Here is a 72,089-nt window from a genome sequence, read left to right as displayed (position 1 = left end):
TAGATGTATGTAAAGATTGTTTATTTGTTTTCTTGCACATGCACTGGTGGTTAAAGATTTAGACGTAGTTTGTTGTGCTCTGAAAACAGGCTCTCTTGGTTTGTGTGGCTCTCTATCCAGGGTTGGACACAAAAGGAAGGAGAGAGAAAGAAAAATGTCAGTCTTCACCTGACTCTGAGCTTGTTATAGGCTGAGAGAGGAGAGTGGGTCTGTGTGTGTGTGTGTGTGTGTGTTAGCTTGGAGAAAGAAAGAAAAACACCCAGAGGTGCATAAAGCTTGCACATTCACTGTCATGATTAGCAGCTATTATCAGTAGCTACAACGGGTTGCCAGTCAGGCTACATTATTCTGCAACAAATCGACCAGCAGCCAGTTGACCAATGACTGTTTCCTTTACTCTCAACACTTAGTCTGCTTTGTCTGATTTCATTTCCTACCTTTTCTTTCATGCTTCTCATTGATTGGCTCCCCTATTTTCAGCCAGTTCCTTCATTTATCCCCACCCCTCCATCATTTCTTCTCTGTTCTCTTCCCTATCTGCCTTACTGTCATCTTGACCATTTTTTGAGCTTTTATTCTGACTAAATCCTAATGCATATGTCTTGTATATGTTTAAATCTGAATGTGCGTGTGCGACTGTAAGAGTGTGCGTATAGTATTTCAGGACAAGACAGTCCAAGCAGCAGTCTGATCCATACTAATGTTCATTGATAGGAAAATCAATGGTGCATTGATCCAAGACTTGGCTCCGAGATAGGGAGGGAGGGAGGTGCAAGTGTGAAGACAGGAAAGGATTAGGCAGACGAATAAAGAGAGGGAGAGGAAGGTGTAAAGCATTGCAGGCCTCAGCAGATGATCAGAATCCAGCCCTCATAGCTCCTGTTAGAGGTTGGTACGTGTGAACAACCTGTCGTTCCCCCTGTACTGTTCTCTCCCTTCTCTGCTTTCTCGCAGAACTCTCTTAAGAGCGGATGAACAAGCCACAGAAGAGAGGGAAGAAAAAAGAAGGAGGAGAAACAAGAGAGGAGAGAGAAAAATCAATTTTCTCAGACAGAGCCAGGCTGGTCTAATGGAGGTCTAAAAGAGGAAGAGGAGGAGAGGACATACTTTCCTCTGATTACCTCCTGCCGCCTCCCTGACAAACCTTCAAAGCCAGCATCGCTAGAATGGCCTCGCTCATTCGACCTTTCGTCTAAGGTATGGAGTCTAGTTGCTTCTTTTGCTCAGTGCCAATCAGGCTGGACAGAAAAAAACAAACATACAAGATGCAGCAAGCAAGCATGCTGACCTAAAATACACCAGATATTTAAAAAAAAATAATTATTTCAGAACATTTTCAATTATTTTTTTTAAAGTTTGGAACCCTGGTGGAATAGTTTAAAGACACATAATCTAATATCTTGTTCAGTCTCCCCTTCCATAAGTTATATCACCAGCTCTTACATCTCCATGAGAGAAAATAAGCTGTATTAAATGAATAAAGGTTTCCATTAGTCCTTAGAGGAATCATTTTTAAAGCATCAAAGAAAAAAAATTGTCATGAGTGTCTCTGCAAAAAGAAGAGAAATATCCAGAGCGATGCTTCCCCTGAGATTCTGTGCTCAGATGGGCCCTGAACAGGTTCAATTTCCTGCAGAAAGCTGGATTATTATGAATCTGTGAGTGAAGTGGACACTGGCTGCCGGGGCAGAAATTGCCGGCAGGTGATTTGTCCCAGTTTGAGCTAAGTGAATTTTAAAACCTTGTTTATGGACTTCTTCATGAAGTACGCTGTTTGTACAGTTGATTGCATAGACTGGTACAAAATGTGCCCTTATCAAAGCCACTCAACAGAAATGATTCCTGGAAATAATGAAATTCTATATATCTAATTACTTAGTATGGGCAGGTAAATAAATGAACAGTTTCGTAAGAAGAACGCTCATGGTTTGTACTCCAGTAGTGAGTTGAATGCATTGTTCTAAACTAAAGTCTTAGTGTATTCATCACCTTTCCACCGCCATAGGATTGGCCTCTAGTAGTTGTAGTGGATGATATGTCATATTTGTAAAGTTTACCTTATTTTTTTAAAGAAATATGGTCAGCAAAAGCCTTGAGGCAAATAGGCTACTGCTGTGCTGCATACTTGCAAATGGTCAGCAAAGCCCATAACTATGATTTGTAGGATATACTTTAGCAGAAAGCTGAATGCACTCACCTTTTGAAGCCATCAAAAGGGTCCTGGTTGCATAGTTGACTACATTTTAGGCATACATTGGTTTTGTGTCTAGTAAAAATATTTCCACTCCAGAAGCTTCATGTTAGTCAACTGATTGCATTGTAAAATCAGCGTTAATGTCAGTCTTGGATCATCGTCCTGTTGAGACACATAGCCGTGTTGAAGTGTTATCCATCTAACCACAATTTATTCGGATGCTCAATAACAACCCAGAAACCACAGAGACCCAAGCCTGCTGGAACATCAGAGTCCCTGGTGAAGTGAGGCTAACATCCAGGCACTGACCCTGATAGATTTGCATGTGCTGAATCGACTATTTCAATCTGGAAGACTGCAGAGACCCAAATGGTCAGGCTTCTGTCCATTTGGGATTGCCTTCGAGTCAATGAGTCGATGCAATCAACTGGTTTTCCTTAGAAACTTTAAATCAGTTTGAGTGTAAGATCTGTTTGAACTGTTTCTCTAAAGTGCCTTGAGATGACATGTGTTGTGAATAGGTGCTTTATACATAAAATTAATTGAATTGAATTCTGCTTCTAAGCCTTACAGTCAGAAGAGCCAAAGAATGAGATATTTGTAGGAAAAAAAGACTTTTAAACATTAGGATAATTTTGGCTCTTTTAATGATGATGGTGGCAGAATCATTCCAAGATCTGATTTGCCACCAGTAGTTTAACAATGTTTTTCCACCAAAATGCTCTTTACTGTACAGAGTTCAGTTTCTGGTTTCTGGAGCAGATCATGCTGGTGTGGACCAAACCCAGTCTCTGGAACGAACTAGAGAACCAAACCCTGATATGGTTACAATTGCCAATTTTCATCCAGACCTTGGAGCTGAGAGTTTGCTGTGTGCTGGTCCAGCATGTCAAGAGCAGGAGGAGGTGATGTGATATAGGAGCAGTGCATTTGAGTAGAAAAAAAGAGGAAAATAGAATATGAGCTTAAATTTGAAGACGAAAGAGTTTGAAAATATCTTGTCATGTAGCTCCACTACATATGAACCCCGAACTCAATGAGATGGACTTATATTCTTCTCGATGCAACTGCATGATATTGTTATGCCTGGTCTTAACCTCTTAAGGTCCTTTCACACCAAACTTGAACAAGATGAATAGGGTGAGTGATTTACAGGTTATCCTTATTTATAGGAGCAAATTAACAGTCAGTGGTTCAAAGGACCAGTTCAGCAATCTAATTTTTTCTGTAAATTAGTGCATTTCTCAATCGGGGACTGGATGTTTTGATGTAGGCTAAAGAAGCTCAGCTGAGACAATTCATCTTCCATTAAAAAACTCACTAAAGGGAGATTTGTCCATCAATTTGGATACATCAGGTCCTGATAATGAATCCTTGACAGACGGAAGTACTGCTGGAAGTGATGTTAACATTTAAGATGCAAATGGATATTTTGAAATGTCTAAATCCTTATAGGTATGTGCTGAAGTGGGAGCATCTCTGGAGGAAGCAAACCAGGCTAAAAGTGTGAATTTCCTCACTTTCACTGATCCCCAGGTCAGTGTGAATATGCCCCTAGAGGATACAACAAAGATGAAGAAGAACTATCTTCAATAAAGTTTAAATAAACGTAACAATTCCTGGTCATCAGATCTGACCATTGGAAAATACTTGATGATGCAATTATTTGCCTCTGAGTAAACTGTTTGCAAAGTAAAGATTGAAAAACAATCCTCTTCAGGATTGTATTGTGTTTATCCTGTGAGTTCTCCAACCACTGGATCATTTCTATCCAAAATGTATGAGGATAGAAAAATCAGTTCATATATATTTTCTTATTTGTTTGGATTTGAACATTTTTGTTGTTTGATACATCTTCTTGACTAACACCTGTGGTAGACAAACTAAACTCCTCTCAGCTCTTTTTATTCCGCTAATAACAACAGTAACAGTTAAGGGTCTGAGTTTTTCATAAACAAAAAAAGAAATGAGAGCCCAGAGCCTGAATGCACTACTCTAAAGATTCTTGTCCTTGCATAAGTCTTTAGTGTTGAAGCTGCATGGAGGTCGAATATAAATTGGTTCAAATTGTCTATACCTGGTAGGTATTGCAAACACCAAAGAAAGACAAAAATCATGCTGATCATTTTGAAAAAAAAAAACTGAGAAGTAAAAAGTAGAATCTGAAGGTAAAACACAAAGTAACATAAAAGTGGATATTTGTCGTTTAAAATAAACATAATGTAGCTTCCACCTTAAAGATTTAATCATTTATGTATCATTTATTAATTTTCCATATTGATTCATACAGGTGATCTCATCGAGATCAAAGATTCTGTTTTAAGTGAGACTTGTTTTAAAAAAAAAAACAATAAAAATCTACAAATACAATAGGGTTAAAATTTATAAAATATTTGTCTCTCATTAAAGAACAAAATGAAAAAGGACATACTGTAGAAACAAGAACAAGTTACATAAGAAGATTATTCTTTTTGTGTTAAAATAAAATTCAAATGTCCCATTTTAGGAAGAACTGTACATAGCTGATCCTACTTACTAAAACACTAAAGGAAAATAAGTCCTTAGAGGAAAGGTTGCAACTGCACTGTCTGACTGGTTTTACGATAAACAAGACAGTAGCAGTCTAAGAAAAACTTTACAGATTGAAATGTGCCAATAATAACCAGTTCACCAGAGAATATCAATTACAGTGATGAGTGAAAGATGTATACCTTCATATGAACCTTAAAGCCTCATGATAGACAGCTTCTAACATATAAAGACAGGTTATAGATGCATTGATTCATATAACATCACAATAATCTAACAGAGCCAGAAAGGTCATTAAAACACTAGAAGAAGATCAAGATCTATTTCTTAAGAAAAACCTTAGTTGTTTAAAACACTTTTAGTATGGGTCATTCTTAGTTTTTATGCTAAGGTACTTATATATTTCAACATACTCTGTTGGTGTACCTGACAATGTTCCTACGAGGGAAGAACTTTCTTATGGTTAGCAAAAAGCATGGCCTTGGGTTTAACAGCATTTAAACTAGTCTCATGTGAAGCAAGTCAGACTAAATAGTGTCAAACCCAGAGTGCAAACAACCAAGCACAGCATGGCAGTAAAAAACAGTGTCATCAGCATATAAATGTGTATAAGTACCCACAATCTTTTTAGAAATGCTGCTCATATAAATTGAAAACAGAGTCGGGCTTAAAACGGACCATGTGGCACACCTTTGTTGATGCTGAAGGACCCTGGTGACAGCCTACTGTGTTCAGCACTGTCTGAGATTTGACAAATGATTAGAAAACCAACTAGCAGCATCACCGGCAAACCACTTTCTGACAGCTTTTGAAAAAAGAGGGTTAGATCAACAGTCTTAAATACCTTAGAGCAGCCAATGAAAAGAGCAGCACAGTAATGATTAGTGACAAAGGCTCCAATGGTAATTATATTAAACTGTCTCCTGAAACCAGAATGATGACATGACAAGATATTAGCTGTACACAAATATTCTTTAAGATACTTAATAACTGTCTTTTTCATAAACCTCGACTAAAATAAACGTTTTAAAACTGAATGAAGATTGTTTACACCATGTTTATTAAACGTTAAAAAATAAAGAGAAAGGTTTCCAGGCCCCACAGATTTATGAGGATTAAGATCCTTCAGAACTTCTAAACATTCACTACCAGAAATGTTTGTAAATGAGAAGATGTTTCTGTTATTCATGTAGGAGGTATGTATCATTATGTTAAGGATCCACAAGCAATTACATTTCTGTTTAAACAATTAAGCATAACTGACTTATCTGAGACCAAAGTGGAGTTTATAGCTCTAAATTAGGCACAATGTGAGCAAAGAGGGTTTTCTGAGAGGGTATTAAGAGTTTGTCAGAATTCCCTTGCGTTATTTCAACTTTTTTGTCTAAGACAAATAATAATCCTGTTTGCTTTCTTTATGGCAGCAATGCAGTTGTTTCTTAATTGGCTCAATTGGCTTTAAAACTAGATTTCCTTGCAGTTGGCCAAAGCTGATTCATCATGAACCAAGGACTCACCTCACCCTTAACTCTCAGCTGACCACATGTGGAAAGTTTCTCAATAAAATAATCTAAAAAAAATAATAGCAAGTAAGATTTTAAAACAGACAAATGCACTTTCTACTTTAATGAAATAAATCATGCCAGAGGGCCTTCAGTCCCTCGGGGTCTATTTTAGTTGCATGCAAACATTTTAGATTAACCAACTTTACTGTTTCACTAAATAGTTTGTTTGCACTTTTCAGACTGACAGTACTGCCAAATATTATAAGCTAAAATCAACTCTTAACTTAATTCAATTACTTTTTCACATCAGGACAAAGTTATTTTGGATAAAGTTTTTTTTTTGATCAATGAAGTTTCAAATAGCCTTTTTTTACTCACTGCTCTTATCTTTGTCTGATACTAAAATGTATTTGCTACTGTGAAATTTCTAAAGGTGACAAGAAAAAGGTATAAAGCTAAAGAAAAAAAAATCTAAAATTAAGATTTTTTTTACAACTTTTTTTGGATTTATAAGTATTTTGTTAAACATTTCTTTGGTTCTGGACGCTAAATCCTTAATTTGGAAAAACTCTTCATAAAACAACTAAAATCCTGCCCTGGCTACGTTTTTTCTTTTCCCCCAACCAGGGCCTCCCTCTTTGAAAACTTTCTGTGGGCACCCCTGACAGAAAGAGGAAGCTGTGGCAAAAATGAACTCAGGAAAGGGTTGAACAACTGCTACAAATTGCTAAAGGAGAGCAGGCAACACACCGTCTGCATGTCTGTCTGTTTCTGTTTTTCTGCAGCTCCCTCCCCTTTTCCTGGTGGCTCTTTGTGCTTTTCCGTCTCTCGTCCTGCGAGGTGAAATTGGCTTCCATGGTAACGACACACTGTTTATGCCACGACATCTCACTTCATCACAAGCTGTTGATGGCTTTGATTTGCATGCGTGCCTGCGGGCCCCCCCACCACCCGCCATTTCTGAGAAACACTCCTTGAAACACGCGTCGCACAGGTGTCTGTGCCTCAGGCAGGTCAAAACTAATAATCCACAGACATTTGATAGAGATCACTAAAATAAGAAGTCATGTTGAAGTTGCTGTTTTCATACTGTTAGGTTCTGCATAAATACACTTCAAAGATATGACCTCTATTGGTGCATTGGTGTTGTAACGGTACGCTGATTTACTTCTCCAAATCTGCTACCTTAAAAAAAGAAAAAAAAATAGGAAATTGGTACTTTAGCTGCTAAGATTTGAAAAATGTCTGTTTAATCACACTCATTTCCTCATTCTCTGACCAGATCTTGTAAATTAACCACTTAAAATAGCAGCAGAAACAATGATTATGAATCCTTTTCACTAAAACCAGTCGCCCCCAATTAGTGGAGCAGGGTGGAGGCCGGGAGTAGAGGTGGTGGTGGGGGGTGAGAGCTGAGGGAGGCAGGGAGGACTTGGCCAGCCAGACCCCCTGCAGGGAGGAAAGGGGGGAAAAATGGATTCCATACCAGGAAATCCATTAGGGCAGGGAACAGTGTGGAGCTGGCGGCACAGAGCTGCGGCCGTGTTTTTAAAAATTCCTCATTAGGTGTAATTTCTAAATTACAATCAGCATGGGCAGAATGAGAAGGCGAAGATCTGACCAGCTCATCAGGATAATCAGGGTAATAGCATGATCCGGTGTGAGTGTGCGATGAAGCAGGGGTGAGCCAGATGAAAGGCAAAAAAAAAAAAAAGTGTGGGGGGGTTAATGCTGCTGGACACTGACTCCCGGTGGTTTCCTTGTTTTGCCTTTTTAATGATTTTAATATATTTTTCCCACATCTAACTAACTGATCTAGATAATTGCCATGGCCGAGTGAAGCAACAAGCTAATGCGAAGCAGGGGGGGGGGGGCATAGTCCTGCAATCTCTTTGGCCTCATCGCACACATGTGTGGACCGGCCCAAGTGGAAAAAAACTGGTGAAAGTGAAGCAAAAGAGCAGAAAAGAACGGAGGAGAGAAATGGAGAGAGCTGAAGGGCCTTTGTGAGGCGGGGAAAGAGGTGGGGAAACGGCAGGAAGGGAGGAGGGAGGAGAAGAGGTTAATTTGCACATATTAGAGAGGGCAGGATTTTTCATTAAAAAGAGATTGAAGTTGATATATGCCTGCGCGCTACTGACACACTGTACACTCTGATTGTGTTAAGTCCTTGACAGAACAAAGGATTGCCCCCCTCACTTCTCTCTCCCTCTCTCTCTCTGCGCTTCATCTATCTCCAACAGCCGCAGCAGCAGAATTCAGCGGCTTCATAGAGCTGCGTCATGGTGAACAGAATCAGCTCAGGAGTCAATGCATTTCAAGGTATATGCATACCCTCGGTTACAAAGAGAGGATCAATCCATTAGGGTGAAAAGGTTTACGCTGTGCATGTGATATAGTTCTCACCTCTGGCAGCCAAAGGCCTTGGGATACCTACAGAGAACAAACAATTCAGTTCTCCTCCCTCCTGAGATAGAGGAACAACAGCCAGACCGTAGCTTTTGATGTTCAATCCAAATCCCGGTGACTGAGGGAAGTTTATAATAAAGTACCACACTCAATGTTGAGACAATGCTTGTTTAACCGAGGTGGTTCCACAAAGATACTCTGCATCATGTAGGTGACTGAATATAAGTTACAGAGTTTACTTATCTTATTGGGAATGTATGTTAGAAATGCTACTGGTTAACTAGAAAGTAGAAGTAAATATAGTGGACAGTTTCAGAGTTTTTATTTATATATATGAAAATTGTGTGCATCAAAATTCAGCCACGTGATACAAACTATTTAGAACCACTCGCTGCTGCATTTGTACCTGCAGATCTTTTGGGATATTCTACACATTTGTAAATATCTAGAGGCTGAAATTTTAGTCCATGTTTTATGAGAAAACAGCTAAAATTCGATAAGATCTGACAGACAGCTCCATTTGAATTAAAGCTTTAACTTTGGCTCAACGACCAGGCACGGTAATGGACACGGTTTGTTCAGGGGAGGGGTTACAGTGTTAGTTTACAGCGACACATGATGCTTTGCACATAAAGACAAAAAAGTTTTGTTTTGGTTTCATGTGACTAGAGCACTTTCTTCCACATTTAACTAACTGTGTGGTGAAAAGAATTTAAAGGGACTGGGTCTGGATTACTATCAGTAGGAACTTTCATCCCCCCAGAATTCCATAAAGGAATATCACTATGCAATGGAAATATATAAAATTGCCATAAAATCTGTACTTCCAGACCAAAAAAATAAAGACATTGCTCTAAAAATATTTGTTGGGTACCAGCAACAAGTGTGTCATAAAAAAAAGTTAACAATACCCGATGTGGGGGACCTTTAAGTGAAGAAGGACGTTATGTAATGCACCTCTTAAAGCAGATCTTTATCAACTTTGTTTCTGTTTTAAAGACACTATAATTATAATTTTGTGGAACTGAGAAGCTAAAGCAGATAAAATGTAGGTTAGTTGACCACTGCAAAAAAAAAAAAAAAAATGTTGATTGTAATTAATTGCTTAATGTTACTCTGTAATCCAGAATATGTGAATGAGTGACTACCCTGACCTGGAGGTCAGACTCCTCATCATGGCTCTCTCCTTTCGGTGAAGTCAGCATGTTAGATGCCTGGAGCAAAAGTCTTTTCTGCCACAGAAACAACAAAAGCAATCCAAACAGTTCGTGACATTTTCTGATCTGATGTTAGCATTGCATGCAACTGGTATAAATCTTTTTCTTCTTGTCTTTTTCTTTTATTTGGCGTACGCTTTCTTTTATCTTTGTTTTCCTCAGGCAACATCTGTCATTGCTCACCGGAGGGTTATACCTGATCTTTGACCTCGGTTAGCACAGCCCCAGAGACCTGCTTCGAACAGACACACTCACTCACTCCCTAACTCGCTCACTCACTCTCTCACACAGACATGGACACAGATGTATACCGATCTGCCTCTCTCAGCACGTTCACTGACATGGATGTATCCTCTTAAGCTCATAACCTGACACTTTGCCCCTGTTCAAACCTGATTTTAAACTAAAACACAAATATAAGTCTGTTTCTTCAAATAGTCCTGAAACATTTAAATCTTAACATCATAAAATTGCCAAAAATATTTCACTTTGGATCTAATAATCAGGGTCCTCACTAAAATAGCTGGACATGGATACACACAGGTATGGATAAGCTCGTCCGCACAAAGCGGGAGCCATCGATTGGCGATAGGCAGAACCTGATAAGGAGGCCATATTTGATGTTTGTTCTGGCAGTAGAGAGGCAGAGAGAGATTAAATCACAATGAGCAGCTCGCTCTGTCCTTGGCTTCGTCTCCACTTGAGGCATCACAGGAGTTTAGGGGTCGAGCTTGAAGAATGATAGCTGAGGGATTGTGGACCAGGAGCGCCAGGCCGGGTTAAATCCACTGTGGTAAGAACCATTGACTATTGAATGGCCTGTAATGTTATTCAAGGATGTTTTTTTGCATTTTCTATTCAGTCTCAAGGTTTTAAGGATTTTTTTTCAGCTTGAAGATGTGCTGCAAAAACATAGATAGTGTTTTGTTTTCTTCCGATCGAGAAAACAATTGTTTGTCGCCGATCGACAGGTTTCAGCACACCTTTCCATGCATTAGAATCTCATTCATATCCTCCAGTTTCTACATTTCTAAATTTTCCATGATAAATGCTTATAATTGTTAGTAACAATGAAATTAAGAACAATGAAATTAAAATATTGCAAATATATATCAATCAGTTCCATAAACATACAAATATAATTTTAAAGGAAGAATCATTTACAATGAATAATCTTTATTCATGGATAACAGCTTTATTTATGCTAAGTGTAACAGGTGGCACCAGTAGGTGTCACTCTCCTTAGCCTGAGCTTCTATAAAAGGGGAAGCAGGAAGGGTTGTAGCCAGAAGTTCACTTCCTGTGTCTGGGACCAGGGGTGTGGTGGATCCATGCTGTTGGCTGGCTGGCTGGCTGGGGTATGTTGGGAGGTTAATTGTGTTTTGAGTTTATCCTCTGCAATAAGTTGGTGGTGATTTGGTGTTTTTTATACAGGTCTGCGTTATTGGTGTTCTGGCAGTAATTTTACCAGGGCGTGTGATTGTTCAACGCCACAGGTAGGCTTTTAGCTTTTACATTTACTGTTTTAAGTGATGCAGGTAAGCAGTGTTTTAATATTGTTGTACTTTTTTGAATGTTTTGAGTGTTTTAAAGAGCATTTAGTAATTTGTATTTTTGTTTTGACAGGGCTGAGTCCGCTCAGGTTGAATTGTTTGAGTACCTGTGAGGGTGGACTAACAACTTTCCATTTATTTTGTTAGTTTCTTTTCACTTCCTGTATGTTACTATTTCTATTAAAGTTTAGATAGTTGGATTTTATTTATATACAATAAAGATTGGAAAATTAACTCTGCTTCAGTTTTCTTTTCCTCTTGAACACAGCAACCATAAGTCTGTGTTGTGTAGAATTAAAGTTGTATTAACAGGAAAAAACCCAATCGGACCTGTAACATTTGGCGTTGCTGGTAAACAAGTACGGGAAGTGTTTTTTTTTTTTTTTTTGTTTTTTTTTGAGTTGTGTTTTGAGTTAAAGAGGACAGCAGGGGCAGCTTGGTGAGAAAATCTGCGGGTGAGAAGACCTCAACATGGATGTATCCAGTGACGTTGGAGCTGGGGATAAGCTTGATAAGCAGGCCATGTCGCAGCGGATAAAGGATCTGGAACGCCAACTGGCGGCCATAACAGCAGTGGGCTTGGACTCAAAAATGCCAGCAACATCTTCTGGAGCTGCAGAAACTGTAAGGCACAATCCTGTTATTTATGTACAGCAGGCCAAGAAACTGCCACTATTTTCTGGGAAACTGGGTAGTGCAGAGTCGCTGACTTTGGAAGAATGGATCGAACTGATGAGAGACTATGTGCAAATAAGAGGGAACACAGAAAAGTATGTTGTATGTTACTATTTCTATTAAAGTTTAGATAGTTGTATTTTATTTATATACAATAAAGATTGGAAAATTAACTCTGCTTCAGTTTTCTTTTCCTCTTGAACACAGCAACCATAAGTCTGTGTTGTGAAGAATTAAAGTTGTATTAACAGGAAAAAACCCAATCGGACCTGTAACATAAGCGTACCTTTTGAAGTAAAGAGTATGTTAAACAAAATCTGCTCTACTGTTGTATATTTAAAGGGAGAGTTTCATGAGTGAATTAATATAAATCTTAAATTCACACTGACTGTTTAAGATCTAAAATTCATGAAGAGTTTGTCAGTCCTAGAAAAGCCTCCAAATCCAGGTCTAATATCAAAATATGATGTGTACTTTATTTTGAGTATTTTCCAGGGAAGAAAAGACAGAAAACCAAGATTAGGAACCATGCCTCCACATTTATTCATCAACTTATAGCAGCTAAAACACCACAACAGACCTGGAAAAATGCTCCATACTGGCTAGAAATTTCTTAGAACAAGTTTGGCTTTCTGTACAAGTAGTTTCACCGTATTGCTCTCTCATTGCAAAATGAATGAATCAAAATTTAGCTCCAAAACCCTGTTAGTCAGCAAAACCTTAACTCTGAACTTCATGTGGAAAAAAAATGGGTAAAAGGAAATGCTTAAAAAGTTACCGAAACTGTTAGATTCAGCTGTTAATTTATTTTTTTTGCTTCTTTTTTTTCCCCGTAAATTACATCAATATTTTGTTGTTGTTTTTTTGTACCCTTTATCTGTGCCAATAAAGTTGACTAATCCCCTGTCCTGTTTTGGCAAAATCTCCAAACTTAAATTCAGTTTAAAATGTTTTGCTTTCAAACTTAAAATCTATTAAGGCTTGCAGAATGTTCCAACTAAACAAGATCAAATATTTTAATAAGACTGAGTACAATTATTCAGCAGTTATTTCTAAACGAGCGGCGGTCTACTCTAAAAATGATGTCAATTAATATTGAAAATATTAATAAAAATTTCAGTAATGAAGACCAAAATTCTGTTTTCCAGGTCTATTCAAAGAGGGCAATCAGTGCTAATGTGAATGCTGATGAATACAAAGTCTTTCTTTGTCGATTCATCCTCCTTCAAAGTAAACCTGCTTAAACTGGAAGCAGCTGTTAAACGACTGCCGGAGAGCATAGCTGTAAATATGTATAATGATAAACGATCACACTTATTACCATGTTAGCTTTCAGTGCCTGTTCTGAGTGGCAGAGGGGTATAAATTACCTTCAAAGTGTTCGTCAGTTTGGTTCAACTCGTACTGCGTTCATACTTTCGATGACAACATTGATAAACACATATGTCAACACGTAGGCTGCCGTCTGGATTGGTCTAGCATACTTTAAAGGGTAATTTAATAAGCACTCAGATTTCAAGCAAACACATCCACAATATATAGCGGTTTGTATACCTTAAAAAAAAAATAACAAGGCCCTAGCTGTTCCGGAAATGGTGTAATGCCGCTGATTTTGTGTTATTATATGTTCTTACACAATGCGCATAAGAGACACCTTTCTCTGGCTGAATGATGACCTTGGAGTCCCTTTTACGTATGACCAGAGTCAACCAGGACTCCAATCCCCCCCTCAGTCGAGAAAGCAGCATGTGTACGTATGAAAGGCTGTATATGTTGGCCGGTGTGTGCCGCCGTCTCAAGGGCTGGGAGATTATGTTGACAAAAGGTGCACCTGGTGCTTTAGATTGAGTTTCTCTCCTCCCCTTCCTCCCTTTATCCCTCTTTCATCCCCCTCTCCTCTTCTCCTCTGGCCATTTCCAATGTTACCCTGGGACTTTTAAAAGATTAGACCGCAGCTTTTATAATTGTGCCACTAATGAGTGTTAACAGTTTGGAATGAAGGAGACTAATGGAAAATAGTACTTTCCAATATCAAGGAATATCTCCCAGAGATGGGAGCAGAGAGTTGGAGTTGTGTTAGGCTCTTGTATAATCACGTATAAAGTATCAAGGCAGATTATTTAGCCCTGTTCCTAAGTTACTGTGATCTAATGGGTTTGTGTGTGTTTTTTTTTTTTTATTCAGTCAGCGATAAAGACGATGAGGAAGCTCTGAGGTAAATAAAGACTTACATACTAAAGAAATGGCTAATTAATTAAATGGTCTAAAAAAAACATGTTGATCCTAGTTCTGCTGTGATGGGGATTTATGTAACTGAATGCGAGTCTCGCTATATTATCTGATTAATTCGTTTATATATTTCCATGCATGAAATTTATGTTTGAGATAACTTTGTGCTTTGCAAGTGATCAGATTTGAGTAACAGATTAATAATCAGTTGTTTAAAGAACTAATCTAAATTTGCCATTAGTTGACACCAACCATAAAAATGGTTTAAGTAAATACCGCATTCTTAACATCTGGTTTAAGTGCACCTATAAACACAGAAGAAAAATATACATAAAGAAAATACTGCAACTCATAGTGCGCTTCATAGTGGTGATGCTACACTCAGGGTTATGTGGTGTGTGCATGAAAGTTTAAAAGTTTACCTGTGATTTCATATATGCATGTTACAGTTTTCAAAATGGACTAAAAAAAACCCTCCTACATGATACTTTGTGTTAATAAGTGACACAACATTAAAAGTTTATGTTTTTAGTGTCCCAAAAGTTGAAAAGTACAAAGAGTTTGAAAAGTTTTTTATAAGACACTGTCAGAATAGATTTTTAAATGCGATCAAATAATCTTTTTTTCTCTCTAAACACAAACTGGTCCAAATAATAAGAAGGGATCAATAGGTGTTAGAGGGAGCGAACAAAAAACAAACAAAAATTGTTTTTCATTTCAACTAATTTGGATAAAATATTTTATTTGCAATAATTACTACAGTATCATCAGCGTACGATTATCAGCTTTACTTAAAAAAAAAAACTGGCATACATATATAGAATAAAAATATCTTCATGTTGTATTTATATGAGGTAACTGAGGTACTTTTACTTGGTAGATTCATGAACGGATGTAGAAATTGTTATTAAATTCTATCGTCGTTTGCAGTGAATATGTTTTATTTGCCAAATCTTAAAGATCTAAAAGATAAAACATACATGCAAAACACACATAAAATTCATCTACTTAACAGTCACTAAAGGGGACAAAGCTTGTAAAACATCACAGCCTAAGCTCAAGGCATAAATGCCAGTGAGCAGACAGATAAACGGCAGCTTCCTGATACGTATTTTCCAAGGTCCAAACAGGGCATGCACACATGTCTGAAGCTTAAACAGCTTTTATTGGCATCCTGTTTCAGTTATCACAGCTGAAGCAACATGTCCAAGATCTTTCTGCAGTATTCATGACCTGTTTCTCCCAGAGCACATGGAGGACCAAAGAAACCGAACCAGGAATCAGTTGTGGATTTTTGCATATGTTTGTGTGCGCATACCTCCCTTCCTTCCCCTCTATTTCCAAAACACACTCATGCGCACACACAAAGCCTTGGTCCAGCTCAAGCACAAGCAAGGGTCTCCAGTCTGCATAATAGATGAGGTTTGCTTATAGGTGGGAGGCAGGTTTTTCTAGCTCACCCACGTTGGCCTGTACCATTCTGGAGCTTAGGTTTATACCATTTAACAGCTGCTGCCGGTAGAGAAATCCCAGCTCTCTCTTCACACGCCTGTTGTTCTCTAATTCATCCTGATTGCAGGCTGTCTCTTTAACTTCAGCTGCTCAGATTTCAAGACGCAAAATTGGCTTTATATCCCCAATGGGAGCTGTTTTTTTTGTTTTGTTTTTCGGGAACAGGGGGGTTCAAAGAGAGGGTCCTTGAGCAAGGCATCCATCCCACTACGATGAAGGCATGTGTTTCTCTGAGAGACCCCAAATTCTCCATATTTCCCTGTTGTCCTTCTTGTTATTGAAATGCAACAATAGGGCAACAGAAAGGGTTATGCATCTGCAGGCTTTTTTTATGCGCTTGATAAATACCAAAATTTTAATTTTCCATCTGACAGCAAGTCCCAAAAAAAAAGTGGGGGGGGGGGAATTATTAATGATTCACCTCTGTTCCACTCTTTTGTTTTTATCTAATTATCATATAAGACACCATCACATGATATTCTCTCAACTTGCCATCACCATCCAGGGCAGGAATTATTTAACACCTTAGACCCCTCACACAGGCGACCATTTGAAAGTAATTATCAGTAATGATCTGCTGCTGACTGATCTATTTTTACCTGATGATCAAACCAGATTTCATCTCAGATCTATATCCCGTGACATTCATTATAACCCCAGAAGATTACATTCATCTCTGCCAACACCACCTGTCCTGCTAATGGTGTTTCATTCCTCACCCAGAGCCCAGTTCACACGTGAAGGTAAATACAAGAGGGAATACAATGCAGGCTCTTGTTCTCTTGTCCAGGCAGGAGGTATTTTTAAGGTAGAGCAGAATGTTTTTATTTGGCCTCTTAAGTATTTTTTTTTTAAACCAAAATGTGTTTTTATTGTTTTTGTTTAGTTTGGAAAGAAATCAGTAAAGCAAACCAAATATAATAAGAACAGATACATTATAACATTTGGAAATAAAGTTTGAAATACAAATCACGGAGAAGAAAGGGATTTCTGAATGAGCTGAATTGAATTTATACATAATTCAGTGACTTTCTGTTTGGGTCATGTGGTTTCCATGCAACTATCTGCTTTATTTTCAAAACAGCAAAGCAGGGGTCAGCAATACAACACGTTAATATTAACTTATAGACTTTAGATATCACATGAATTAGATAGACAGTACTACCCTAATAGTGGAGGGATAATTAGGTAAAAGCAATTAATTAATCAGAATAAAAACTAAAACTCTATACAAGAAACATGATTAAATGCATAAATGTGAACTTTTTAATCATGTTTTTTGCATATAGTTCTACTGATGATTATCTTGAAATTAAATATATATATAAATGCACGCGATTATTTAATTTAGGTTATTTTGTCTTATTAAAATTACGCAAATTATATTAATACCTGTTCTAGATATTTCATTCAGATCACGCACGTTTTAAACAATTTTAAAAGTAAATGTATAATTTTTAGTTAAATAATCTCGGCGGAGAGCTGCTCTTCCTCTCTGCAGAGGAGCAGAGCTGCATTTCCCTCTTTCTAAAAGGGGAAAAGCAGAAAAAAACGCTCTCTTACTCAAACCCGCTTCTGTATTTTCCTCCACTAACTTCTGTGTTGTGATTTATTATGTTTCCCACCTTTCTTTTTTTATTTATGTGTATGTTGTGGTTTTCGCAGCTCCCTACTTCTCTCCTGCGGCTGGAGGAGCGTCCAGCGAGGGGCGGTCGATCCTGCGGCCGGGGAGCGCCTCTCTGCGCGCGGCAGCCGAGTTTCCCAGACGCCGCTGAGTCACGCGGGACTCAGTCCTGTTCACGCGGGATCACCCTCTGCACGCTGCCTGCAGCTGCTTCTAATGAATGCACCGAATTTTACAAACATATCATTATGCACATTTTTTATTAAATACATTTTATATTTTATTTATGTTTTTTTTAATACTTTATTAGAACTTTATTAGAACGATGACGTTTTCTGGAAGAAAAAAAAAAAAAAAAAACAAGCCGACAATTTGTGCAAAATCTAATACAATATTTTGGCTGAATTTTTTAATAGCAGTTTTTTTAATATAATTTTTTTATCTGTTGCATAATGAAACCGTTTTTTTTTTCATTTACCTAATCATATTTAGTTACTTAACACCATTTTTTCATGTTAGCAGGGTAGGACATAAACCAATTGCGCTAAAGTAACTAAATATGATTACGTAAATGCCAAAGGCGGTTGCATAATTTTTCAGTGTATAAAATAACCACATAGTTGTTTTTAAAGTGTGTTTCCCGTTCATCCTTTTACTCACAGTCCTGCCTTTTATATTTAGTTCCTACAGGTATTTACATTTTATTTTGGAGCAACAGGACTATTGGGGCTGTTATACATGCAGTCATTCTTGTGTGTTTTTCTTAGAAATAACTCAACATCCACATACATTTCTTGATTTATAAAAAAAAAAACATTTGATTATGTGCAGAATTTACCGGGGACATTTTATTTACTTATTTATTTATTTTAGGGCTGATAGGCTGGTATATCTAGCTACACAAAATTGAAACTTTTAGTAGTTCAAGTAAAAAAAAAAGAAAAGAAAAAAAAAGCCTCTCCTTTTGTTCAGAAATGAACCAGGATGGGTTATATTTATATTTATTATTGCATGAAATGGTGAGTGTGAGCCACAGGGGAGAATCACTACAGCGGGGAAATACAGACAAATACAAGCAGCCTGAGAATAAAGAGAGATGAGGACGAGTCCTGCTGTTTCTCCTCGCCACATTATCCCACTAGAGAGAACCCTGTTGGGGGGGGGGGGGCTCTCACGCGCGCGCGCACGTGCATACTTGTGTCCTGGGAATCTCCTCAGCTGTTTCTCCCCCACATGCACTCGCCTGCACCCTTCCCCTCTCTCTCTCCCCCATTGCACTGACAGCCCTAAACACCTCCACCGGTCGGATCCGGTTCCACTCGGCCCCGGATCGGGGGCCCCTGGCAGCTGACTCCAAGTTCCTGGCCAGGATTAAACCTCCTGATGGCAGCCACTGTCAGATGATTTACACGGCATACTGTACACACCAGCGACACGCTCGCCTCTGCTAATGGTTTATTACACTGATATAGAGCCTCCCTGCAGGTGGGTCAGGGTGTGTGCGTAATTAAACAGTTTAATAGAATAAAGAAATAAGTCAGCTGGGCTATTTACAGGTGATGAACTTGTTTCATGGTTTTTTGCATTGCAGGAGGGCATGAAAAGGTCCTATATTATTCTAATATTTTTTCTTTGAAGTAGTTTCTTAATAAGGTCATTCAGATGTATAAGCAAACTATAGGGACACAGGAGTGCATATATTCACATATATGCACTCCTGTGTTTTTATAAATGCTGTTAAAATCTATTCATTTTGATATAGTTTAATAGTTTTCAGTTGCTGCTCACTATTTAAGTTATTTCAATTACCTGCCACACTGGTTATCTACTTCCTTTTAAACTATTCTAACTTTTCTTATTGTATTAAACGATCCTGTTATTTTTTTTTAACTCTGCAACTCAGGATGTTTGTTTCAATGTCTTAAATAAAGTCAAATTGTAATCAAAGTTCTAACAATAAAAAAAAAAAAAGAAGAAACAGTTCATAATTTACTTAGCTGGACGTTTGCTCCCAAATAACAATAGAAAAAAAACAAACTCTGCTTTGGTTATCACTTGCTACTTTCATTTAAAAATCTTATTGTAATTTAGTTTCCCTCTTTTTTTTATTTTGGGAAGGGTTAATAAACATACAGGTTAATTAGTCAGTCTGAACTGAAAATCTCACATTTGTAGACTTTACTCTAATTGCACACAAGCTTTTATACTTGGAACCTTTAAGAAGAGCTAAATAGTTTATTTTCTCCATTGTGTCATACGTTTTATACCATGGAGATTTCTATCAGGATGCTGTATAACCTGCTTAATATACATATATATATATATATACCTCTGAGCCACTTTTCCCTTAAAGGGATTAGTTAGGGTTTGACTTTCTGATCAGGCACCTGGTGGGGCAGAGCAAAGGGGTCCACTATCAGCTGTAAGAGCCCCCCACCCCTATGGTGAGGTCTCAGAAGATGTGGGAGGGGGTGATCGATGATGGCCACAGCAGCTCTGCTCTGTGTGTGTTTGTGAGGCAGCTCTGATGGAGGGAGGGAGGGGGATGCTGTTTAAACAACCCTGGCTTTGATTGACAGGGCCGGGGGAGAGGGGTGAGGTGGTGGGGGCTGAGCAAGTGCTTGGGTAAAGAGAAGAGAAAGGTAGAAGAGGAGGGGGTGTAGATTGTGAAGGGGTGGCTGGAAACTGAAAACTGCTGCTGAAGGGAGTAAAGCGGGCTTTTAATTACCAGGACAGAGGCAGATGTAGCAGCATGGTGCCCCCACCTCAACAACACACAAACAGATGTTTTTTCTTTTTGCAATTCTGTTTTTCCCCTCAAACAGCTGGAATTCATCAGTTTCAGTATGTGTGCATTTATTAGGACCAAAAGCACACCTTTCATTGCTAGACATTCTTTTTTTTTATCAAGACACTTCCTGATTAGGATTTGTTTGATTTAAAAAAATAAAAATAAATCCTGTTGCTGTACCACTCTAAAATGTATTCACCCAACAGGCAGCTTTTTTATTTTTTTATTATCAAGCCATATAATTACACAGAGCAATTAATGGAATGAATTTGACTTATTTATTAAAAAATGCAATCAAATTGAGTGAATCAATATCTTGAAATTTATAATAAACTGAATTCTGAAAACAAATCAAGCTTTACATACGTTCTAAATTTGCATCACAAAGCAATATTAAATTATCTGTAATTATTTATAAAAAAATTTAGGTACTGAATAAAGAAGAAAAAAAAATAGAAATCTTAGAAAATTTGTTAAACACAAAACAATATGTCATCACCATTTTTTTAATCCATTACTAAAAATCCCCTTTAATTTGCTAGTAGCAGAAACCCATCAGTTTTAACAGTAAAGGTGCTGGTCTTTTCAAACCATGTTGTGTTTTATTTCATTCTTCAACAAATCCTTAAAAAATAAAATAAATATCCCGGCCTGTGGTTGCACCTTGCTGTTTTTTTCCTAATCATAACATGTTATATAAAAGAGATGACTTGCCGAATAATGGCAAACCAATTCTCTGTTTGTTTTATAATGAAATCACCTAATAAGACCAGAGGAAATGCAAATAAACTATGATATAATCTAGCTTTATACGGACTTCTATTTAGCATGCATGAGTGTAGTTTATAAGAAATTCCAAATACATTAGTTAGAAATTAATAAAACGTAGTTTTAAAAAAATAAGAAAAAATAAGCTTTAAGTTCATTAAACAGTAAAGACTCTAAAAGGAAAAGGCGTTTAGTTTTTCAATCCAGTTTTATTTATGCATTTTGAAACACAATACGATCCCATTCCTCACCCCCCCCGCCCCCTTAATTATCTTCTATTACAAAACTGATTGAAACACATTTATGTGAACAAAAAAATAAAATAGTGCCCCAAAAGTAAATAAAAAAACCCAAAAAAGTCAGGAAAGCGATGCAAACCCTTAAAAATGTTAAAGTACCACAATGTCCCTGCACATATAAAAATAAATTAATACTTTTGTGTGTCCAGTCACTGTTCATTTTATTTTTCTCACACAGAAAAACTTGCGGCTTTCGTAATCACCTATGTACACCAAATGGCCAATGAGAAAGGTTTATGTGCACCTAACGAGGTATAGAGACTGTGCCACGACAAACACCTTCCTCCACCCCCACAAGCAGCTATATACACCCCCCCCCCCCCATTAACCGACTATTAAATAGCTTTTCAAACACATGACACAGAGCAGACGTCATTAGATTACAGCAAAATCAGACTGTGTTGGACGAAATAAACATAACTGTACACAGTAGTACAAAAGGATGTTAAATTGCAAAAAAAAAAAAAGAATCAGTGAGCTTTCTTTAAAATATATCATTTCATGCACAATACATATTCCAGGGGAAAAAAATAATAAAACAAAACTCACAACAGTCATTTTCTTTTTATATTAAAGAACATAGCAGAATAAACTTTCCTGGTTTGAAAAAAAAAAGAAGAGGTGGAAAGTGTTTTTCTTAATTCTGGTGTCTACAGCAGGGCAGTAATCACCAGGCGAGCTGTAAAAAAAAAAAAAAAAAAAAAAAATTTGCAAGGTACAAACCCCAGATCTAACCCCCCGCCCCCACTTATTTGGCCTCAGGCACTTGGGATCGGACCCTGATCGGCCAATCCTGACTGTTGTGTGTGTGTGTGTGTGTGGGGGGGGTTAAAGCAGCCGCAGCGGTCGGCCTTTTTAGGTCCTGCTCGAAGAGGTAGGTACAAGCAGGGGGCTCAATCAGGAAGATTGGGCTTTTATTCTGTTTTCTGCCTCCAAGCTAGATGAATTACAGCATCCCTAAACTATCAGGCTGCCTTTAAGTCTTTTTTCTTTTTGATTCCCCCTCCCTGACTGAGCCCCCTATATCTGGCCCAGAGAAGAGACAGTCGACGGCAAGGCTTCTGCGGTGACGGTGCGACGCTTGGCTCGCTGACATTAATGGATCTGCAGCACACAAAGAGTGAAATAGACGTGGGGAGAAAGGCAGCAGCAGCAGCAGACTAGTGGGTAATTTCTCTCTCTTTTTTTTTTTTTTTCCACAACGCTGACCCAATATTCCCCTCGGGAACTGCTGCGAGACAGATGTCAAACATACATCTGCTACTGTTCAGTGCTATTCCAGGGAAGTGTATTTTTATACTCATTCATGTTTTGCTGCTTGTTCTCTTTTTTTTTTTTTTTTTTAGGTTCGCAGTTCTCTGTGCGCCAGCTCGGCTGTTGAGCAAACGGCTCTGGTTAGCGGAGGCCCCTGAGAGTGAAACATCAAGATGGAAACAAAAAGAAGCCAAGAAGACAGGAAACAAGAGTCAGAACTATGATAGAAACAATTACCTTGAAACTTTCAAGAAAGCTGACATTTCAAGGAGGAAAAGATATTTTTTAATCTGATGCTACATACTAATTAAATAAAAAAAACTAAACTAAAAACACTAAGAACCAAGGAGCAGCTATAAAGTTAAAAAAAGAACAAAACCATAAGTTAGATTGAAATAAATAGCACACATATAAACAGAATTCAGGGTCAAGTTTTAAACCAGAAAAAAAAGCTGCAGAACCGAGGTGAGCAGGCCCAGTCTGAGTGAGGAGCTCCACGAGACGAATAGCAATACTCTTTCAGAAACAGGTTTCTGTCCAGCTGCTGAACTCTGATCTTACGACTGCATATTTATTGAAGAGGAAACCTCTAAATCAAGAGTGTCATGTCTTCTCCTGGCCCGTGATGCCCACGGCTTTCTCCGCCGCACGCGGCTTTGTGTCGGTGTGCGCGTGCTGCATCGCCAGGAAAGGGTTGGTGGCGATGGCGCCTTGGCTCTGACCCTGAGCGCCGGGAAGCAGGTTGGTGATGGGCAGCTGAGTGTTGGAGAGCGGCAGCGGGGGAATCTGAGACTGCAGCTGCTGGAGGTCCTGCTGCTGTTGCTGCTGCTGCATCAGCTGGAGGAGCAACGCCTGCTGTTGCTGGTCCTGAGGCAGAGTGAGGGGTGGCGGGACAATAACAAAAGTATAATGAGGAAAAGATAATTAGGTTGAAACTCAAGCTAACAAGAAAAGCTCTGATCTCAGTTTGGAGGGTGTGACGTACCGCGGAAGAATGGGAGGACAGCAGCTGCTGCAGCTGATGCTGCTGCTGCAGGAGGAGTCTCTGCTGCTCGGACAGAAGGCCAAGGCGAGCGGCGCTGAGGGGGACGAAACCAGACAAGATCAGGGCAGTTTAAACACACGAGGAGAAACAGGAGGCTGCTGATGCAACATGCACACACAAAGCTAAGATGACATCTATTGATTTCCTTTGCTACAAATTAACTACAGGAGACATTTTTTTTCACAATTCAAATGACTGCTCCTCTACAGCCGCGTCTCAACAAATGTAAATATCACTGAAAACTATTACATATTTATTTAGGTTTATTTAGACCAGATATTCACTTTCTCTATGGATTTGAAAGCTGCTTGTTGTTCAAGGTTTATATCCAAGCACACTGCTCTAAAATTAAGTGGAAGGAAAAAGTGTGGTGGTTAAAAAGCATGAAAATATCAGCCGAACTGAAGGGTTTGTTAAGTAAATTTGATGCTGAGTTAATTTTCCAACTGGGCCTGGCTCCAGCCCACACTGCCAATAAAACCAGTACCCACTTTAACCACCATGGCGTTTGATTAGTTTGCAAACACATGAGGCAAGGCAAGTTTATTTGTAATTCAAAAATTCAGTAAATGGACAATGGAAAAGTGCTTTAAATGAATTAGATAATAAAATAGAAAAATAATTAAAACAGAATAAAAAAAAAATAAAAATAAAACAATTGGACCACAAAAAAGCAGAATAAAAGAAAGTAAAAAAAAACATGACAGAAGCAGATAGAGAAGAAAATAAACTAGTTGGATCACAACCTTAAACTGCTTCTCCATGTTTGGTTCTAGTTCTGGGTGGACAGAGTGGGCTACAACTAGACCTCAGTGGACTGGGAGGTTGATACACTCACAACAATCTGTTTACTGAGGTGCTGATCCATTCAGTGATTTATAGACTAACAGAAGAATTTTAAAGTCTATTATCTGAGCTACAGGGAGCCAGTGGAAGGACTTCAAAACCACTCTGATGTGTTCTACTTTCTTAGTTCTAGTGAGAACACAGGCGGCAGCATTTTGGATCAGCTGCAGATGGACCTCTTAGAAAAACTTATGAAGACACTGTTGCAGTCATCGATTCTACTAAAGATGAATGCATTCATTCGTTTTTCTTAGATCCTGCTTGGACATTAGTCTGTTAATCCTGCAGAGGTTCTTCAGGTGATAAAATACAGACTTAGTAACTACCTTTATGTGCCTCAGGTCTGAATCCAATGTCATCTAGATTTCAACCACAATCAGTGGGACCCCATGAATCAGCAATGCAGATAACCTCAGTGATGCAATATTTCAGGACTGGTATTGTGCAGCAGATGATCACATGTTTCAGAGGGAAAGATTTCTGTGCAGGGATTGTTTTAAATGGACTGTAAACCAAAACCATGAAATTGACCATTCTATGTGTTCTTAATCTATAGGAAAATTGTGCTGCAGACCTCTGCTCACCTGTTCTTACTACCTGCTGAGCTGCTTCAATCCAACATGAAGGCAAAAGGAAAGAAAGAAAGGAAATTTTCAAATTCAATTTAACTCTTCCTCAAGATACCAAAAGTTTCAACTTCCTGTCTGGTGGAAATTGTCCGGCATGAGAAGCTGCTTTTGTATACCTATTAACGGGGAGCGTGACGGCCGCCGCCCCTGTAGTGTGAGGGCTGCCGGGGCCCGCCGTCGGTTGGATCACTCCGTTCAACGCGCCGACGATCCCGCCGATGCCCAATGTGTTTCCCGCACCCAGAGCGCCCATCAGCCCCGCGACCCCACCCAGCCCGGCCGTCGTGGCGACACCGTTGAGCGCTGGCTGAGGCGGGCTCTGGGAGACGGAGGGGGAGGCGGAGAGCGAGGAGGTGGAGCCGCTGCTGCTGTGACCTCCGCATGATGCAGCGTCCTGAGGTTCAGACAAGAAAACAAATGGAGTTCATGGTCCTTTACCTTCAAAATGGGTTTTATCACACTAATGCTCATTACGTTACCACGCCCCGAAGCAGTGTTGTGATCGCTGCAGAACTCTGTTCTCACCTGAGCTGCCAAAGGTAGAGATGAGTCTGTGGCTCCGAGGTGGGACCCCTTCACATCAGCTACAGAGAAAAGCACAGAATTATTGACTGCTGCTATAAAGTATTCACACCCCTTTGAACTTCTCCACATTTCATTACATCATCTGTCAACATAAAAGTTCTCAGCTGGATTTCGGTCTTTACTTGGACTAGGCTCTTCTAACGCATGATTTGGGTGCTTAACTTTATTGTCTTGGTGTAAAATGTACCTCTTCCTCTCTCATCTCATGTTGTTTAACCTCTAACAGGTTTAATTTCTGCATTTGGCTCCATTCATCAACACCTTACAGTCCCTGTTGCAGAAAAGCATCCCCAGAGTACAATGCTGCCACCACCATGTCTCACCGTAGGCTTGTTGCTTGCAGACTGACCACATTGTTTAGCTTGGAAACCATAAAGCTCCATGTCCCCTACATAGTTTGTAATGAACCATAGAGAGTTTAGCTTTCAACTGTGTCTCTTGTCCCAAACACAAAAAAAATTAATGATTTTTTTTTTAATGAATGGTAAATCTGAGATGTTGACAGACTCTCCCAGCTAAGATCTGAAATGTGTTACAACTGTGATTTTATTTAGGGGTTTCAGAATAAAGGGGTCAGAACAGTCTTCATATTTTAAATAAAAACATGCACAGCATTCCTTCTACTTCACAGTTATGCTTTGTATTGGATTTTTACTAAACTTGCTTATACACAGTTTAATTTCCAAATTTCAGACGTTTTATGGTGTAAATTTCCATTTTTTTTAGCCTCAACGGATACTAGATGGATGGACATTAGAAAACAGTTGGATGGATAAGATAGGACAGGGAATTATATCTGAATATCTGAAAGTACTACTATCTTCTAGTGATTAACTGGTGAAGGCTTTTTTAAGGCAGATGCAGATACCGTTTATTTTCAGTCTAAGCCGATATGTGCTGATTATATTTTGTTCCATTTTTAAGGAGTTCTTGATTTTTTACACCACTTATATAATAAAAATGACACAATCATAACAAAGTCTCAATTTAAACACCCAAAAATATGAGGAAAACAAACAAAACATTAACAATAGATAGAAAATGGAGGAATCTGCATTTCACATGAAGATCCCATCAAGCATCGGCCAAATCCTGTTGACTGGCTGATCTATCAGTCTAATATTCATCTAATATTCTTACCTATTCCTATATTATTGTATTTAAAAACAAAGTTTCATCATTTTCAGAACAACTTTGACACAAAAATGTACCAAAGTTTCTCTATGAAAAAATAAAAACTTCTGAACAACACTAAATCTAAACAGATGAAAAAGTACAAACTCAGCAAGGTAGCTTTCGTTTCTTTTAAGAACTTATGTCTTTTACATCTTCGACAAATCATTGAGTGTTTGTATTTACCAAAGGAAGTGGTCGTCTGGGTAAAAGGCACTGATAGCTGCGCGCTGAGAAGCTGTAGCCTGTCCTTCTTCATGGTCAGGGTTTTAATCTGCTCCTCCAGCCTCCTGTTCTCCTCCTGCAGCTGGTGGAGCGACTTCAACATGGCCACCACTGATAGGAGGAGGAGAAGGAGGGGAAAACATCCTGTTATGGCCTCTGTTACGCTCAAGTGAATCATAAAAACTAAATACAGGTGTTTCCATATACAGGTGGATTGATATTTAAACTCAGGGGGGTAAAGAGGCTGAAATGAATAAAATGATCTGCTAAAAGATGGCTTTTCCAAAGAGTCGACTATGCTGTTCTCTCCTTTCACATAATTTATCCTGAAGGGATGTGAAGCTAAACCCAACGATGGTGAGAAATGGACCGGGATAGAGAAGGATTGCATCCGCTCACCGTCGCCTTGTGCTCCCTGCTGCAGCAGGAAGTTCTGCCCTTCGTTCCACTGCCTCTCTAGGAGCTGCTCGATGCTGGTGGCCACCGGGGGCAGCGTCTCCCCGCCGCCTCCCCCGGTCCCTAGCAACCCCAGCCCTGGCCCCGGCAATGACCCAGAGAAGTCATAACGGATCTGCAGGCCGCCAATGGGAGAACTGAAGGGGGGGGGACAGAAAAAGGAGAGATGGAGAGGTCAATAGGGAGATTAACGACCCAACATAAATGTCAGACAAACATAGACACTGCTGGCTATAAAACTACATCAATTTGTTGTTACAGTGGCCTCTAATGAAAAGGGGCCAGGCTTTCAGTCTGAGAGAGCGAGAGTCAGAGAGAGATGGGGGGGAAGAGAGGAAGGACGAAGAACCGTGTCTTGATGCGATAAATCCTGGCTGTTGAGACAATCTGTTGAGTGTGAAAGAGGGGAAACGAGAGACAGCGGGAGAGGAGAGGAGACGAGGATTTGGCGAAAGGTTGGTGGCAAGAATTTAACACTTTGCTTTGTAAAAGTTCACGCCAGGACTGGGTGCAGAGGAGGAAAAACTAAAGCTAGACTTATGTTTTAAAAAACAAAACCACTGCTCACTGTCAAGTAAGTTCAGGTTCGGTCATTACAGTTTACACAGCACTGACCTACAGGGCAGCCGTGAGTTACCAACCTTATCAGGAGCATCAGCCATCCCACAGAGTGGAAGAAACAACCAGAAATGCATCTCTATGATCAATATCCCCATCCTGAAGGATCCATAAAAGTATTCCCAAAAGCAAAAGACACAGTAAAATCCTCCGACTAGCTGTCCACGGGTGAGTAAAACCAGGAAAAAAAAACCCAAAGTGAACCTGAAGGACGGTTACCTCCTTTAAAACTAGTTATCGTTGGCTAGGAGAGCCAGGATTGCCTGCAGGGCTAAAAGCGAAAGAGGGAATGTGTGTAAGAGCGGACTGAGGGAAGGGGAGACGAGGGGCCAGCGGAGGGAGAAAAAGCAAGAAGAAAAAGAGTGAGGAGGGGGGGAGTGAAGTATGAGGGGCAGTGAGGAATGTAAATGGTGAAGGAGGGAGGATGTGTGTGCTCTCACCGCGGGGTGGTCTTAGGAGAAGCTCGTATGGAGAAGCCCTGAGATCCGCTGCTGCTGCCGCCGCCGTCTCCAACCTCCTGATCTGCACACACACACACACATACACACGATGAAAATCAATGGGATATCTAAGAAAACAGACATGAATTTGGAGGCAGTTTGTTCGCCAACAAAATGTTAAAACATCCACCAAAGGCTGGTAAAAACTGTTTTTTTTTCTAACCTCTTGCACCCTGCATTTAAATACAAACTGTCTCTACATGTTTCCATCAGACAGAGAAAACAAGAAAATGGATGATTTAATTGCTTGAATTGTACAAATGTTACTTTGGTTTAACCAAAACTCCAAATTAAGCTGCAGGCCTAACAAACAGAACTGTGCAGTACTTGTAATAGCAGAGATGAGGCCTGGTCTCTGCCTTTTAATGACAGTCACCACTTACAAGAGTTTGCAATGCACCGCAGCCCCTCCCTCACCTGTTGCTGCACATAAACATCCATAAAAGAGCAGAACATAACAGGTTGCAACAGTAACAATCCATACGTGTGGTTCTTTTCTGTTTTGAGTTAAATGATTTCAATAATTTGGTCTATTTCATATACGGTATGTTTTCCATTTTTGTGTACATTTTCTGAGACAGTTTGGAGGGGCTGCAGTGGCACTAAAAAAACTAAACGCCATTTAGTTTTACTTTTCCTTCTTGAATGATTCAATCTAACATTTCTGTAAAACGTTTATTAATATGCTTATTATTCAGTGGTTCCCAAACTGGCTTTTAAATAATTTATGGCAGAGTTTAGCTGCACCATGGTGCATCTCTTTAGCTACACTAAGAAAACCTAGAATATTGTTCCCCAAAATATCCACCTCCTCTAACCCCTGATACAACTATTAAAACTTTAATAAATGCATCCAGATTGGTTCTTTTATAATTCGTTTCCTCTCCAGTCGAGATTACGGGCACTACAATCCCAGAGACTCTGCAAGCTACGACCATCTCCCTTTCACTGCATCTCCAAAACACGAGCCTTCATTCACGCTGCATCCCCCCCGCCCTCTCTCTCTCTGAGAGACTCTCCATCTCTCCTCCCTCTGGGCCCCTGGCCAGACGCTTCTTTTCATTTTCCTCAGTCACAGTAATGAATCACACATGCGCACACACTTTTGCATTTATACACTCGCGCAAACTCCCCTCTACTTAAGACAGTCAAATCCTAGCTTTTTTTTTTTCTCCTTTCCTCCCCCCACCAGGTCACCACTCCAGTCGCTGGGCTCCTCTTTTTAAAGTCCCTTTTCCGTCGTAACCCTTTCCGTTCTGCCAGCTCCCGCCAGACGGGTGCCAAAGTAAACACCCCCCACACACATATACACACACCTAGTGTGTATATGTGTGTGTGTATATACACACACACCTAGTGTGACCCTTGGAAGCCGATAAAATGGAAGACTAAAAATGCTTCCAGTGACTGGGCAGAGCTATGACTGATTATGACAGAATGAGATTATTTTAGAAGCTTGTTGTTGCCAGAGCGATAAGGTTCACACATCAATCAAGAAACTGTAGGACAAAACAGGAACTGTTTAATAATCATTGTCATTTTAAAGCAAATAAGAATCACATCTCATTTATTTATAATAAGTAAATTAATTACTGCTTTACACACACTTTAAGGCATTTTAAAGAACTTAATTTTCCTTGAATACAGAGGAATTTCTTACATAAAACCAGCTTATGTGTCCCTACTTAAAACCTGCACAGCCCCTAACAAGAAACACACACACCTCAACACACACACACACTGACAGAAAGAAAGAAAGCCCTGTAGCTCCCTGACATTCAGCCTGATTAGTGAGCTGACCTGCAGGTCAGAGTGGATCTGGCTCTGATGACTGGCAGCAGGAACCACTTCCTCCTCTCCTCCCTTTATCCCCTCTTCCTCTCTTTTTCTCTTGTTTCTCTGCTCGCTGGCCAACCAGATGTCTTGCATCAGGAAGCAGCTCCTCCTGATTGCTTAAACCACTTCTAACTCCCTCCATGAGCTCATCTGTATTTCGGACAGACTGCGACATGTTCCGACTTTTTACCAAGTAGCAGTCGTGGCGCGGGGATCCTCTACTCCCCTTCATGTTAAAATAAACAAATAAAAAAAAGCAGCAAGCGATGTGTTGATGCTCCACCCACTCCAAAATAGAGGTAGGAGGAGCTTAAGACTATCACTGACCCCTGACCTCACAGTGGGATCAAGAGGGCGTGACCTATCCATTATCTTCTTCTCTTTCACACACTCTCACATTAGGTATCACAGTACCTGCTGGCGAGGCCTCAGACTGAGCGATGAGAGCTGCCATGCTGGAGTTGGGGTTCAGCCTGTTGCCAAACATGTGTGGGGGGGCCAGGTTGAACACGGGGCCCGGCAGAGCCTGAGAAATGAGACAAAAAAAGCAGAGGGGACACATCAGTTGTTGTTTCGTATCTTTACAATTTATCGTATTCACATAAAAAGATGGCTGGGTGTTTATGGTTGAGTGTGTGAGTCGATGAACAATCTTTCAACAAGGCGTTTGAGATAAAAACTGATAAAAAGCATTAGTAAGAAGATCTTTTGAACAATAAAAATAAATAATAACCAAAAACTGCGGAGGGATTATATGTTTAATATTAATTAAAACAGATGCAAAGATGGCAATAAAATTAATTCCAGAGAGAGAAAAAATTATGTTTTTTATGATAAAACAAAAGATGTGTTTTAGTTTCTTTTAAGGTAACGACCTAAAATGAATAATAATAATTCTTGAATAAATAATATTAAAAAAGACACATATTATTTTGTAATTAGACTTCATGTGGGGACTATCTGAATCAATTATGTCCAAACTATTAAAAGAAAAAAGACAAAAAGTGAAGCTTATCATTCTGCTCCAGATATACGCAGCGCTGGGAGCGTCCTCGCACCCCGACACTACGCTGACATGCTGACAAAGTGTTTCTGATGCATAGAGTTTAATCCAATTAAGGCATTTCCCAACTAAGGGGCTGTGGTTTGACGGGCCGGGCCGGGGTGGGTGGGAGCGAGAGGGTAGAGCATGAGGAGGGGAATCTGCTCCACTTAAAGAACAAAATGGCCGACTGTTAAATGCAGTGGAAATCACTGTGACCAAACCGAAACATGTGACGATGCAGAAAAGTGATTAAAATAAGGGAGCGCTCAGGAAGTCGGCAGCTTCCTTAAGACTCAACCGGACCATGAAGATCAGCTATGATCTAAAAACTAACAGTATGAAGATAAATATTTACTTTAGCTGGTTTTAAAGACGTGTTTACGGCATATTATGTGTTAAAAAAAACAACAAAAAAACAAGCAAACCCATAGAAAGCTGCACGTGAGAATAGCAGAAAATGATTAATAATGTTTAGGAAAGCCTTCAAGCTATGAATACATGTTTATTTTTTTTAAATTAGACTATTAATAATTAATGAATTGGGATTTTTAAGATGGGAAAGACCTAAAAATATTGATTCTTCTTTAATTCTTATTTCAGAATCTATAAAGCAACCTGTTCCGCGCTCCTCCTAACGCCTCCTCCTCCATCCCTTGTCTCCAGAAGCCTGCCCCCTTTCACATCAACATTCATTTTTCATTTGCATTCATTTTTCATTAAACTGCTTTCTCTTACTCCTGTCTTAGGCAAATAGCCAATAGCAGAAGGCCAAGAGTCTGTCAGCGGACTGCAAACAGCGAACCGTCTCAGTCTTTCTCTCTCACACACACACACAGACGGGGGAAGCCTGGTTTGTTGGCTTCAGTCTGCAGTTGTGTCAGTTCTGCAAACTCAGCTCAAAGTCGGCATGCTTCCCACAAACAAAGGCTTAGAAAGAGGAGATGAACAAAATCCTCTCAATTACACAAAGGTTTACACCTTTCTCCTGTCCCCAGGAACATGCATTAAGCTGAGATATAAAGGCCAGGCAGCTGAACACCCCCCCTCCACCTCTACCATACAGTCACCCCTCCCTCATTCAATCTACCTCTCCATTCCTACTGCTGAGATTGTCAGATGTCATTACATCTCAGGACAACGGTGGAGGAAGAGAGAAAGCGTAAAGTGCTCGCGGGGGTGGGATGAGGTTGGACAAAGACGGTCAGGTTCGGACATTGAAAAATGTAAATCCGCTATTATCAGGTCTAGAATCAATGTTCTCAATATCGTCACTGTGTTTGTGTAAAAAGGCTGGAAATATTCAAAACCTGTTGATTCGTGCAGAGGTAATTTATTGAACTTTATTAACGATTTCTCCTGCTGCATAAACAGACCACAATTTAGCAGTGACAATAATTCAGGTACACATGAACAGACAGTCTGTCTGTCTTCTGGATCATATTACTTCTTTCAATCAGATCCAGTACACAGTGAATATGTGCAGGTCAAGCTTAAAAACAAATTAATAAACTGACTTTTAGATGAGTTCATGTTCATTATTATCAACGATGACAGTAACATCAATGAAATAAATGCAGATTTACCAACGTGAAGAGTTGAACAACACAAAGAGTTGAACTATGGCTTCAAATTTAACAATCTATCAGTAGCTGTGCAGCCATTGTTGAGATTTTTTTATGCATTTAGCATGTTTAGAGTCTACCCCTTATTAGGAGATACAATGGAAGAGTTCCAGTCTGCATTCTGAACACAATGCCACCAGCATTCAGACTAAGATTTACAAACAGAAAAGATAAGCTAGAACCTTAAAATAGCTTTTGTTAGTAGCTCAGATTGCTGTATGGATGCTTTAATTGTTAAGGCTTTCGGGAAGCTGCACTATAGACAGATGCCCTTTCAGAAGAAAAAAGAATATAAAGCAAGGAGCGTTATTTTTTGTCAAAAGGGGTTTATTGTGAAGGTTCCAATGAAGGAGTGCCTCAGGTTATCAGCACTGTCAAAACTTTTGCCAAAAAAGATGCTAATTACGTTTCTTCACACATAAAACATTAATAGGTGTATATAGTAGCTGTTAAACCCTTGGTTAAATGGATGAAATGATCAATCAGGCTCTTATTGTGAAGGTTTGAAGGAAACTGTCTCAGTTTATCTGCTTCAGCTACTAGTGATTTTGCTAAAGGATTTAACTGTTAAGTATTATGTCAGTATCCATGAATCAGATGGCAAAGGTTGCTCCATACCTTTTTGATATGGTGGTTAATAGAAACAGTAACATTAAAATAAAATTCTTTTCTCTTTAATGCATAAAGTATACATTTTCTGTACAGTTTAGGATAAATCGCTGCTTTAAGTCAGTTTGTTCAACAAATGGTGAGTATAAAGTTTGTGTACACCAATTGGGGATTTTTTTTCTATTAGCAAATTAGCTGACAATTATTTAAAAATTCAAAAAAACAAATTACTTAATTAGATTTAATGTTTTGAAAATATTATAACAATAGATCTAGTTCAAAACATTGCCTTTAAACCGCTATTAAAAAGGAGAGCATTCAATGCAGAATTTTCTCTTTCAGCATTGGCGACTACAGGCAGAGGATTGATAGATTTGTTTCTTTGAGAATTTTTTTAAATATCCCTTTAAATAACATGTCATGTCCCTTTATCACACAGCTGACATTCTTTTTTGGTTAAGCTTGATGACAAACTGCATTTTTAATTAAAACCATTTCATTAAAGCCATTGTTCTTGTATTCTTACTCTTAACAGCAGTACTATAATAAATTGTACATCTGTAAATGTTTTAAATGCTTCGTAATTACGGCATTAAAGGATGAGGACAGGCTCTTATTAGGAAACGTGCTACGACATTTAAAGCAGATCAGATCGGGATGTAAAGTTAACTAAAAAGCTAATAAGTAACACGCACTCTGAAAGGAAGCTTTTTCTGCAATTTGGTGTTTAACTGTGGCTTTCATGTTTAAGGTTTCTACTTTCATGTTTTCTAAAAGAACTCCAAACATTTCATCGGTCTTCAAAAGCGTGGCCTTGATTTTTAGACCCGCTTTAAGGGATGATCCCTGGAGAACGAACTCAGACGCGTCTTCTGAACCGTTCTCCAAAGCATAATAGGACATGCATTCAGCCTAGGCAGCTTCCTCCAGTGATTCTTTCTGCTGGAACCCCGAGTGTATTCAAACCGATGGGTTTGAGACAATACTGAGTATTTCTTTCTGTTTACACCAAAAAAAAAAAAAATTATTCTGTGCGTTTTAATTAGCTGAAATCCATCACAACCTTGTTCACTGAGGTTAATAGAACCGAATCAGTCGAGAGAATACACACTTTCTAATGACATGTTTGGAGAACGAGAAGAAAGCTCTATTTTTTGTGCTTTCAATGCATGAAAACGACCCTCCACAGGTGCACCCGGGCTTCGGCAATACATCATCCGACAATAAAAAGTGACTCCACACAAGGTCGGAATGCACACGTTTTATTTATTTATTTTGCTTTACAGACAATTAACGTGCAGAAGTTTAATAATGGTGCTGAGAGATTTGCCACAGAAAGCATTTAATTGCACGCCATTTGTTCCTCGTGCGGTTCATCTCCACTTGAGCTCGGAGCTGGGAGAGATGTGGGTGAATTGAGCGATGCAGGGGGTTGTTGAATAAAAGCAGAGCGCGCGTGAAAGAAAAGGGAGAAATGGAGTGCGTCGCTGTGGGTTTGATGCTTTTTCATGCGTGCCAGAGTGAGGTGGGTGTGTGTGAGTGAGAGTTTTCAGCTAACGCTGCGTGTTGGGACTCACGTGTGTGGAGGCTGTGCTGTTGAGCGGTGCCGTGGCTGTGAATGGAGAGGGAGGCGCTAGGGAAGGTGTGGGCTGCTGTTGCTGTGACAACTCGGCGCACGCCCCGCCCATGGCGACGGCTGCTGTCCCCGACGATGACCCGTCGGCTGCAGAGAAGACACCTGTGGAGAGATAAAACACTGACAGCGTCATCCTAATCCTTAGTCCCACTTAAATCATAAAGCGGCGATACGTTTAAGTAGATGATGGAACAGTTAACACATCATGTCACAAAATGTATTATAAATTAATAATCAAATGTGCAAGCATCTGATGTTGGCTAGGTTTAATAGGCTATCTTAGAAGAATAAAGATTTTATTACGATTGGAAAAATGTATGTTCTTTAAAGTCAAAAGTCTACAAAAAGGAGAAAATGCTTGGGGTTTAAAATAAACCTAATGAAGTTTGCTCAAAGCACAATTTACAAAAAAACAAACTAGCTGGGAATAGAAAATATAAACAAATAATAGATATAATGGTAACGTCAGATAATTGCTGCTGTGAGGCATAAAAAAAATAAAATAGAGAAACTAAAATAAAAAAAGAGATTAACTGAAAGGATTAATTAGGAAAATTTAATGTAATTAAATCAAATAAAAGTAACTAAGGAATAAAAAAAAAACTTTCAAAATATAGTTATTATGCTTTTTATTTTTTATTCTGAAATTAAATCAAATTACAGGTATCAAATTTATCTAAATTTATGTTATCAAAATTCACCCGTCCCCCGACACATGCCCCTGTCCAACATCTCTCCTCCTTCTCCTCGCCCACTAACCATGGATAAGCCCTGCCCCTGCCTCCCTTTGACCTCAGCAGAGGAGGGAGCAGCGGGGGTGGGGGGGTAAAGGGGCCCCTCAGCCCCACAAAAGCCTGAATGGCTTAGGGCAGCACACATTCACTGGGGGAACAAGAGATCTTTGTGCCAGGAGGGGAGGGGTCGGAGGGGTGGAGGGAGCGATAGATAGGAACACTACATGGGCCGACATACTATTTATAACGCTTTGCAATATGCAGCAGAAAAATTGATCCCCGAAGCAGGGGTGGGCAAGGATCCGGGGGCGGGGCGGGGGTTGGGGGGGGGGGGGTGCTAATGCAAGGATTTCAGCAGCTGGATTAAAGAGCGGACCAACAATTTATCAGAGTTTAGCTAATGCAATGCATGAAATCAGGTTGTTGAAAGAAAATGGTGAGAAAACCAAAGAACAGATCAGAGTTATTTTGTAAAACACAACAGATACATTTTTTTTTTTTAAATAGGTTAACGCTCTAATTTTAGATTTTCATGAAATTTTTAGCAATATTCCATAATTAACTTTTTTTTTTTATTATTAAAACGTTAATTTATTCTAAAATATTTAAAGATCCCCTTACTGCTAATGGAAATATTACGAGAGAGACATTAAAAGCGTAAACTATCCCACTTAAATAAAACAGATTTTAACAATTAACAGCTTTTCCTTCAAAATTAGATAATAATAAAAAATAGCATAATTAAAATAGAATTAAACCAGACTATATTGTGTGGAAACTGAAAAGATAAAGACTTTAAAGCGACCTAAATTAATTCTTTTTAGGAGCAGAATCTCACTGGTCTCAATTACACAGCAATTCCTCTAACGCTTTTGCTGTTTCTTCCAAAAAAACGTAATCATATCTAATATCTTCAGTCTAAATTGGAAATCTCTAATAAACAGTAAAAAAAAAAGATAGAACTGCACCAGACATCTACAAAATAAATCATTATTTTTAAAACTTGGGTGTAAATAGTGAGTATTATCTGAAGCTGCAAACCAGAGCCTTTCAGCTTGTTTTAGCGGGACAGAGCTGATGTAATCGCGAGACACACCAAGTGTAACCACAACAACACGGAGACATTTGTTTTCCTGAGTTCTCCACCAACAAACAAAAACAAAAACTAATTTAAAGCCAGAAGCAGGGCGGCTGTTTGATCAGAGAGAGGAATAAAATGCAGGGAGGTTTGCTTCAGTCTAATAAAAACATGTGAGCCACTAAAACACCAAGAGAAATAAAGAGAGCTGCAAGAATCATGGGCAGAAAGAAAGGAAAGAAGAGAAACAAAGTTAAATAAACAAAACCGGATTTGTTTTTCTAGTATGCATCGTTTTAAATTATAGGGGAAGGAAAAAATATACACTATATTGGAAGAGTTTCAACTAGCTTGGTTTTGTTTATATATTCCAGCATATAGGTGTGTGTGTGTGTTTTATTAGCCACAAAAAAATCCTATTTTTAGACATGACTCATAATGTTAAAATGAAAATAAAAAAAGCTAAATTTTTATTTAAATGTAAAATTAAAAAACAAATCAGTACTTCTGTATTTAAGATGGTTCGTTTGGTTTTCAGTTTGAAACCTTCCAGAATATTTTGCTGCTTTTCACCACTTCCCCTCACGTGTGCGTAGCCGAGACAAAGCTGCTGATTATCAACCTAGGAATTCCCTGGGATTAACTCCTACAATTAAACATGTGATCATTTAAGTGAGTTAATAAATACACATAAGCGCCTTAATTTGGTCTGCCTGGTTTCTTCCCCTTTTATGCATTTACACTCCAGCTGCCCTGAATAAATCCAGGATCTTTCCTCCCACACACACACACACACACCCACATTGACCTGACTGTGCTCGTCCGGCTCGTCCGTCCCACTGGTGACCCCGCAGCCATCAAACATTAACCTAGCCAAAATCTCACCCCTGCTTTTCCCCATCCACCAACACGTTTCTATCAGACCTACTATCTATCCATCAGCAGCAGACAGGAGAGTGAGAGGGAGGGGGAGGGGGGGGGGGGGGGGGGGGGGGGGGGGGATGCCAGGATTCTTCCCATTACTGCCCTGCATTAACCCTTAGCTAAATATTTACAGTAAGCGGGACAACTTCTCCTTCTCTCGCTCTCACACCAGTATATATGAAGCACAGACATGCGGATCCGCCGCCTGATCCGACCTCGGCGTTTGTGGTCAGAAATGGCAGCGCTGCTTCAGGGAAAAGCTTGAACTGAGAACCTGAGACGGGACGCTGAGTCGCAAATATGCCGAACCCCCCGCAGCAGAAAATAAACCTAGATAGTGGCTCACCATCTCACGATCTTATCTTCTGGTGATTATTCACATTAGTTGGGGTGTAAAATTAATAGAAGTTAAGAGAGGGATGTGTAGCGACAAGTCTGCATGGGTTTGGGATTGCTCCTAAAAAATAATTAAAAAAAAAGACACACTTTGCATTGTATAAATAAAGAGAAAAAAAGAGCTTATATCAAATTGGTAAGATGGGAAAAAAACTAACCTGTTGATCTACTTAATTTAAATATTAAAATAAAAAAACAACATAAAACAGCTAAAGAGAATTTCAGAAGTAATTTAGAACGTAAATCATTTTTCTGCCAAATTAACAACTACATTTAAACTCTAAAACCACATTTTATATTATTTGCTAATCTGCTGTTAAATTAAACACCTCTCACATAAGTAAGAATTTATATTTTTTTTTTTATTTAAGTACTTGAGATTAATAAATACAGTAATGTTATTATTTACAATAAAACAAAAATAAAAGTAAATTTTTTTTTTTTAAATCAGTAATAAATGTACAGTTTTATTGCTCTAAGCTGATACTTTCCCCCCTTTATTGGACTTAATAGATAATATACAATTTAGATAATATATAACTTATGGTGTTTGTTAATGTAGCGGAATGAGTCGGAAGAAAATGCTGTGAAAATAGTAAACAATAATAAATAATCAAATCTAATGCTAATAATGTTTTTTTTTTCTTCGTTAAAATAAATAACATATAATGTGTAAACACATACTTCCAAAAAACTAAAATGTGTTTGTTTTTTTCTGCAGCTTTTCCATGCAGGTTAAAGGTAAACCGTGGATTAGGCAAACTAAGCCCACTGGAGTGTGTCTGTGTGTCGTCTTCCATCGGAGCGCGGGCTCCGCCGCTGAGACAGCAGTCTATAAAACAGCCGTACCGGTCTCTGGCTGCATTAACAAACACAGCTACTTAATGTTTCATGTTTTCTTTAGGTTGTGGGATATTTTATTGTGCGACTGGGACAACAGCCAGTAAACGTTGCCAGATTGCTCACAATCATTGATTTCTCTCACCCTACAGTCTCTTTGGGGTGTTGGATTTCTATATTAATAAATAAGTCACAGCAGCGCACTCCTAAGTTAAGGAAACTCTTAATAATTTAGCATTTCAGGTGAACTTAAATGGAGGGAGGAATTTAAATGCTGAATGCTTTAACAATAGGGTGGAAATAAAACGGCATGGGAAGAATCTTGATCCTGGTCAGACTAATCACCCCATCTGCAGTAATACACGGTATATAAACAGTCCGTAAATTTACATTTGTCAGCTTTTTAAAGCTTTAACTGATTAGCGACACTTTGAGAGACAAGCAGAAGACAGGTACGAGACAGAAATCTGAAAGCTTGAGGTAGGAAACAAAAAGGTGATGATTCTGGGAGAAAGGGGAGGTGTGGGAAGTGAGGAGCAGACTGAGCCACTTCCATCAGCCCAGGGAAACTCCAAAGCATAAAGGCAGTTGCCAAGCAACTGAACATGATGGGGGAAAAAAAAAGAAATATACAGAGCCTTTTCCACGTGTGTGAGCAAGATGCTCAATCTACCACACACGCATGCACAGGGACACACACATGCAAATATTGAGGCAATTAGAAAAGTGAATCAAATCCTTGCCATTAGTGATTGGTAATTTAATACTGTGCTGAGGCCGTCCTCAAACCCCCTACTGAATTATTTATGCACATTCAGAGACTCGGGGATGTGTGGAACAGAAACTGACACAAACGGGCCATATTGGACTTTACTTATAATTTGGTTTGATTGTATCAGAGCACCAATGAGAACAAGGAGTCCAAACAAGAAGAGATGCACAGATCAGCAGGTCAGAATGGGAACTTGCACATTTTTCTTGATCTGCTGGTCAGAAACTAAAAATGATCTTTTTGTTTTATAAACTTCATGCTTCTAAAATAACTAGTAACATTTTTTTTTTTTAAGACAAAGGGTCCCAATGAGGTCAAGTCCTGCATGAAAACCGGAAGTTTGTTCCAGCCAGGAGAAGCTAGAACGGTGTCTTTACAAACAAGTCTTAACTGTGCTGTTAGGACGACACAATCCCTCCATCAGTCTGAACTTTGCAAACATCTCCAACTCTGTGTTTGTGTTTGTTTCTCACCTGAGCTGCTGGTTGCGGAGCTGCTACTGCTTTGCAAACTTCCGTTCCTGAGAAGTGACGGGGATTTCTGAATGCCGACGCCCAGGACCCCGATCGCCCTGTCTCCTCCTATCCCCGCTCCCAAACCGCTGCTGGAAACTAAGCCTGGTCGGCCTGAGAGAGTCGAGGGCGTAGCCGAGGCGGTGGAGGCTGGGGAAGATGAGGAGGAGGAGGTGATGCTGGCTGCAGAGGAGGAGGAGGTGGGGAGGGTTAGGGATGGAGCTGCCTCCGAGGGCTTTGTGTCTGTGGTGAAACAAGGTCCGAATCGGTTTCGCCAGTTGCCCTTCTTTTTCTTCTTCACGCCGTCCTCCCCTCCTGCTATCGTGCCGCCCATCCCCAGCCCGCTGCTGGAGGCCTGGGATCGTTTGTAGCCGGTCGTTCCGACGAGGCTGGTGGTTTCGCTGGCGGTGTGACTGTGGGAGTTCTCGTACAGCTTTCCACCAACCGCTACAGAGACAAGTGAGAAATCATTCTTCAGGTTTTCTCTCACGTTCTTGTCTTTCCTAAACTTTTTGCTTTACAATCACAACCTCAAATGCGTTTGTTGGGATTTTATGTAATAGATAACACAGAATAGTGCATAATTGTGAAGTGGATGGGAAAAAAAAAAAAATCAGAAAATTTACAAAACTCTGAGAGATGAACTTTTTAAAAACTTAAAAAAGTTTAAGTTATACTTTATCTTGAGTGGAAATATATTGAAGCATCACCACTCTTCCTAGAGTCAGATTTCTGACTACTCCATCCATTGTGAATAATGTCTCTTAATGAAAACAAGCTTGTTTAAAACAAATATGCACCATTGAGAGACACACTTTATTCTCTTTTTTAGAATGAAGGCTTATTTGTTAAATATTATGTTCCACCTGCTGAGTCATTTGGAGGTTGAGTGAAAATACAGCCAACTCTAATTTAATTGAACCTATTCTTACATACTATATTGATTGATTTTAAGTTTCACAACTTATAAAACGTATTTTGTACTTATTTTGCTGTGGAATTACTGTATGCTATATGTTCATTTTTATCTTATTTTTTGGAATACCAGAATTTGTATAAACACTTAATATTTTGTTGAATTTTACATCATTTCCTAAAATATTAAGTCAGTTTTTATGATCTGGGTTACTAAGTAAATAAGTTACTTAGTGTTTGAATAGTTTTTTAATTAAATACTTAAAAACTTGAATATTTTTAAAAATTTACTTTTTGCTTTATTAAGTAGTGCTACTCTTACCTAAGCTACCCACCTCTGTCGTTTTATTCTGATACCCTACAATAAAAAAAAAAAATACAAAAAAAAACAATGCAAGCCTGACTGGCTTTTTATGGAAGAGGGCCAACATGAAAACTCGCTGTTAAAAGAGACCAGAAAACAGCAGTAATCGACTTATAACAGTATAAACATGGAAAACTGTGTTCAAAACATTTAAAACATTTTCTGGAAAACTAGCCGAGCGCATGTGGGAACACAGCACGGTGTTGTGGGGATACTTTGTTCAGAAAGTGTTGGTCAGAGGAGGGATGGAGCGAGCTAAATAATTACAAAGTAACCTGATGTTAAGAGCCTGGATGACGGGTTTTATCTAGAGGAGAACTATTCAAATATAGCGTATTGTCATGTTAGAGTGGAGCAGATTGCTGCCCACAGACGTTCTACATCCAGTCTGACTGAGGTAAGCTAATTCAAGAAGATTAGTGGCCATTTCAGTTTAAATCATGCACCACTATGTGATGGTTTATTACATTAAATCCCAAAGGAAAACACTGAAGTGTGTTGCCCAACGGAGCACACGTTTCTTAAATACCTGCAGAGGTTGTGGTCGCAGACATCAGAGAACCAAAAAGAGTTGTGGTTCCCTCTGATGCCCCGCCCTCAGAGCTCGGCTTGACCAGACAGCTGCTGAAAGACGGAGGGGAGGAAAAAGTGGTTCCACCGCCGGGACGCAGCGTTGAGTCTGTGAAGCTGAGGAAGTCTGAGGAGGATGGAGCGGCGGGAGCCTTGCTGGCACTCGTCAGCAGCAGGCCTGAGAGACAGGTGGAACAATTGGGGCATTTACAAACGGAGGAAACAAACGAGGAGGAAGTGAGGACAGAGAGGAGTGGAAGGATAGTGAGCAGTACTGGAGAAAAGAAAAATGGATCTAAGAAAACAGACACTGCAGCTGCAGAGGTTTCCATTTTAATCTTTTGGGAGGAAAGAGATAACTTTAATAATAAATTAGAATCCTTCCTGATTACAAAGTCCTCCCATTTATCAGAGGAAGGAAGCGTCTCTGAAGGACGCAGATGCAGAGAAACTGAACTAAACCACAAAACACACCTTCAGCTGACAGGAGCTCAGAGGTTTAAACAGAAGAAAACCAAAGACCAGTGTGATCGCTACCTCCTCCCATGTCTCGATTTCCCTGCTTGTCTTACGTGTCTGTGTTTGTGTTTTCCAGACAGGGCCCCAGATTACAGGAGCCAGTCGAGACGAAGCGGTGGAAGCGGTGATTACGCAGCCACACACACAAAGCTCTGGTGCCTGAGCGAAATCCACTCAATGACACAGCGCTTCCACAAAACACACACATCAACCTGCTTATTTAGGTCTTACTGATGCTGCTGTGCTGCAGCTGCAGATTTCATGTTTCAATTTTTTTGTTCAACAGCAGATGATTTTTCACTGTGTTTCCATTTTCCTAACTGCAGGGAGAATTCCCAGCTGTGGGGAAAAATTTACATACGGAAGCATTCGCTGCTATTAATTCACCTTGATGGAAAGGCCCCGTGGAAGCGGAGGCAGATGTAGAGGAGGTAGCCATGGTGACCACCGCTGAGGGTAACGGTTTCCCAGACGAAGTGAGAGACTTGCGGCCGCTCCTCTGTCCGACGGCGTGAGGGCCGCCGCTGTTCTTTTTGTTCTTGCCTTCGGACGCCGCCTTGGTCGCATCTGCCACCAGGCCGTCCTTGGACGGCCCCCCCGAGTGAGCCGACGACACTTCCTGGAAGTTGGCGTTGGTGAATCGCCCACTACTGTCGTCTAAACGCTTCTGAGAGGCCGCGGGCAGAGAGGGAACGCCTCCTCCTGTGGTGCCGCTGTTGTAGGTCTGAGCAAGGAAGGAAGATAAGGAGGACCCAAAAAAGAAATAAAAAACAAACTACTTTGTAAATATCCCAAAACAGACAAGTAAAGGAGAGAACAGTGCTTCATTATGTAAGGAAATCTGAAATAAATATATGATTTAAATAAGAAAACAATACTAGTGTATTTTTACTGTAGTTCAAATAGACACTAGATGACAGTACATTCATTATATAATTTCAACAAGGATTTATTGGTAAAAAAATAAATAAATAAATGAATAAAAAGGTAGCATCTGGTTAATGTCTGCTGCTTTGGCCTAATCAAATATTATATGTATTATACAAAACTACTATACGTTTCATACAAAAAAGTGTCCCTAAATATAATAAAAGTCTGAACAGGAGGAACTTATTATTGTAGATCTTCACAACCTGCTTATTATATAGAGTGATACTACAGTAACTATAACTATTTTAAATATATAGTCCTATAAAACATATAGTATTTGTTTCTTTTAAGTTCCTACTTGTGTACTTGTTGCATTTCGTCAAAGTGTTACATCTTTGGAGGTTTATTTCTATTTATATATGCAACATCGCATGGATATACTATATTTATTTATTCATTTTTGTTTTTCTTTACTATGGTTATTAATATATTTTGTCTCAAATATTGTTGTATTTTGATTTGTAAAAAATTGGAAATAAGAAATGCAAAAAAATGTATACCTTCAAACAAAAAAAACATATATAATAGATTTTGTCATTAGCGAAGGGGAGACTTTCTTAACAAAAATAAAGACTGTAGAATGAATATTGGCCAATTAAATATAGATGATTCATAGATGGATGGAGAAAAACATGGATGACAGGATGGAAGAGCAGTGAAAAATGCTCACCTTGTCAGGGACCATGATGTTAGGAAGAACAAGCGATGGAGACATGTCCATGGAGCCTTTCTTGTGTCTAGGTTTATGTCTGTCTCGCTCCTTGTGCTTCTGAACATGTTGAGTAAAGAAACCAAAGGAAAAGAACAACAGATTAGTGAAGCTGCTTAACGTGAGGGAAAAGGATTAATGTTCAACATACGGAGCATTTGAAGAAAATCTTGTTTGTAAACATTTTAAGGAAGGAAAAAAAAAGAAAAGTTTGTCACATCTGAGTAATTAGAATACAGACATAGAAGGCGGGTGTGTGCATGACAGAGGGAGGAAGGCACTGCTGCATTTTAATGACTCAATCTGAGATTAAAGTCCAAACAGCCACAGAAACAAAAGAGAGCGATGGAGGAGAGATAAAAAGGGGTGTTTAACATGCTGCCATATAGAGAAGAGACCATCTAAGTGCCTTGTGCTGAACCGTTCAGATACTCCCTGTTTCGCCCAATCAGATCGTTCCTCTCAGACCATCAAAGCTCAATTTACACCCTCGCCGGCACAGCCAGACACCGTCACCCTCCTCTCGCAGCAGAGGTGGTGACTGGGTGCCACATTTACACCTCACAAGCGCTCCTCACACTACATGATTTCTGCAGACTGTCGTACGCAGGCAAGGTGCACAAACTCTTTAAACGCACACTGGCACGTGTGCAGTCATGCATGGTTCAGAGAGTATGGTGAAAATGTACAAAACATCCCGATAAAACAGCGAGGGACTCGGCGTGTTTGTGATGTTCCGACACATATGTAACAGCAGAAAGCGCCCCTCCCCACGGGGGTTTGTTAAAGGCTCAGTGCGGGAAGGATTGTGACAGTTTAGCCAGACTTCCTCCATGAGTGGCAGTTAACAGACATCCCCAACCAAACCAGGAGATAGCAGCTTCACTCAGTTCACCGACTTCCGATACGGTGCAAGATTTAAGAGTCACAAAAATTGTTTTTAAAGAATATGTCTTTAATATGCCAAACTTAATTCAACATAACTTAGCGGCTTTTAAAAATTTATTAAATTTGAACATTTTTGGTAATTTGAAGAAAAAAAGTTATCAAACACAAATTTCTCTGACATTAAGGCTGATTAGTTTAGTTTATTATTTCATATAATTTGCAAGGCTTGAGAGCTGGATGATACATTTATACATATATATATATAAAAAAAAAATATATATATATATATATATATATATATATATATATATATATATATATATATATATCGATATTCTTTTTGTCTTTAACAATATTGCCTTTGAGCTTTTGCAAAAAAAGGTCTTTTTGTACAATTTTCTTGTTTTAAAGCCAGAGTTGATAAACCTCTGTCTCTTCCAGAACAAACTGCATGCTTGTCAAAAACCCATAGGCTGCTCATACTACTCTGTCTGCAATAGCAAAGCAGTAAACAAAAAGCACAGTGAAGGTTTTTTTTTGTTTTGTTTTTTACACAAAGACAGAAGATGAATCCAAATGTTGTGCTGCACCAATAACCTCTGAGGAGAACAAAGCGGGAAGCTGAAATCTTCAGGATTCCCTTGTTGTTTTTCATTAACATTCCAGAGGTAGGTGTTGATGGACAGAGGCTGAGTGGAGAGAGTCGGGTAACACATCCACTCAGAGGACCAACAGCGCCGGTCGTGGGAAACATAACACACATGCTAACACTGTAGCTCCGCCACAGCCTTATCAATCATGGCGATTGATTAAACAGAGAAGCCTTTTAGCAGTGTACGCTCCATGGTCATCATCGGACATGTCGTTTGACCCTTTGAATCCGAGGAGAATGAATTTAAAAAAGAAACCGCCTCTTTATGCTCCTTTAAAAGCAATCGTTTAATTTAAGAGTTAAACATAAGTGGTGATGCTGGTTTCAGACATGGGCTTCTGACGCAGAAACAGGGCTTCTGGTTAAATCATCATCAGAGCCATAATTATAAACGTTCCTTTCATTGGAGGAGCGCAGATCAGACTGTTCCTGGATGACAGTAAAGCATATGAAAAGACTATATGGAAATAAGAAAAATACACTACTTAGATTTTTTTGATAAATGATATCATAATTCAGCTGATAATACATGAATTAATAATAGTTGTGTTTTTATCTCAACAAAGTGCATAAAAAGTATGAGCAGCTGGTTGCAATAAAGGGATAAACATGTTATAATTTAGTTAGTATTAAAAAATGCAATGAGGGGGTCGGAAAAAAACAAAAATAGTACTTTGGTTCACTAAAGAGAGCTGATCCAGAACGAAGGGAAGCCTTAGACATTTCTATCTTACATAATTTGCACAAAAGTTGACTCTATTGTTAAAAGGGGTAGGCTTTTATTTATCTTTATCATGATACATTTCTAGTCATGATAACAATTTTTATTAATTATCTAAAAGACTTAAATTAGAATGATGAGTGATGATTAAAAAAATTAACTGCAAATGTATTCTTTTCATTGGGGCAATTTGAAGGATTAAATACGGTTACTAAGGTTTGTTTTTTTTAATATAAATCACAAAACTTTATGTAACTGATGTCCTGAAAAAGTCTTTTTAAAATGTGTATATTTTTTCAAAATAACTATTTGTGATTTTAGGGTTGTGATTGCTGTGCCACGCAGCCTCAGCAACCTATGAATTCAAAGAATTAATGAGATGAGTATTTATCGCAATGAGATTTTATGGCCATATCCCCCAGCCTTAATTCCCAATTCAAGTAAAAATCAGAAGTGAAGAATAATTCTCTTTAAACAGAGACTTTAATGTAATATTAAAAATATTAAGTCAGTGTTTTATCAAAGCTTTTATATTAAAAATCCCTTTATCAAGAATTGAAATTTAGCCATCTCCCTTTTTTTTTTTTTTTTTTTTTTTTTACATATTTTTCTGATATAGCGCTAAGTTTTTATACATTTTAAAGAAGAAAAGAGCAGTTTCAAGCCTAACTAAGTGTAGCCTCTGATAGGTTCATTTTTAAACATGGTTCTGGATCCAGTTAACAGCTGGTTAAATTAGCTAGGGTTCAGAAAAGTGAACCAGAGTTGAAGCCAAACTGAAGTTTGGTCAAATCTGTACGGAAAGCTGTTAGGGCCAAAAAAGAACCACGCTTCAGAGATTTAAACTAAATGTTCACTCAGTGGACTTTAAGCTAATGAGGTAGATAGGTTAATTTGGTGCAGTGGACAGCCTTCCACTAATTTAGAAAAGCAAAATAAAATTTTGCTAGAGGCCATGTTGGTCCTTGTTTGCTTTGAATCCAAGTTCAATAAAATCCTAAATCTAGTTGGTTTAGACCAAAGCTGCAGCTTTAATTAAAGAATGCTAAAACAATTAAACCCTAATATATCATTTATTATATCAGAAAACACCGGTCTACTAAGGCTAGAAGGGTAAAGTTTTATCTAGTTCAGATTTGAAATATTTCCCAGTTCGAATCGATGGCCTCAGGAGGACGAGAGGGCACTGGAGGTGGAGGTCAGACAGAGAAGGAAAAGCAAGGGAAGACGAGTAGAAAGGGAGGAACGGGAAGCAAAGGAGAAAATAATCCGCCCTGGCCTGGCAGGAATTCCCCTGTGCCGTTTCCTGCAGGATTTCTGACCAGCCATTGTGTGCGTGCACGTATGGATGTGTGTGTTTCCTACAGGCCTTTCGGAGCAGCCAGTGTGGGGGATCTCTAAGCCCCTGCTGTTGGTTGACTGCAGGCTCTAACACGAGGTGGGCATACATCTGAGCCTCCACCGTGCATTACAAATGCATGTGCAGACAGACAGACAAACACGCACACACAAGGACCCAAATCTAATCCAAATGATCCCTGACCCAAGGAAGGGGATAGAGAGTATGCGTCTATGAGTCTGAGCAATGGAGGAGGGGGATACGCTAATGCTTCCAAACTGCTCAGGGAGAATTACTACACCTAAAAACAAGAGCCGGGAGACGGACAGAATCAACTTTGATTTGCACACATTCATCCTGAAGCTGCTATGGTCAGACAAAATCACCAAGGAGTACAAAACCTATATATTCCATTTTCAGTTGATCTCAAATATTATCCCATGTTTTTCTATCAAAGCAGTGAATAAAATGTGAAAGATTAGCTCGGTTTACTTCCCTCTAGTCTGAACAGGTCCAAATACTGCAAGTATCAGAGCATAAAAATGAATAAGGATTAATGCCTCCTCTTGCTTTCTGTTGGTCTAAGAAGTTTGAAATAACTGAAAAATATTTAGATAGAAAAAAAAAATAGAGACAGATTTTGTCTAGAGTAAAGTAATGCAATGCCACATTTTACCTTAAATCTCCTCCTTTAAAAATTTTAATTCCTTTATACGTTCTGCAGGACCACCTATCCCAGTGCAAAGGCTAAATAATGATTTTGTCAGGTACGAGTTCTGTGCTGATAATGGAGCGGCTGTAGTAAACATGTTGTCCCTGCCGTTTCACTGAACAAAATGTTATCTCAGGCTTGGACCAATTTGGCCTTGGCTGAAGAAACGTTCTCACACTGGATGGAGTCTAAATAAAAGAACCTATTTGAGCTTAAAATGGGGTTTTCCTTGTTCTTTTTTTTATGTGAGTAAATGTTTCTGTTTTTTTTTAAACGTAAACAAAGAGGAAAGCTAAACACCAAAGAAATGAGAGAGGAAGATAGCATTCTAATAGTTTAATGTCTGCATCATAAACACTTTTTCTAGTGGTTACTATCCAGTAAATGAGGAAGGATTGTTCTGATTAAACTCTTAAAAAGGTCTGGTGAAGGAAGTATTAAAAATACATTCAAAACCTTACCTTCTAGTCTTATTCACCTTTATAGTCTTAATATACCCTGGACTATAATTCCAATATGAAGGAAAATCTGAGCCAACTGTCTTATGTCAATGGTACCAACATTGGTAACACATCTGCAGCATCTGGTTTTCTTCTAGAAACTCTGAGGATATCCCTATAAATTTTGGAAGTTTCAAAATTGTCCACCTTCAGTTTTAACCTTCCTTTAGAGGAGGAAACAACTGCTGTTGACCAGTGTATGAGAGGATAAAAGGTAGGGATTTTTTTTATTTAAAAACTGCATATTGCAGAGTTTGTAATTTTGGTAAGTTTTATCTAGCACTCTGTGCTCATATCTTTTCCAGTTGATTAGAGTTTATAAAAGGAGATAACATTCTGTCTATACAAAGGAAACATACAAAAATAATAATATTCATTAATTTCACAAAGATATCAATTATATAGAAAATTCGTGACTTTTTTGTTTCATCAGAAAGTTTCCACTACTCATTGCGAGTCTTAACGTGTAACCCCTATTCAATTCAGTTTACTTATGTTGCACTAGTTAACATCTCCAGGCACTTTACAGTCAATTTAATAAAATCCTATAGATGGGTTAAGTCATTCATCCAAGGGAGACCAAGCAGACTGCAGCAGCTCATTGACTTGCAGAGTTCCCTCTTCCTCAAAGAGTATGCATCTTTTCAAAGAGGATTGGATATTCATTGAGCGAGCAATGAGCGAGTGAAAGTCTATCTGACATTTAGAACATGTTACATGCATGAATTTCTTCCCGTCACTGTGAAACACATTGCAAGACTTGACATTGCCATTATATGACATACATTTTGCATCTGAAGTGCAGCCGAGAATCACTCAACTTTTCTAGGTGTATTATCAGACAACAAACACGTGCAATCTGGAGCTGTTTGCGCTATTCTCACATTGCAAGAAGTTATCAACTCCGCACTGTGTCCAGATTTCAATGTGAAACCTAGTAAACTGGGGTTGCCCGCATGGTGAGTTATTCTCTATAAAGCCAAATGCAGGCCGTACATCAGAGCTAACAACTGCTACAACCAGGCTCCACCACATACTAATTAGAAGTAGCGATGCCTTTCAAAAGAGCAATAAGGTCAGTGCAACCCAAAAATAGTCAAAAGAATTGTGTTCTATTATGAATGCAGGGAGTGGACAGGTGGATTTTTACTGATGTGATGTAAAGAGGAACTCTACAGAGAGGAAAAAAAAGCTTTAGCATGAGAGAAACAGATTGTGTCTTTCAACCTGTCATTGTGCCTTCTTCTGTCTCTCCAAAATGTGAGCACCGTGTAAGTTTCTATAAGAGTCATAGTCGTGGGTGGAGGAATAGGGAGGGTAAGGTCACAGGGCTGTCTTACCTTCTTGTCCTGCTCTGAGGGTATATCCATAGACTGAGAGGAAGAGTCACTTAAGCTTTGAGACCTACTACCACGGCCCCTGCTCCTTCGCTAAAAAGCAAAGAGGACTCCAAGTTACTGGATAGAACTCCACTAAAGAGGCTTCATATTGATCAAAAATAACTGAGATCAAAATTTAAAATAAGGAAAGAAGACAAAAACATTTGACTGAAATTATGGAGGAAAATGTCAAGATCAGTCAAAAAGAAAATCTTTGGAATAAAAAAACGGCACTGAACTGGTTCGTGATGGGTGAAAAAAAAATATTGTGGCAGTAGGCGTTCAAATAAAAACGCATTCAATGTTCAGGAAAAAAAAGAAAATCACCAAATATCAGTATAAAAAAAAAAAAAAAATCTTTTTTATTTATAATTTCAAAAAAGGGGGAAATAACTCAAAAAACATTTTTTTGCAATTAGCGCTTTGAAAAATTCTAGGACTTTTTGCTTCTGAGAAGAATGCAGAGTTCTTGCTGGAGATATTTGAGAAGTGCTGCAAAGATTAAAGACAAACCAACTTTTTGATACAACAAATTAATTACACCAACATCTAGGTTTCTCTGACAGCTAAAAGACTTCAACAATTCTTTGATCCCTTAAAAAACTTATGCAAAGTTATGCAACCTTTGTTGCTTAACTTCGGCTTTGAAGATGCCATAAAAACAACCATTTCCCAGACCTCCGCAACAGACAAGGCTATTAAAGTGGTGCATCCATAGGTGCATCAACCAAACCAAAACGAGTAAAATAATTCATACAAGGTGCCCCTGAAATGTCTGTTTAAAACCAAATTCACTGTAACTGAGAGCAAAGCAGACTAATCATAGTTCAAAATTGGTTTTACAGACCACATCCAGTCAAACACCATATGTTACTAACATGGCGTAAATATCTATCAAGTCACATTCCATGAAACCCATTCTGTTGACAATGCTGTCATTAATTCCCCCACGCACATTCCTGTCATCCAGACCGTCCAAACTTAATGACATTATACCCCAGCATCCAGAGCAATTCATATACGGTCGATGTAATCAATGTGCCAGCATGAGGTAACAGTGGAAAATGCTGTCTGTATGGATGCGTTTGTGCACGGTGTCCTGTATTCTATTCAAGCATGGCCCCACAGATCAGAGTGGTGCAGCCACTTCCCCGTCAGTGACACAGGAATCCCTGTGCCCCCCCTTAAACAACTGATGCTTAGCAGACATGTGCAACCAGGGTGTTAAGAGAGAGACAAACGCAACAGTTGATCTTTTCAGCACATGTGTGAACGGCAGACAAGTGTTGGATTTTGTGGTCCATTTTCTGTTCATAAATGTGTTTAATAACTTATTATTTTTGGATAACATTCAATCTGACAATGAAAAGATGTTCCAACTAGGTTGTGGGACAAAACAAAGATGAGATAATATGGAGACTATGTGAAGGGAGAAAATATTTGTGCACTGTAAAGGTTTACACAAGTTAAAGCAATAATTAACAGGGCAGCTTTTACATTTTAAACTTTTTTACAACCTAAAACCCAAGGCAGGTTTTTTTCCATCATATTTAAATTACATGGAATGGTTCTAAAGCTATTAAATAAGTTTGATGCTATGATGGAATACAAATTGGGGGACGTCACCCCAATCTTCAGACAAGAAATTAAGGAATAAATGGTGCGAAATATTTATTTTAAAAGGACAATGGGAGGAGCAAGAGTATGGGGGGAAAGATGATTTGAAACCATATCAGACAAAAGGGAAAAAAAGGAGCGTGAATTCAATGAAACAAAGTAAAAGCAGTGGAGAGATAGGAAGCAGAAGAATGGCTGGAGAAGAAAACCAAAATTATGTGGCTGTAGACGGAACAGAATGGTGTCAAAGGAGGCAGAAAACAGAAGTAGAACCTAAAAAAGAGCAGGTGACTGTGGGTCTGATGAGAAACAGGAAGCCCACAAATGTTTTATTGAAACAATTATTCTATGTAGAAAACTAACAATCTATAACATCCAATGAAACTGAAATCTAATGAAATTTAAATGTAAGGCTGAAACAATTAATCGGCTTAATCGTGATTAACTGATTATTGAAATAATCATCAATTACTTACTAATCAAATAATCATTAACTGGAGTATAGAGACTGTAAAATACGCCTTTAGCCGACAGAGCGACCCACTTAGAGCAGTAATTATGCCATGATTGTAAAAAAATATATAATCATTTGCATTATGCTCTATCCAGAAGATTTATTTTCACCTGGTTTCATTTCATAAAAAGTCTTCTTTAGGGAACCTTTGGCTATCCGATTATTTATCGATTAATCAGAAAAAGAATCGACAGACAAAATAATCGTTAGTTGCAGCCTAACCATTTTCAAAATGTTGGATAGAAGCTGCACCTTCACCACACACATGCAAGAAAGGCAAAAACAAGCAACATGCAACAAACCAGGTTGCTGCGTATTATTTCACAGTGAGCACCGACATGGTGCCATAAAATACTATTCACTACAGCTAACAGTTCATCTACCTAAACATATAACAGAGATCTGAGTTAAATGTGGTTTATTTACGAGGTTACTCGCAATCAATATCTTACGTTCAGTGGACCATCATCTGACAGACTTCAGTTTGAGTAAAAAGAGAACAATTTTACTGAATTCATAAGGTACGTATGAGATTTAAATGGAACAAAACCTGAATGGTCCAATCAAAGTCCCCCTCTGAAAAACAATAAATAAACGACTACTGATTTACTAATGTGAACATATCGATAGTGGGATGCAATACTTCACTTATTAATCCATCATTGAAATGGCCTTAAACTGATTGAGTAATCAAATAATTGTTACCGGTAACTGGAATTATTAAAAAAATCGTTGTTAGATTAATTAGCTACTAAAATAATATTATTGAAAGATGTGAAATAAATCCTGATGAATTCAGTTGAAAAATACTCTGAGTGTAAACCTTTCCCGGCATCTTTTTTTTTTTTTAAGAGAACCACGACAGGTTGTTTAATTAGCCTCCTTATTGTTTGGCTAACTAGCCTGGCGTCCGCTGCTTAACAGGAATGTTGTCCTAACCTCTTAGCTTGCCGGTTCTGCTTTCAAGAAAGAACCATATTTACACAATTTAGGTAGAGCTCCTTTAGTTTTCATACAATGACCTTTAACATCGTCGACTGTCTGGCTTATAAAAAGTAGAAATATAAAGCAGAAAATAGCATTTTCTATTGAGAAATACGAAATTAATAAGTTGGTTTCTTTTTTTAAAGGATGATTTTATTTTTTAGTCTCCATTAGCTTAAGCTAATAAAAAAAAAAAGTCTGTCAGAAGGTAATCTACTGTAGGGAATAGTGCCGTTCTTCACACTCTACTTGGAAAAAAAGAACCAGAGGGGAAAATAAACTGAACATTAAAGGTGGAATGTATTTTATACGTCATGTAAAGAAGGGGAAAAATTTCCTAATCCAATGTGATGTGAAAATGTGGGTTAGTATATAGAAAATACATGCAATAATTATATGAGGGCACTTACCAGTTTGCTGTGATGGTATTTGCAATATCCACAGTATTTGACATTATCTGCATCTGAGCCTTGTTCTTCACACAATAAACCTGCAAACTGGGCACTATTGGGGCAGAGGATAAAAAACAATAAATAAAATAATAAACAGTGGTGTAACAAATATATCCTGCACTTTCACAACTATATCATGTGGCATATTAGAAAATGTAGGTTTGAAGCACCAACACAAAGAAGAGGTAATGAGTTTTTTAACTGCTGGACTTGAATTCCCATGATATAACCTTAGACCAACATGTCAGAAGAGAAAATGAAAGAGCCCAGGATGCTAGTGTGGAGCAGGAAAAGTGCTGGTGGCTGATTAGTGGGCTGACACCACTGTCATGTGCGTTTTACCATGTGACATGGAAGGCCTGTCTGCAGCCGTGTTTGTTGCAGGTCATGCAGGCTCCGGTGGCTGCCTTACTCTCTCTGCCCTGCTCCTCGCATATGTAGCATGTCTGCACACAGAGTAAACCAGTTTTATTGTAAAATAAATAAAAACAAAAAAAAACACAGAAAAAAAAACATTGATCTACTTTGGATTTTTTCCTGTGGTGTTTTAGCAACTGAAACTTTTTTTCCCTTTACCTTGTTATAGCGTTCATGTGGGACAGACTGTAGAACTATGGGCTCCATAGTAGAGACATTAGCAAACTCCACCTCTGGTATGTAGAGGGCACAAACAACATGGGCCCAGCCTGTAACGATTCACAAAGAATACATAAAAAACTCCTGCCAGCAGAGATTCTGCAAAGGAACAACATTTTTTATTCATTTAATTCATTAACTATTTGGATTTTAAGGTGGGTGGAGCACTGAACAAATTACAGAGAAAAACCACCAACGAAGCAACTGATGCTCTGATCTTTTAACCCATCTTGTTGTGCTGAATTAATAAGTAATCTGACTTTCATATCACTCTAAGTTCAGCAGCTGGTTCACACCGATACAAAGGCAACGCCTAGAAGTGAACCACTAGTGATGCCTTTACAGAAAACATTACATTATAGACTTTACCTCAAAGTCTTACCCAACAAAGTCTAAGTTCAGGAGGTCAAACATACATGTTTATGTCTTTTATTTATTAGTAATGTATATATATTAGGGCTGCAACTAACGATTATTTTAAAAATCGATGAATCTGCCTATTATTTTTTCGATTAATCGATTAATCGGACAAAAAATATTTTTTATATTAACCTCTTTATTCCAAAATAAACATTTTAGACAGAACAAACAAGCACACAAGTACAGGTTGCTCATTAACTGTACTGGTGCAATATGAAAAATAAATGTTTGTGTAAAAACTACGCAAACTTACATGAGAAATGTAGCTGTACATCCACAAAATATAGGGTACTTTGTTTCATAAAGTGCAAAAAAATACTTTTTTTTTTAAAGCCCCTAAGGGGTTCAAACAATAGGCCCCCCCATTTCAACAAATGAGGTTTTTTTAGACTAATAGAGTTCTGCCTTTTAAGACAAGAAAGTATAGCAGTTAAAGTTGCTACTTGAGAAAATACTTAACCATAGAGATAAAAATAGCCCTGTGATTCAAATTATAAATTGTATTTGGAATAAAAATGAGAGAACTAGGGGTAGTAAAAAAACACATCCTCCAAAGACAGATATTTACATGGGAATGTGGCATATAATTAATTGACATATTACTGATTTTGCTGGATTTTATTCTGCTTTACTTCCATAAATTGCAGGATCTTTACTTTATTTTTGCCAGAAGATTTAAACTTTAAAAGCCTTGCCCTCATAATTTGCAATTTAATTTATTTATAAAGAAAATATAAACGCTGCTTAAGCTAATTTAAATGAAATTAAAAGTAAAATAAGTAGCCAACCTTATCACTGTCTGTAACCTACTAACAAGGTAAGGAAAGCATCAGATGAGCTACCTGAGAAACTAACGTTACGTTTCCCCACTTTAAAACGAAACATACATGGTGGTTCCGTGCCATGTTCATTTGTTTTTACAAAAGTTGCATGTTACGACTTTTGTACAAAGCGCAGGCTATTTTAATTATTGTGATCAATTTGCACCGTCAATCCTTGTGAATGCGCGCTTCATTTGCAGTCTGGACGCTGAGGCTCTGACTGCAGTGCTGAGAGGGACTCCTGCGGGAGCGGGGGGAGGCGTCCCACGGCAGAGTAGGAATGATGCATGCTTTCACGTAAGAGTCTCCAAAAGCCGCCAGCGACACCGTAAAAAGTCGCCAGATTTGTCGCTAGTCGCTTTTTTGAAAACTAGTCGCTGGAGGGGTCTGAAAAGTCGCTGAGTTGGCAACACTGCACCTGCAGCGCTGGCTCGCTCTGCCATATTTTTTCTTCTTCCCCCGCTTCAGTCAAGTGGATGTGATGACGGCGGCGGCGGATGACGCATTAATCGCGCGACACAACTAATCGATTATGAAATTCGTTGCCAACGCTTTTAAAAGTCAATTTTTATCGATTTTATCGATTCATTTTATATGTATATATATATATATATATATATATATATATATATATATATATATATATATATATATATATATATATATATATATATATATATATATATATATATTTATTAGGGTTGAAAAAATTACTAGGATTAATCATGGTTAATCGATTACTGAGATAATCGTCAACTAATTTAGTCATCGATTAATCGTTAAATGAAATATAGAGACTCTAAAACATGCATTTAGCTGACAGAGCCACCCACTTAGAGCAGTAATTATACCAAAATTGTAATAAAGATATAAAAACATTCTGTATTTAAGATTTAAAAAAAAGTTTTTGTCTGTTAATCTGCTCTAGCCAGAACTCCTCAGTTGGAAAGGTTTTAGTTTCACCTGGTTAAATTTTGTGAAAAAGTCTTCTTTAAGGAACCTTTTGCTATCCGACTATTAATCGATTTAAAAAAAAATATCAATAGATTAACTGATTTGCAAAAAAATCCTTAGTTGCAGCCCTAATATATATCATTATTACTTTAATCAATTTTAAAGTATTTCATTGGCAGCGGATTGTTTTTGTCTTTAATGGAAGGGTTTGTACATTTTCAAGCACAATTGTATCTATGCAATAATATAAGGACAATATCCACAAGCTGTTTATATTCTACTAATTTTTATATACTTCAGGATTCTCAAACATTTATGTTTGAGAATATGCATCGATATAGAGATAGACCGTCCATTTATTTGTCCTTTTATACTAAAATTAACTGACACAAAAAGCTATTTTATAAATAGACAGAAGCACGTAACAGATGAGCAATCATGACTGAATAGCAAAACTACACCAAAAGTACCAATAAAATGACATTTATATTCTTACTGTTATCTTGTCCACTGTTATAACACTTTCTTTTTTTAGGGCTGGGTGAGAATTTATTTCTTGATATTTTAAAATATTAATGCAACTGATATGTGTATTTGTATCAAATCTAGCTAATCGCAACATTTTCAGAAAAGTCCGTAATAATTAATTTTGTTTTATCTAAGAAGCAGAAAGAACTGTTTTTCTTTTGTTTTCCTTTTACACTTTTGCATTAAAGCTTCAATAAAACAGATTATTGTTTGTATATCCTAAGTTTCGTATGAAAAATGCTAAAAAAAAAAATCATTGCAAAAGACAATATTAGTCATTTTATTTCTTAAAAAGAACTGTAGAAATTTCATGTGCATTCAAAAGATAAATATAAAAGCTTGTTAAGCTTTTTTTCCCCATGTCCTTAAACCCTGAAAAACACACACAGCTGCCCGTCAACAAAGACAAACTGCAGAGCTGTGGAGTGACAGCCGGGCATGGTCAGAGGGGCAACAAAATTGACGACAAGTTGAGGAGGAGTTTGCGGAGGTTACCAGCAGGTCAACCGGAGGTGGGAGTCTCTGCAGCCCAACTGGAGTTGTCTGCCCACCCCCCCATTTTACAGCTGAAACAAATACAGGCTTAAACTTACAGTTGAACCCATGACCTGCCTTTGACATGTTGAGCGGGACAGGGGAGAGAAGGCCAGGGGGCGGGATGATGGGGTGTTAAATCTGGGCATGTTGATGTTTGGATGACCCTCCAAGAATCTAGAGGAGCCCTATAAAACAGGACTATAAAAGTGGCATAATGTTCTTTAGTTTAGGTACTAACAAGCTTTAGTTTGACTTACTGACTAACCTAGAGTTTAGAGTTCCAACCCTTTCCGCCCTCTTTTTATTCACTTGTTTTCTCCAAAAAAATCTACCACAAATGTCCCTATATGTACCCGTCTAGATGGTAACAGTGACACCTCAACATAGAAACTGAACGAGTGTGCTAATTTAGCATGCAAATAAATGCAAGTCGATGTAGCCAAATTCCTTTTCCTCTGTCCCACCTGAAAAAACAACTAAACAAATCAGCAAGTTAGGAGGGGGGCCTGACCAGAGCAGGAAGAAACAAGGGGAAGAGGTTAGTGAGAGGGGATAAAGTGAGGAAGGAGAGAAGAGAAAGAGAGAGGGGTCATGAGAAGGGTAAAATAAAAGAGAAAGTAGTAAAACGGTGTGTGTTAGTGTTGTCCTGATGCCTCCCTGCAGGCCTGGACACAATCCCACAGCTGTGCCTCTCTCTGACTGCCTCACACACACACCTACATGCACAGAGAATATTTACAGTCTCTACCATGATGACCTCTCAATGAACCCCATGAGGAGACTCCTCACAGGCCATGCACTATACACTTGCAGGCCCGCCCCCTCATAAACATACACACACACCCCTATAAAAAAAAAAAGGTACACACACATACACACAACAAACAGCTACATGACTCTCTAAGCCTACTAATGCTCCACCAACATACCAGTGATGTGTAAATAATGACAAAATGGGTGCATGTGTGGGTTTCTGGCATTGGATCTACCTCCGTTATCCGTCCTCTTGAGGGCTCCATCTTTGTGGGGACAGAGCTCACATCTCTGTAGGAAAAGAAAAAAATTAAAGAGGAAAAACTGGTAAGGGACAACAGGTTAATAAAAGAGAAGCTAAATGTTTTTAGAGTCCAGCTGAGCAGGTATCTGCTGTGGGACAGTAACGTTTAAGGGAAACACCCTGATTTTATCTGCCGGTCCCTCTGAGGTCCCTTATCCAGCAGCACAAGTCAGACTTTAGCCTCTTTCGTTCTCAGCTTACTCAAGGAAACAATGCTGGTCTACATTAAACTAAAAATAAGGAACTTTAACAAACTTTTAGTTTACTTCTTAAACCTCTTTAAAAAAAAAAACATGTCAACGCTTTGTGTTAATTGGGCTTTTGAAACAGCTGCAGAGAGGGAAATTAAAACTTCACTGAAATTTCTCATGGTTATTCATTCCCAATGCAGACATGCCACAATACAACATATATACTTATGCCTGCTAATTATTCATTTGCTGACTAATTTACATTTTGGATTTATGATTCTTAATTTCTGTTTTATAGCCGTTAGGTTTCACACAGGGGTGGTTCTTGCAAAAATGGCTCCAAAGATAAAATCTTCCTCCATCCGCTCCGGTAACAACTCAAAATGCAGGAAATCATCAGTCGCACACAGAGGATGTGAAATAGACTCCCTATTGTCAGCAGCAAACGGGGAATGCTAACTCCTGATAGGCAGAATATGCATAAAGCAACAGAAAGCTGGTTTAAGGTGGAAACGACAGATATGTGGTAGATTTTTTCTTTTTCAATCTAGCGTTTTGAGTTAGCTCCAAACAGGAACAAAGTTTTTTATTAAAATTAAAGAGAAATACAAAGCTTAAGTTAGCTAAGACACGTGGTGAACGCTGACTAGCTTATCAGCTCTGACCTCCTATTTAGTTAATGCTGAACAAGATTTAGAGGATGCATCTTTCTACAACAGGGGATTACCAACAACCACTTCGCAGAAGCTTGACGGATACAGTTTTTTTTTTTGCCCCATTTACACTACCCTTGAAAAACCGATCCGTGCCGAGACCGGTCCGAGCTCGGATCAGTTAACCAGGCCGAGCTTGGTTCTGACGACCGTTTACACATCACGCTATCTCGGTTCCTCAACTCCTCGCCTCCTAGTGACGATCTGCGGTATTACTGCCAGTATTGACGGAGGAAATCAAGCAGTTGGTGGAGGTAATGCACCAAAAGTTGTTTGCCGACCGCCATAAAACACAAGAAGAAGAAGACGAAGAAGGGGGGAATGAAGCAAATCAAAATGGCGGCGCCCGTCACATTCAGAAAGTTATGCTTGTTTATTATTGCTGTACTTCGGTGTCTGCGGAGGGTCAGGCGAAGACGGCGACCTTTCCTGGATTTACTTGAGAAAGTCGGCTTTCGGTTGTTGTTTCGGTTGTTCTTCTTCTGTTTTGTGTTGGTTGGCAAGCAACTTCCGGAGGGGCATTACCGCCAACTACTGGAATGGAGTGTGAATCGCAATGTGCAGCCAGACGGAGATGACACGTTCTGCTTATGCGCTCTTGTTATCAGAGAACCGAGCCGAGCCCACCTCTGGAACTGGTCTGCCATTGGCTCGGTTCAGTTCAGTTTGCTTTCAATTTACACACGATAAGCTATCTCAGTTACTGAGCTCGGACCGGTCTCGGCACGGTTTTTCAAGAATAGTGTAAATGGGGTATTTAAGGCTGAAGCAGATAGCGACTATTTGACACCAGTCTAACTGATCCCCGAAACGTGCAGCTGATCTTTTTTTGGTCAGGTTTTTTAAGCAGATACTGCTTTTTCTTCCTCCATTCACTTAAAAAAAATGACACAATATGATAAAGAATATTACACATGTGTCAATTAAATAATAATGAAGAATTTATTAACAAATCGTACAAAACATCAACAATGAGTGTTGAATGGAGGGATCGGCAATACACACACTTTGTGATCTCAAGGCATGACTGTGGAAAAAATTAATGAAGGAAAACACGTTTCAGCACACAAAAAGGATTACAAAAACCAAAAATATTGAACGGTATTTATCCATCTCTACACAGAAACTCACCTGAATATCCAAATAATAAAAATTACATAAATTAATAATCATAGAGAGCTGTGATCTTGAAAGCAATTTAAAATAAGTGAAAACTATTTTTTGACACTCTTATTGTATTGCGTACTTATGTTGAAATACAACAAGCGGACTCCCATGAGATATTTGGATTTAAAAACCAAAATACGTGAGCAACTTGCTGATGGAATAGAGCCACATAGTCACAGTTTCTTCCAATAGGCATGAATAGATCACAGTAGATTAGGAGGAAAACCACAAAGAAAAAAAAAACAAATGGAGTAAAATGAACAACCCCTGCTGAGGTGAATATATAGGGGATAACAAGATCTGCAGTTAAAGTACGTATATCAAGGTACAGTTTTATATTTTTGTCATGATAACTAATAAAGACCTGGAAATTAATAACTCTACTGCAATTTAAAAAAATAATCAGATAACGTCTTACATACTACCGGAGCCTTATACTGTTTATTTCAGTACAACCAGATTGGCCTGTTTCGTAACGGCAAAGGTTAGTTATGCCAACCGCTTCTTTTGCTTTTCAGAATCAGAAACGCTTCATTACCAGGCAGAATTTCTACACCAACAAGGAATTTATTTTGATAAAGAGCTTCACGCACACAAGCAGACATGCAATTAACAAATACATTTGGGTATATAAACCCTTAGATTACTATTGCCTCCAGTTCGTTAAGTTTGCTGCAGCTTGTTCAGGTCTGAGACTTTAACTTGGGAGAAAACCTCATTCAAGTTTTTTTGTTTTTTTTAAACCAACCGTTCTGTTGTACGTTACATTTACCTCGGGGCCAATTCGCGATATAAAAATCTTTAATCACCACATCACCATGCCCCCACCGCAGTGCTTGACAGTTGCCATAAAACTATGCCAGTAAAGTCTTCACAGCATGCTCTAACAAAGGACATTTGCTGCAGAACCTGTTATCAAAGCACAGTGCTGCAGCATAGCTTTCTAAACAGCAGTGAATAATGCTGTTTAAGTGAGCTGTTGGAAACAAAATCACTGGAAAATAACATTTTACCAATCAGCAAAGGAATTTTCAAATAATCAATTCCAAACCTACGTTTTTGAGAACAAAATAGTGTCACCCCACACTGATAAGAGTGGTGGAATAGAGTGAAAAGGCTAACCCCACCCTCTAACAGCAGCCCATAATAAGAGCTGCTAAATAGAGCTTTGGTCTGGATGTAGGAGGATGAAGGCATGTGACGAACATCTTGTTAAAAAAACGTTAGTAAATGTGCTTCAAAACGATTGCAAAACAGGGCATAGTTTAGAGCACCAAGATCATTTAAAAACACGGGATGAAGGAATTGAATCACTCACCACACGGGCCGCTCTTTCTTGGGATTCACACTTTCTGCAGAACCATGGACCAGTCGGCACCTGAACAATTCCATAGCAGGCTAGGTGGGCAAAAAAGAAAGATAATCAGACATCAAAACAAGAATCTTTTTTTTTAAACACACAGGAAAGGCAGTAGTACATCTAAATAAAAAGTTGGCAGTTCAAATTGCTCAAATTTAATCGACTTGCCTTGTTTTATGAGAACGATTTTGAGTTTATTTGCTCTTTAAATAAACATTTCACTTCTAAATCATCTCTGTGCTTTATTTTGAAGCTCCTTAAAGTTGAAAAATAATTTAATAACATTCACATAACAGCTTTCAGTGAAACTGCTTAGTTGCTAAACAGAAACTGAAGGTCAGAAAAAAAAAAAAAAAAAAAACAGATCTCACGCATTTAAGTTAGCATCATCAGCTTCTATGCAGAAACACAAACATCTAGCCCCTACTCAGCTCTTACTTTAACCCGTTCCACATGTTACACTGAAATCTCCCTTTTTTGGCACATAAGCATGAACCCAACAGTGCAGTATTCGCATCTGAATTGTGCTGGCAAACATTCAGATCCACCTGCTCTAAATACTGCAATACCACCTTAAATAGCCTAGCCCTACACATTTCCAGATTATCTCTGATGTGGCCAGAGCCCATAATCCACTGGGACGAAAAGCTATAATCCGAAATCTTGCGAACACCAACAGCTCATCCAATCACTTAAGGGCTTGGCAGATTTATATGTTGCTAGGCAAAACCGAACTAGAATTGGAGGCCTCTCTTTAATCAGGAGTAGCAGAACAGTGAAAATAATAAACCTACCGGATGTTATGAGACAGTTAAAAACAGCACAGAACAATTATTTCAAAAAATAAATTATTTATTTACAGATTAGGGACAAGAGATTAACATACTTTCTCCTGAATAAAACTATTTAGATCATGTTAAATGTTTTTTTTTAAAACATCTTGGTTCCATTTTCAGAACCTCCATGCTTAATGGTAAATAAGTGTATTCTCTGCAGAGGTTTGACTCAATCTTACCAATTATATTCCTGACATTTTAATCATACTCATATGATTTAAAGCAGTTTTTGAATATGATTCCTATTACCCTAAAAAAAAAAAAGAAAAGAAAAGAAAAAAGACAGGGTTATCATGTTGTGGTTTAAAAGGTTTTTTCTTATATTTTGTCTTCTGTGTAACTATAATTTTCCCAGTTTGGCTCCAGAAAACAGTCCCCATTTGAAAAGATTTTTATTAGTCCTAAGCAATTTAGTCGTTTTTTTTTTTTTTCTGATTCGGCCTTTTCTGACTTTATTAAGAAGTACTGCACAGGGAGATGTTTATATTAATAGTGTGGTAACCTTGAGGAAAAAAATACCATACTGGCTTTACAGTATTTACAGGTTAAATTATACAAAAACGCAGATCATCCAACTGAATTATTCAAAAGCAGAAAAGCAAGAATTACTTATAATGCTGCTTGAATTAAGACATCAACAGCAATACAGCCTTCTTTCCACCATCTGACCTGCAGTGCCCACCAAACAAACAGACAGAAGCAGAGCTGCAGTCTCTATGCTTCATACTGCCAAAAAAACAGTTTAATTAATCCAGAAATTTATCTATTAGCTCACTAAAAATACTTCCAGCAGCAGAAATCAAGAGAAACTTTTGGCAGGTTTTAAATTGTTTTATATATTTGTATGCTTGACCCATGCCTATCACTGTGTTTACTGAGACAAGCTTGCTCCATGTATTTTTAGGACTGGCAATAAAATAAAAAGGAAAATAAACAAACAAAAAATGAAAAGCTAAAAGTGAGATAGACCTCTTTAATTTGGTTTAATCAAAAGAAAACTGTTAAAAAGTTTTATTTACTATTAAACTCACTGTTCTGCTCTGATCACCTGATTGGCGATAATGCATCTGCTTTCACCGTCCTTTAAAAACCAACTTCTATTAGGGAAAGTTAGAGTTCCCACTAAAACAAAGCTTAATCAGGACATTATTTTTAGTTATTTTTATATTGCTTCTATTAGTAACATAACTAGGGCATGATTTTGATACAACAAAAAGTGTTCAATGCACCAAAAGATGAGTTTTATTTAAAAAACAAATAAAATAAAAATCAGCAAAGCTGTCTAAGAAAAAAACAATATCATTAGTAAAAACCTTACTTCTGTACCAAAGAAGGTCTGTGTTCTATTAAAAATGTGTGCACTTGTGGTAAAAGAAGAAAGCATTTTAAGACATCACTGTCACCTTTTGGCTGAATAAAAGTCAAATATGTTCAAGAAGTCAAATCAATTGTTTTTGGCTGTTTAGATTTGTTTCTAATGCTTCATTACAACTTTTGACATTTTTTAATATGAATTCAGGTACATTTACCTCAGCATTTTAAGCTTCTAAAAGGCATCATGAAACTCCTGTACGCTCTGCTGTGGGCTTAGCTTCAAAATCTTAATGAGATTTTATTTTACCCTGAAACATTTTTAGTTTCCCACCATACTTTTTCCTCAAATTTCCATTCAAGCAGATGCTTGAACACAGCACTCCGAACAATAATTAGCACCAATGTTCTCACTAGGCTGCGCCTTTCCTCAACTGTGCACTGCTCGTGCAGTCTCTGCACAAGACAGCACATTAAAATTTCTTTTATATCATTTTAAGTCTGTTAATCATTTGTTATGAACTTCCAAAAGCAACAATGATTACATAATATAGAAAAATGAATAACTCTTACATCTATTTATCATACTAAATTAAATACATTAAAAATAAAATGAACAGGGAATATGTTCATCTTATTATGTCATTTTGGGCTCTTATAGCATCTCGTCTCACACCGATGACCCCAGTCTGCTGGAGGCTGGCTTTGCAAACCTGCTTTATTAAATAAATCAGCTGTTCAATCCCAAATATCACTATCAAACCTGTTTTATAATAATTTATACATGTAGGAGTGGTATTTGGATAATACAAAGCGAGTGTCATTAAATAATAATTAAAAAAAAGTTCGGCAAATGTCCTGTTCACTGCGCAGCACAATGCTCCTTGTTACTGATTTTATTGAATTCAAGCACACGATGAAGCAAAATCTCAAACAATAAGCACATTCTAAGATATGGTGGCTTCAACACTTAGATGCGACGAGCTAAAGTAGATCTCACTTTGTGGATACCTGTCCTGCATTTCAAATAAGGCTGCAACTAAGGGTTATTTTGCAACCTGATTAATCTTTTGATCATTTTTTTTTTCAATTGATCGATTAATAATTGGATAGCAAAAGATTTTTTTTATTTAATTAAACCAGGTGAAACTAAATCTTTTCCACTCTAGGGGTTCTGCATAGAGCATGCTGACAGACAAAATCATTTAAAAATCATTTATTTATATATATATATATATATATATATATATATATATATATATATATATATATATATATATATATTTATTTATTTTATTTTTTCTTACAATATTTATATGATTATATCTCTATGTGGGTCACACTGACAGCTAAAGGCATATTTTACAGTCTCTCTACTCTGGTCAAAGATTCATCTATTACTAAATTAGTTGACAATTATTTCAATAATAGATTAATCTGATTAATTGTTGCAGCCCTAATTTCAAGCATCCAGTACTGATTGTGAAAGAAGATCTAGTTTAACAAATCATATTAAAACAGCATCCAGAATGCTCTGAAAGCAGCATCTCCTTAAATAAACAATGTAACTTGCTATGAAAAGGGGGTTATAACAAGTGTATTATTGGTAGGGGCTCAGTATGCAGATCTGATGTTGCTCAGTGGTCCTTAGAGGGAACATTGCTTAGTGCTAGCAATAAAAAACTTGTTTTTATATTAGTCTTCTTTATTAGACATATTTAGTTTGAGGCATAATGACTAAATTGCATTAATTAACCCCTCAAACACTTTTGATTTCAGCTACTGAAACAATGCTGCTTCAGAAAAGCTGATCAGCTGTTCTGGCAGCTCCTATCTGTGTTTACCTAGTGGGCACATGGTTTGGCTGCTACATGTGTAAACATTAGACACCCTCATGTGCAGGGGCAACCTGCATGCAAAGCGTTTTGGGTGTTTGAGCTACACAGGAATAAACAACATATACATTAGCTTTTAGCTTTCTAGGTTTAATCCATCTTTAGCTTATCATCCTTTCCTTATTTCCATCCGGTCTCTTTGGTTAACACATGGTAAGAAGGGGCTTTTATTCCTCCCTCGCTCCATCTTTCATAACAGCTTCTGACAAGGAAACAATGGCAACGGCTCGGAGCCAGAAACGTCTTCATGCTGTCAGCTCTCATCAACGTGCAAAGCTAAGCTAGCTGGGAAGCTGCAGCAGCATGTATGGAGTCTGACCTCGGCGTTTAGCAGGTAGAAGAAGAGGAGGAGGAGGTAACCTTTCGATATGAACGCTAACTAGCACGGGGGGCTAATGCTAAGCTTGGCTAGCAGCTCACCTTGATGCACGGCGACGTTGCATCCGTGGCCGTCGCAGTATACCAGCGGGTTCTCCGCCCAGCCCCGTTCGTCAGAGCACACACAGCACCCGCCGATCATCTCCTTCATGTTACACGTCAACAGCCTGTCGTCCGCCTTCAGACAACGCTCGCCGCAGACCATCTACGAGGAAAGCGGACATGCGGAGGAACACACAAGGAACGACCGAAGAAGAAGGGGGGAAAAAAGGAAAATTAACACTGCCTTCGGAGAAGTCCTCGGTTTGGCACGCAGCGCCGCTCTAAGTCCCACTCCACCGAAATGTCATGATTTAGACGTGTTTACATCCTTTTTTCGATGCACTATTTTGTTTTCACCAAAACATCGCCGTCAGGGCTTGATGGTGGATGTGAGGGGGGAGGGACTTCTGAGGGAACAGGAAATGCGTCATGAAGCACGACGAGTGATTGACGTGACTCGAGTAACGGCTCCTGCTTTGGTCTCACGAGATTTAGGTAGAAAGGAGACTCCATAGAGTTCAACTGAATACAAAAAATGTCAAATTTTCTGTTTTTTTCACTCAACAAAAGTTACCATAACGCAAGGAACTGTGTTGTTACAGAATGAGTCTGTCTCTTGTATTTTTATTTAATTCTTTTTTAGGTTTTGTATGTTTCCATTGGTTGTAATATTACTGCCTGTTTATTTATTTATTTGTTTATTTATTTCTGTTGCCTTGCACAAGTTAAGTTGATTTCCTGTATATAACTGTCATTTTCTCTTTTTTTTTTTGTAAGAAAGAAAAGTGGAGATTCCTACTTGAAAATGTCAATTAATGTTTTTGTTAAATAAAAAAAAACTGCAGAGGAACAAGAAGCTGTAAACACGTTAGATTCCGAGGGAAATATGATAAGGAAAAAAGAAAAAAGGGAAGAAAAATATTTGACTTTACAACTAAACAAATTACTCACACTGGACATTGTTTTCCTGATGTTGTTATTCAGACTTTTTAACTTTTACTTTTAAAACTCTTTTAATGTAAAAAGCACTCAGTGAATACCCCAACCCCAATCACAAACTCATATTCTTTTTTTTTCTCATTTACGTCGTAACAAAAACATTTAAGTGAAACATGTTATACTTCATGAGTGAGCCAATATAATATTAAATACTTAGTATAATACTAAAAATTTATAAAAATTCCAAAATCCTTAAGCACATTAAAAAACATATTTATCAACATGTAAAACTCCCACAATTTCCCCATTGTGGGACAATAAAGGGAATTTATATTCTATTCTTTTTCAGTCTCAAAATGGAACGTGCTTTCTTAACAGAATCAAAGATTCTTCTAGATTCTTCTAAATAAGTGTACAAATAAATACAAAATAAATACCAAAAAAATATGACAATATTCCTGGGGTGGTGTTTTATGTGCAAATAATCTATAAATCTAAAATTAACAACAGCAAATATGCAAACAACTGTCTTTTGTATCAATATCATTTCAAATTAGTATTGTGTCCAGATACCGGTTTTAAGTATAGATACTTTTTCAGAGTGTCAATACTTTTGCCACCCAAAATCATTATCAGTTCTTGCTTATTCTTTGAGCTGAAACATAAAGCACATCACCTCCCTGTATCTTTTATGTGGTAAACAGTTGTTACTCTGGGAGTTTATGTCAGCATGCCACATTTTCTAATTAACATCAAGGATATTAAAATCAAATGTAATCAAAATACCTTAAAGACATTAAAATACTTGTTGCTGCTTGTACTTTCATAAGCTTTGAGAGTCACTTGAGTAATTATTAATGTTAGTTTTAGCCTTAGAGTACTAGTTTATCAATCTTACGGTTTTATATTTCTAGCTCACTAGCATGTGTAACAACTTTGACTGGCAATACTTGTTATATTCAGCACAGGTTGCTTCAAGTCAAACACTTCCAATATTGATATCCTTGTAATAAAATTCTGATTGCAAATATCTAACGTCTAACAAACTATTATTTCCTTATTGATTTACAAGTAAGCAGCTAAAGAAAAGAAAGAAAAAAAAAACACGGAGATCCAGCCGCTGAGCCAATTGTAACACTAATAAAAATTAAATCTAAGTCACAAGTGTATTTTTCTTTTCTTGAATTGAGCAGATAAGTGAGACACTTTGCCAACGGAGCAAGACAATTAAGAATATTATAAGAAAAAGAAACCGCAGCAAAATATCCAATCATCTTATTTTAAGGCTGATCATACTCATTCCATTGCAGATCATCTTACTTACCTGCTCAAATACAGGTAAATAGTTATTTTAAGAATTTTTTACTCATTTTGAGATTGTTTTTGCAGTGTACCTAAAACTCTGAAAGACGCCATACTGTTATAGCCTGGTGAGATGATTTTTAATTTATAAGCATGTGTGTGAGTGGATATATTTATATATATATATATATATATATATATATATATATATATATATATATATATATATATATATATATATATATATATATATATATATATATATATTAGGGCTGAATATCAGCATATATATTGCGTAGCTGAATATCAGCATGTCAGTGGTCTGCTTTGTTTTGACAGTTCTCCATGCTGTTGCCAAGGATGCTCACACACACTCACACACGCTATTCCAAGCACTCAGCTGCTGCTTGCATCACTGACTCCTCTGAGCGTGCTCTTGCGCTCGGTTTCCAGAGAAACGTAATGACTTGCCAGTAATGTGCAGGAGCACACGAGCGTCCTCCGTGTAATATGGTGAGCGAGAGGTCCCTGGGAGTGCCTGCCCATTGTTTGCTTTAATTTCAAATTGCTCAAATGCTCCAGTCGACACTGGACCCTGCACTAAAAGGGGGTGGGGGGGCTCAGGGGGTGAAAAAAGAAGAAGAAGAAAAAAAAAGTGAATGGTGTTTGGCAGAGGAAAACCTATTAGAGCTGGAGAGAACAAAGGGAGGCAAAAGGAGGGGGCAGTGATGGTGGAAGGGCCCATATAGCTGCTGAGAATACTGGAAATGGTAAACAATTTTTACAACTTGGTTTTGATTAAGTCAGAGTCTGCACAAATTACCCATAATGCTGCTCAGGATGTCAAAGGAAAGCCTTTTCTGCAGACAGAAATGCACATTGACACCATCTTATTCCTAACTATGAAAGTCCTTTATGGGTAGTTAGCTTTTTTTTATTTAAGCCATTCTACACTTAAACATAAAAATATGTTACTTTTTAAAAAATCTTTATTTTATGTATTTAGGTAACAAGAGAAAGAACAATGCATATCACAATCTTTAGCAGAGAGAAAATACAGTAACCAGATTTTTATAGGTATATGTCACAGGTGGTGAACTGGAGACTTTATTTTTGAAAAGTACGCAATATTATGAACCAGACTTGCAAAATAAAAATAATATATGCTTAAAAATTCTGAAGCTACAGTACACTTCATTCATTTTGTCCTCTATACTGTAGAAAAGTTGTTTCACAAACTTTGTATTGTGGCTGTAGCTGCATCCTTACAAGAAGGGTAACACAATTTTACAGGGGGAAAATTGGAAACGTGGAGTATGCAAATGGACGTGATTGTAGAGGAAGAAGCAACAATCAGACCTGCGTTTGCATGGTACAAATATAATGCATTTCTCATCTCAGATTTTAATTCTATAATTTATAGTAATGACAAATAGGGGAAAAAAGGAAGGATTGCATTTTAAAGTGGTTTTATGCATCTCTGCGCCTGTGTTGGGTGTGTGTGGCGGTGGTGGGTGGTTGGGGGGATTGTAGAATAAATCCTGGGGAGTCTGAGGGGATTGTTTTCACAGATTGACCTAATATATGTTAACAAATTAGGACTTCTGCTTGTAAACAACAATGTTTTTGTTTCAAGCTATGCTTCCTTTCGGATTAAGCAGTTAGTAATACTTATCTTTTCATGCATGCCAAAAAAAAAAAGGAAGGAATTAAAAACATTATAGAAGAGACCTTGCAGATGAGAATCTGCACAGGCTTAAAGAAATATTTAACTATATTAAATAAAATATAAAAAAGTACATACCTGCTATCATTTAAATAAAATGTATTCCTGCAAATCCAGTGTTGCTAAAATTTCCATGTTTGGCAGAAACATGTGTGATAAATACCTGTGACTTTTGTTTAAAATTAAAGATTAAAATCACCAATATGTTGCATGCAAAAAGGGTGCATCCTTAAAAAAATGGTTGGGCATTCCTGCCCTGATATCTTGATAACTATGCAGACTTCTTTCTATCAGTTGTTTTGCAGCAGAAATGAATACAGAAAGGTGAAACCAACCCACTCTTGCCATGCTTTGTTTTCCCCCCTTACAGCGCATTTATCAGTATTTAGCTTACTCAGGGAGCATAGGGACAGAGGGGGAAATACAAACAGTCCCAACACGGCGGGGTGAAAGGTGAAGAGAGCCCTCCCCCCACCACTGTCCACGCATACTTCAGGCTCGGATTGCAAGTAAAAATCACATTCTCTTGTGGCAGTGGGGGGTGGAGAAGAATTCATTGTTTTGGCATGGGGCAGTGGGTTTGTGTCATAAAACGTCTATGCTCTTACAAGTGCCAGCTCCTCCTTGACCAAAGTGTCTCCATAAAACTCAATGCGAAACAAATGAGAGCCGCAGCAGCAGAGCAGGAAGCCCTATGGCTGAGGAAGCAGAGCGGGAGCAGAAATAGGTGTGTGTTAAGCTTTGAAATAGTCGAATGCATGAAAAAAAGAAATGATCAAAGCGTTTCAAACAAATACTGAAATAAAAAAATAAAATCTAAACTTTATTTTATGCAAAATTAACCCTTTAGTGAATTAAACGATAAAAATAA

General features: G+C 38.3%; 1 protein-coding gene across 6 annotated transcripts; it reads right to left on the bottom strand.

The window, feature by feature from the left end:
- Nucleotides 1-21,449: 21,449 nt before the first annotated feature.
- On the bottom strand, nucleotides 21,450-71,856 carry mllt10 (MLLT10 histone lysine methyltransferase DOT1L cofactor). Of its 6 annotated transcripts, none has more exons than XM_038270472.1 (21): nucleotides 71,297-71,856; nucleotides 62,748-62,827; nucleotides 59,291-59,345; nucleotides 54,982-55,091; nucleotides 54,748-54,851; nucleotides 54,364-54,457; nucleotides 50,800-50,889; nucleotides 44,609-44,707; nucleotides 43,396-43,732; nucleotides 42,449-42,667; nucleotides 40,602-41,087; nucleotides 35,326-35,486; nucleotides 30,887-30,998; nucleotides 28,577-28,658; nucleotides 27,462-27,655; nucleotides 27,024-27,173; nucleotides 25,605-25,663; nucleotides 25,196-25,473; nucleotides 25,035-25,058; nucleotides 23,545-23,638; nucleotides 21,450-23,426 (listed from the first exon to the last, which is right to left on the bottom strand). In XM_038270472.1, exons 1-21 carry the CDS (start codon nucleotides 71,304-71,306, stop codon nucleotides 23,163-23,165), a joined length of 3,102 nt encoding a protein of 1,033 aa, XP_038126400.1. In that variant the 5' UTR covers nucleotides 71,307-71,856; the 3' UTR covers nucleotides 21,450-23,162. The 6 variants fall into 6 exon arrangements, with proteins under 6 accessions (XP_038126400.1, XP_038126395.1, XP_038126396.1 ...); XM_038270467.1 differs by lacking the exon at nucleotides 71,297-71,856 and adding an exon at nucleotides 67,252-67,670; XM_038270468.1 differs by lacking the exon at nucleotides 71,297-71,856 and adding an exon at nucleotides 67,252-67,670 and having other exon boundaries at nucleotides 25,035-25,055.
- Between the last annotated feature and the right edge of the window lie 233 nt (nucleotides 71,857-72,089).

This window comes from Cyprinodon tularosa, unplaced genomic scaffold (assembly GCF_016077235.1).
Source record: "Cyprinodon tularosa strain WSP-4 unplaced genomic scaffold, ASM1607723v1 ctg761, whole genome shotgun sequence".
NCBI lineage: Eukaryota > Metazoa > Chordata > Actinopteri > Cyprinodontiformes > Cyprinodontidae > Cyprinodon > Cyprinodon tularosa.
This window is presented reverse-complemented; position numbering and strand designations above follow the sequence as displayed.

What these genes read in the sequence shown, in the direction of transcription:
- mllt10 (XM_038270467.1), bottom strand. Translation starts at nt 67,414, where the DNA reads ATGGTCTGCGGCGAGCGTTGTCTGAAGGCGGACGACAGGCTGTTGACG. An exon ending in AAGAAAGAGCGGCCCGTGTG is followed by an intron (nt 59,346 to 62,747) that starts GTGAGTGATTCA and finishes CTTTTCCTACAG; the next exon opens with AGATGTGAGCTCTGTCCCCA. An exon ending in TCTCCTAAGACCACCCCGCG is followed by an intron (nt 27,656 to 28,576) that starts GTGAGAGCACAC and finishes CCCCCCCTTCAG; the next exon opens with TTCTCCCATTGGCGGCCTGC.